We start from the raw sequence: 72,089 nt of genomic DNA, 5'->3' as shown, positions 1-72,089 counted from the left end.
AAGAGATTTCAGACCATCAGTGAGATTCAGGAAAATACGATGGAGCAGCTGATGGCAATTAGGAGAACTGTGTGAGGTCCCAAGGTGCTACTTTGAAGGGGACTGAGGCATCATTGTCCTATGTACAATATTTCTTGTATCTTGTTCAATAAATTATTCTATTTTTCATATTGCATGTCTGGGTACTTTCTGGACAGATCCTGTAATATGTTTATATGTACAAAGATAGCTTGTTCCAACCTTCCCTAAACTGGACCCTCACAATGGATGAAATCAACATTCCCTACCCTTGTACAGACTTCTGAAATATCCTGTAACACAGGACATTTCTGTCTGTATTATATTGGTAGATCACTTCTTTTGACACTACAGGAAAAATTACTTTAGTCTAAAACTGTATCTATTTGTCTTTAATGTTCAGTCCCTATTAAGCACCTGGGAGATATTAAGTATCTAGTAAATGCCTGTTGATTAATAAAGAAATCAATCATCCAGTCATTTGGAAAATTAAACTGTCTTTTCTCCCAAAGTCTAATAAATTCAGTTTAGTGTGTGATAGGATGTGCTGGTTAAACAAATAATCTGTTTAAAAGATTATACCACAAAAATGATAAAAAATTATCATGTCATGAAATATATGAAAACCCCACTACATATAATTTGCCCTTGATGGAATAATTTGGATATTATGATAGTTGAGGACATCATAGGCCCTCATTTGTTGTCATCAGAAGACATGTTCCAACATCGTTTAGTAAAGAGATGTAGTGAGCAGGGTATCAAATGCCAGGGAACTTATTATATAGTGATGTCACTATATAGATTTCTAGATATCTAAATCTTCTAATACTGTCACACTGATGCACTGACTTTGACAAGTATGTCACCAATATTAATGATATCCTAAGCAAAAGCTCTTCTCATGCTTGGCAGCTAAACCAATGACCTCCTGTCTATGTATTGCCAATCTACTTGTTTTGCAATACCGTTATCATCCATGTCCTAACTCTTGATCTGATATCTTGATATTATATTTTGTCCCCTTATAGGGACTCTATCCCTGGCATTTGGGACTTCAGTAATCAGAAAGAGTTTCGTCTGTAGCATTCCTTATCTTTTAACATTCCCAACGGCCTGAGGTGGGGATTCTACTTCATCGTTCAATGGACTTTTCTTTTCCTGGGCCACTCACTAGTTCCCTCCAGGGAAAGTAGATGGGTAGAGGCATTAGACAGTCAAAGATTTCACAAGATTATTACTTCTCTTTGCCATCACAAATGTATGACAAGTCCTCCATAAGAGAAACCCAGTTGATTCTTGGTTAAATTGGAAAGATAGGCAATTACCAGTGCCCTTTGCATGGGGAAAGACTGTGTGCTTGACATTTCCCGAATTCAAATCCTTCTTTCTGTGGGCTGCACAGACAAGACAGATATCTTTTGTGTCAATGTCACTATCTGTAAAATTGAATAGCTATCTCCTAAAAATGTAGATACCTAGATTGACTTTTGTTTGTGAAGGGTTGTAATAGAACTAGAAAGACTTCTTTATATTAGAGTGGTGGTTCTCTCCTGTTTCATTGGGGGGAACACCAGGAAGTCTTGATGGTGTTTCAGTGTGTAGTGTGCACATGTGTGAAATATCATGAAATATTCACATAGTACACTATGCCACATGAACTAGACCTAATTTTTAGCATAAAATATAACAATTATATGTCTGCCAAAAAGTCATAATCACGGGTGTCCTAGGGTTGGGAGTGGGGAAATGAAACAGTAAAGCAAGCATGACTTTCCATTTCTCAGTTTTCCACATGTTGTTCCTCAATCATTCCTTTTTCTTTTTTAAGACAAGCTAAAGAAAGTATCAAATATCAAGAAATGTACATGGAAGAAATTTTAAAATATGAGCTAATGTTTGTCTCAAAAAAAAGAATCATTGCTCACTTTTGGGAGCAGAATGCTCCAGCTTACTTCAAGGAGCTCTTAATTTCCATGCCAGGTAGTTGGAGAACCACCATGCCCACATCCCAAGATCAGCCTCTAAAACCAACTATTCTCTCTACATTTTTTTCTTAAAATGAACTGCAAGTTAAAATAAGATGGTTTTACTCGGATGGAGATTAAGATGCTAATATTTCCAAAGAGAATGAATCCACAGTTTAGCATAAATTCATAACATGCACATTTCTCATTTTTAATAGCTTTTTAAATGTTGACATAGAACATTCACACTGCACTCATTCATGGAAATGATGCCTAATTTGAAACACATTTTCCATTAGGGAGACGATCATATATAGAAAAGGAAATAACTCTCTGAGCCCCTCTGTGTATATCGAAAGAGAAACCTGAAGCCATTATATAGTTTATGCTTAGATTTTGATTAAAAGATATCATAAAAATCCTATGAGAGCTCAGCCCAAGGAAAAGGATTTGATTTGAGCATATTGAAAAAAGATTGGTGCCCAAATACCAGCTTTAAATATCTTCTCTTACTCTACTATATAATAAACAATCCACATGAATGTAAAAAACAGCAACTTCCTGAATAATGGTCACATCTGTTTTCCAGGCAAACTTAAATCTCCTATCTTAAACTTAGTGAATAATTCACTTTAGAGCTGGAAGGGAGTTTGGTCTGGTTCCCCCAGATTAGACTTGAGGAAATGGAGTCAGAGAGAGGTTTCTGCTTAGTAACTCCTACCCATGCTTGCAGTCTCAGCCTAAGAGGAAGTCCCTGAAAGAGCCTTCACTGATTCCTGCCACCAACCAAAATATGAGCCCTCCTTTTCTATACTCAGAAATGTGTCTCTGTGCTTTTCCTCCCTGGGACATAATGTGACTTGTAACTACATAATTGTCATGACTTTTTGGTTTAGAGGCTGTTGTCACAAGTGAAAGCTACAGAGGCTCCGTAAGCTGGGCGCCCACGGGCTAGAACATGCCAAGCACACAGAGGGTGCCCAGTAAAGTTAGCAAATCAATGTTTAAGCAACATGTAATGACAGAGATATATGCATAACTTCATTTATAAAATGAGGGATTAGATGAGGTGATCTGTAAGATTGATACCAACTCAAAAAAAACGATGAATGCTTAAATCTAGCGTTCTTTCCACTCTGCCACAAAGTCAGGCAAGACACATCTTCTTGCTATTCACAATTTCTCCATTTACCATTTGTGTGACTTTGGACAAATGTATTCTCTACACCAAAGCTCAATTTCTTTGATGGAAAAATAATAATAAAAAAAATCTCTCTTCTGACACATTTTTCAATTAATATTTTTAATTGTGGGAAAATATATGTGACACAAAATTCACCATTTTAACCACTCTTTTCAGCTCAGTGCCATTAAGCACATCCACGTTGCTGTGCAACCATCGCCACCATCTAACTCCAGACACGTTTTCAACTTCCCAAGGTTTTATATTTGCGCTTCCACTTTACCATGCTTCCTTCTCCCTCAGGCTTCCAATCCATTTACCATTTTTCACCATCCATCACTCACCTTGTATCAGTTGTCAGGAGTTATGCTCCAGGCCATTTATTAAGCTCACAAATCTTCTAACTGGTTCTTCTGGTCTAGTCTGGGCTCAGATGACCTTCGCTGGATTTGCTCGTGAGTTTGCAGTCAAGTCAGTCAGTTGACTGGGGTTTGGCTGGTCTTGGATGGTCTCACTCACATATCTACCAGGAGCTTGGCCATGGGCAGGTGTGACAATAGTGAATGAGTCACATGACTTTCATTCTCCCACTAGGATTATCAAAAACTTAATAATCCTTTAGCTTAATAAGCCCATATAGTGGTGATAGTAAAATCTTGAGAGTTCCAAGGAGTCAGGCCCCAATGCTTGAATGTTTTTCAAGCCCCTGTTTGTATTACATTTGCTCACGTCTGATTAACCAAAGTCAAATGTCCATAATCTGTGTGGCAGAAACTATTAAAGGACATGAATCAGGGACTCTCAGACAAACTGTGGGACATGGCTGCAAAAATACATTACACCCTTGTTGACTGCATTTCATACTCATCATTATGATCCTTTCTTTCTAAACATTATCAAGTCTTTTTTTCCTCATTTTCTCTCCAAAGTACTCAACTGAAAAAATATCCAAACTCATCAAACCCCAAAATTTGCCTGTTCTGCCCCATATTAGAGCAATTGTACATCACTGAAGAAAACCACCCAAACCTACTGAATGCTCTCATTCATAATTTATGACTACAAATTTCACCTGGGCACTGACTATTACCTATCAGTTCCACTTATTTTTCTGAATCATTCCCTCTGTTGTTTTCCTAGATGATAATCTTACTTCATAATGTATATGACAAACACACACGATGAGAGAATATGAATCAAAGAATCACTCATCTTCCTAATAACAACTCTAACATCTTGTATCCGTTGGCATATTCATTACCTCCCTTCTAGATGCCTTTTAAATTGACTTCCCTGGGCTCAGTCTCTCTCATATTGGCTACTCCTCACATATCCAGTCGCCGACCGAGCATCTCACTTAGATCTCTGCCAGGCAGAGCAAACATAGCAGGCCCAGACAGACACTAGGTTCTCTTTGTTTCTTCACCGCCACCCTCCAACACACACACCTCATCTCTCTCCCAGCTTTTCTTTATTTATAATGACCCTTAATATTGCCCAAGGCATTAATTGGAATGGATTCTCATTTCTCACTACCCCTTCACAAACCCATTATCAAGTCCTGTTAGATACCAAAAATACATATCAAACTTACATGTCTTTGTCATATCTCTGCTTCTGCCACCTCTGCCAGGCTACCATCACCCCTCATCACTTGCAATATCTTCCTAACTGTTCCCTGCTTCTACTCTTAAATGTTTCCGTCTATTCTTTGCACAGCTGCCAGAATCTTTTAAGAACGTAAATGGTCATATTACTTCTCTGCCTAAAACCCTCTAACAGTTTTCCACTGCACATAGATTTAAATCCAGATTTTGTATGGTTGTCTATAAAACCCGGATGTGGTTCCTGCCCATGGCTCTCTGGCCTTGCCTCCCATCGCTCTGCTTCTTATGCCTCAGCCACTCTGACCTGCACTCCACTGCTTGATCACACCAGGCCTGCTGCTGCTTCGTGGCTTTGGCCCTCGCTGTTTCCTCTACCTAGGATGCTGGTCATATGGTTTGGCAAAGCTGTAAGTCAGGCCTCCCCTCAGGTGTCACCTGGCCACCCTTTCTAATGCCGCTTCTCCTCCTACTCCTGCACACAGTCCAGACATACCTCTGCTCACTCTCCATCACCCTATCCTGCTTTTCCCTCATAGCATTTGTATTACTTGGACTTGCATCTTTATGCATCTGTTCCACTAGAATGTAAATCCACAAGTGTTAAGAACTCATCTTGTTCACTATTTTATTCCCAGTTTATAGGACAAAGCTTGAAAAATAGTAGGTATTCAAGGAATACTTCCCTAATGAAGGGAATAACTAACCATTGCATGGTTTCTGTAGGAAATTTTTTTAAATGTGTTTGAAACACTCTGGTTAATATTAGTCGCTATATAAATGTTGTTCTTAAAAACACAAATATAATTTTCCAACTTTTATCCTTGGCACCTAGCAGTTTCTATAAATAGTTTGCACATGATACTTCTCTTTGTATCAAATTGATGATTCCACAATAAATAGCACTAACTTTGGTTATTTCCATGGAATATTTCAATCAAGGCTTTTTTTTTTTTTTTTTTTTTGGTGGCAAGTAACAGCAATCCACTTACACTAACTTATGTACAATAAAGAATCAATAAAAGGACCAAAGCTTCACCTTACAGATGTGCAGAAAGTACAGCCATAACCTCTCAGAGACTTAAAACCAGGAGCTAAAAATTCATCACATTTTGTGGGTGTTTCCTTTCAGGGAGCATGACAGTGTCATCTACATCATTTTCTCTCTGCATATCAGATCTCTCTAGTGTTTCAAGCAATGGCTATCCCAACTCTGGCTTTATATCAGTTCATAGTCCACATGAGACAAAGAGAGTGAAGTAGTGTCTGAGAATTAAATTTCCAAGTCCCAGTGCAGAAAATCTGATTGAGTTAACTACTTATTGCTACACAAACATGTGTAACAAGGAGTTGTGGTCACATATTATCAGATGATTTTGAAGATCCACACCTCTGTGTATACTTGTATGTGGAAGGAAAGGGACAATAGAGTTCTAAGAAGAAGTGGAGAAATAAAGGAATGGACAAGTACACTATAATGCACCTACCTCTCAAGGCCCATAAGTTCAACTTATAAAAAAATAGAGAATCCATGTCCAATGGCAGCGCTAGTCTTCAGGTTTGCATGGAGAGAGGACACTTGGCTCAGACATGTGTGGAGATTTTACCTTAGTTTCAGTCACTAGTGGGAATTTGCACTCCAGAGGCCGTAGGGCGAGCCAGTGTCCAATGGGTGTAAATCATAAGTCAGATACACAAAGCACTCACAAGATGGGGGTGAGAAGTCTTGTCTGATCATGCCAAGGGAACAAATGTAATTGGCTTTTGGATAAAGACACACATGTTCCCAGGAAGGAAGAACCATTTTGAAGCAAGCTACCGAGTACAGATTGAAACTGAGATGCAAAGAAACACGGCTTTTGTCTTTGACCTCCAGAGACGCTTGATTTATTAACAGCATAGAAAAGCAGAATGATCTGATTCCTGGTGTGGCTCAGCATAGGCATCACAGTAGAGTCACGCAAGAAAAGGAAAGTGGATTTATTTTAATGTGTCTCATGTTAGCCCTCTACAGGCAAGCCTACGGGGTTCTCCTGCATGAGAGGGAAGTGATTATTGAATTTTAGGACATAATTCTTCTGCCTGCCACCTTCCACTCTGTGACTCACTTATGAAGAATGAACATTTGAATTAAGAGATAGATAAGAGTGGGAGAAAGGTGACAACTGAACTGACTTCCCTGAACATGAAAAATGTCAGAAAGGCAAAGTTAGGGGTATGTGACTGAATGCCATCTTGTATTGTGAACAGTCCTGATTAAAAGGAAAATGTTTGTTATGCTTCTTAAGTCCAGCTTCATTTCAACAACAACGGGGAAATGTATAGTAGTCTCCCTTCATCCTTTGGGGATATATTTCAAGCCCTCAGTGGGTGCCTGAAATCATGGATAGTACCAAACCCTGTATACACTATGTTTTTTTCCTATGCATATATACCTACAATAAAGTTAAATTTATAAATTAGCACATTGAGAGATGAACAATAACTAATAATAAAACAATTATAAAAATATACTGTAATAAGTTATATGAATGTTCTCTCTCTCTCTCGAAACACCATACTATACCGTACTCACCCTTCTTCTTGTGGTGATGTGAGATGACAAAATGCCAGACTGGTTTTTGAACCTGTGGAACCACCCCCTCCTCGCAGTAAACGGCTTGTCTCAAGGAATCCCTTGCTGAAGTCTTCACATAGGCTCAATGCTTTCTGGTGCAACCCACTCCTGTCAATCAGAAAACACTTTCTGCTAATCTTCCACCCACACATTTAATGCCTTTTCTATCTCAATTAAGACATTTATCACTCACTCTGGACATAACTTTTGCAGTCTGAAGCACGCTAGCAAAACAAATATGTTTTTTTTCCTTCTTCACAATTTTATGGATAGAAGATTTATTCTTACCACAGTCCTTAGCAACCTCAGCACACAGTTTTTTCTTTCCTTATTAAGTCCAGGACTTTTACCTTTTCACTTAAAGAAAGCACTTTACGGCTTCTCTTTGGCATGTCCGAATTGCCAACGTCACTACTGTTGTACCTTGGGGTCATTATTAAGTAAAATAAGGGTGGCTTCAACACAAATACTATGATACCTCAACAGTCCCTGGCTACTAAGTGATAACGAGCAAGCAGCATGTACAGTGAGGGCAGAAGAGTCACGTCCCAGGGGTCACAACGTGAGATTCCACTGTGCTACTCAGAACAGCGTGCCATTTAAGGTTGATGAATTGTTTATTTCTGGAATTTTCCGTTTAATATTTTTCAACCATGGTTGACCATAGGCAAGTAAAATGGCAGAAGGCAAATCCCTGGAGAGGGGAGATGATCGTAATTGAGAAAGTATAACTGTTGGACATACTAAGGCTATTTTTTCTCTGGGCAAGTAAAATAGTTACACTGAGAACACAGGATTTACCACTTCTTCCTCAGATTTCAAAGTTTGTTTATAACCTTTCATTAATACGTGGGCTTGTGGATCAGGGCGAAAATACAAGATAAAGAGCAGGCTATTTGTCGTCACCTGTTGTGCTGCCCAGCCAAACTCATTGGCCTTCACCATGCTAGCCATTTTGAAGGGTCCATATATTAGCTATTTGTTAGTGAGTATATATTTATTCACTGATTCATATATTCTTACATTTCTTTATACATTCATTTTCCCAAAAAGATGTTTTTTAGTACCTTTCAAATTCTAGGTTTTGTTCTGGACATTCAGGCTATAATAAAGCAAAAAATAAAAATAAATTAATAAGAAAGAGAAGAAGAAGGAGGAGGAGGAGAAAAATGAGTTAGGACCTTGCAGAGTATTTTGTTGAGCACTTACTTTGTGCAGTAGTTAATGTTGCATGTCAACATGGCTAGGCTATGAGGTCCAGCTGTTTGGCCAGACACTGGTCTGGTTGTTGCTGAGAAGGTATTCTGTAGCTATGATTCATATTTATATTTAGTTGCCTTCAAATAAAGGAGATTACCCTTGATAATGTGAGTGGGACTCATCCAATCAGTTGAAGGCTGTATGAGCAAAAACTGAGGTTTGCTGAGAAAGAACAAATTCTATCTCAAGACTGCAATGTAGATGCCCTGGTACCCTGAATTTCCAGTGTACCAGGCTGACCTATGAATTTGCGACCGAAGGCTGCGACATCAGCTAACTCTTCCTGAGTTTCCAATCTGCTATCCTGCCTGACGGATCATGAATTTACCAAGTCTCCAAAATCACGTAAGCCAATTCCTTAAAATTTCTCTCTCTCCCTTGCTCTGTCTCTCTCTTCTTCATATAAGTCACTTTCTTAAGGCTTTATATTTATAATAATATCTCACTTAATCTTTGTAGCCAGAGGCAGATCTAGACACACTATGAGGAGGCCTGAGAGTAGTCAATTGTCAGTTATAGTCAATTAGGAGGCCTTTCTCAAGAAACACAACACAAAGCTACAAATACAAAATTTAGATACTAAATTTGGAGAAAATCTGTATAAATGATGCCTTGAAACACTTTACTTGTGTTAGAGTAAATCCACCTCTTTTTATAACACACTATCACATGATTACCAATAATTTAATTTTTCCCAGCTGACATATGAGGGAAACAAGATTTAGAAGAGTGACTCGTCCTGTGTCTTCAAGCTCAGGATAGAGCAACGTAAAATTCTAGGATGAATGATAAATTCTGCTTGAGGCTTAAGTTTCTTCATGGTAAGTATCCTAGGTAACATTTCAAACAGGAAGTTTCTATTTTTCATTGAAGAGGGAAAAATCTGAGAGGTCTGTGCCTTCAAATGTGATATGTCTTTTTAATTTCTAGCTCCAAAATGTACCACCCCAACCCCTGGCCAAACACAGAGCCTAGAGTAAGAATGCCAATGAACCTGGCCTTGAAGCCCACATGGTGCTGGCACATTAGGATTTACAGGTACAGAGTGATAATAGTGCATTTTTTAAAAAAAGCAGAGGGAAAATGGATTGGTTTTAGTACTTGTGGGAATGAAAATACATTTCCTTTTCTCTTATTTTTCATCCCCAACCAAATGTTATATAGTATATTCAATATACTTGGCTTTAAAATAAATGCTGTTGTACCTACAATAAGCTTTAAACAACTCAATATTTTGCCATATTCGCTTTGAAATTTTAAAGTAATACATTTCAGGTAGAAGTTAAACTACTATTGTATGCCCTCCTCAGTCACATTTTTCTTTACCTCAATGACTGCTTGTTGAATAAATGAACAAAGGAACTAATGAACAGATACACTTGCAATATCTCTCCCTACCCCCTTCCTTCTCAACAAAGCCGTAAGTACCCTCACCCTCTGCTGAAGCACCAACAGATGAACACACCCTGCAGACCAGAGTGAAGAAACTCAAGGTGGATGTTCTGATCCACCCACAATGTCAAAGAACATTATTAGGAGATACATTCATGTATTATAAAGCCCAGTTGAAAAACCTCAAATCAACTCAGACTTTGCTCCATTCCTTAATCAATCTGGGATCAATTTGCAGGCACTAAGTGCATCTGTCTTTTATTTATTTTGTTTTAATCCTCACCTAGGGATATGTTTATTGACTTAGAGAGGGGGGAAGGTGAGGGAAGAGAGAGAGAAATTGAGAGAGAGAGAGAGAGTGAAACATCAATCTGTTTTCTCCATTAACAACTGAACCAAAATAGAACCTGCAACCTAGGTATGTAGCCTGCCTGGGAATCGAACCCACAGCCTTTTGGTGTATAGAACAACCTATTGAGACACCTGCCCAGGACAAATGCATCTGTCTTTTAAAAATTGCTAGTAGAATTTCCCCACATCCCTTTTTAGAATCAAAGAATCATTTCTCTTTAACGTCTAGTGAGATCTATAGGGTGAAATGAGGACTAATACCACTAAAGTTCATAAAAAATCAGCACCCATACGTGAAAGTCACTTTTAGCATGAAAGGCGTGGTATTTAAACTCTGTTGGAAAGCAGAAGATGACACAGACACAGGTAGCAGAATCACATCAAAGCCTCATGATCTGCAGCACCTGAAGCACTCCTGCCTTTGAGGTAGGCTCCAGCTTTCATGTTCATGGAAGAATTGCCTGCAGTCCCTGTCTGTCCCTGCACACAGAAGAGACAGAGAAAAGAGCTGTTCTTACCTCACCAGGGTTCAGAATTCTGTTCAGTGAAGGGAAGCAGAATTCTGGTCTATCACTGAAAAGAGACATTTACTAAATTAAAAATCAATAATAGTCAGTAGCTCAACTATCAGGCAGGCAAACCTGGTTTAATATCCCAGCTTTTTATCTGAGTAGCCTGATGAAGCCTGAGCAAGTGACACCTTCTCTATAACTTAGTTTCCTCATCGGTGATATGGAGCTAACGATAGTAATGATCTCATGAGGCTCACATTTAATTAGACATTGCATCTAAAGTTCTTTGCACTGTGCATGACATGTAGGAGATGTACACCAAAGGTACATAGCTTTAATTAGTGTTTGTAAGAACCAGTAGTGGATCTGCCTCTCCAACTCCTTTCTCCCCCGACAATTTTGCCTTCACAATCAAAGTCACTTCAGGAGCCACCATGTGAATATATTATGACCTCACCTGCTGGTCACAAGTAGTATAGGGTTGGGCATCTGATCAGTCCTTTCCTGAGAATTTTGGAACTAGAACTAAGAGAAGCAGACTCTCCTTCAGTAACTTCTTCCAAACATATAAAATTCAGGAGCTGACTTCTTGGGAGGCTATAATTGTCAAGATGAATAAAATGCTAATGTTCAGTGGGAAGGAAGTAAAACATCCACATGCAAATGAAAATTGATATGAGCAGAGTGTCCTAATGGCACTTGAATTTCAGTTGGTTTTGTGATGCAGCCACATCCCTGCATTCTGTAAGGTCTTCAAGTTCTAGAGCACATCCCAATAACCCTCCAATACATTGCCCTTTATCGTTAAACTGGTTGAAGTTGAGTTTTTATCTTTTCCTAACAATGGGAGTGCTTTACATACATTATCTCATTTACTTTTCAATAATGCCAAGAGATAAATATTATCGTCCATATTTTGCAGATAAGGAAACTGAGGTTCAAAACAGGCAAGTGGCTGCCCAAGGCCAAACCGCTAACAAATTATAGAATCAGGATAGGACGTGGTCCCTCTGCCTCCAAGCTTTTATTCCCGACACTCTCTTCCATCCATCAGGTTTTGGCTTTTCCCTACTGTTCTCTTTCTCTTGACCTAGCTTCTCTTGGTCCTTCAGGTGTCAGTCTGTGATTCCTTCAGGAAGCTTCCCTTGGCTCCAAGGACTAGGTGAGTGTTCCCATTCCATGCTCCATAGCTTCCAGGCTTCCCCTTATCGTAACCTGTATCACTCTGGACTAGAATGTCTTCCCTTCCCTTCTACGTGCTCCCCTATGCTATAAAGTCTCTAAAGATAGGAGGGGCCTCTTTCCCATCTTTGCATCTCACATCAGGCTCAGCCCCAGGCATAAATAGGCCCTTTATATACATGTATGTTGAAGTGAATGAAAAAGGAAATATTTAGAAGAGGATGAAAGACAGTTCTCTGTGTACCCAAATTCACACAACTAAAGGAGCGACCCATGTCCTCATACAGAAGATCGGCTCATCAGTCAGACTGTGTTTTCCTGGGCTGGATGCTCCTATCTCATAAAATGATACAGATTTTCTTTTGGCATAGCTGTCCCTTCTTTGGCACCCCCGAGCCCCCACCCCCATTCCCTGCAGCTCTGCAGCTCTGCACTAATTGGAAGGTGAGTGTGCAATAACAAATAAAGGCAATTAAGCATACGGAGCCATCTCATGACAGTTCTGTAGCACGGAAAAATATATCTTGGGCTAATCATATTCGCAGAACTTCTGTTTTAAATTCAGCCATACTGTCCTTGTAATCTCCAGGAATAGAAGCTATTGTTCATTAAATTTTACTTCAGGATATAAAAAATTATCTGGTTTTTGTATTTTTTGACATGCAAGGAAATATATGTATGAATATAGTACACATGCAGAGGATGCATACTTTGAAAAAATAATTACAACCTAAAATAATTACATTATCAAAGATTCTTCAAAATTAAATCAATCATAATGAAGAATGTTGAAAGAACAATATTTAAGAAGATAAATTTTTAATGAGCATAGTCTGCAGCTAATTAAAATTTTCTCCCCAGAAAAGTCTGTTTGAGTTGGTGAACTTCATTTCTCAGCTTGAGAGAGGAGACAGTGTGTCTTTTTGTAGAGACCAGACTGAAATGTTTTTGAATTATTCGGGCTTCTGATAAAGTGCAGGTCTATTTTGGACAGGTGCACTGTTCTGAAGCTGTGATTCTGTCACCATCCTCATTAAATAAAATAGTGAAAGATCAAATCCTCATGCAGGTTGGGACCAGATTTCAAACAGCTGCTGAGCAGCAAGGGGCCTGCTTTGTGGCCAACAGCCATCCAAGTGGTTCTTTGAAAGCATTGTCTCCTAAGCCAATGGAAGGACGGGGACAAGAGTTCTTCACACTACAGAGGACAGAGCAAGCAAAGAGATACATAGTGTGAGTGCTTTCAGAATGGTGCAGTTTAGCTCGGAACACAAGAGATGCTGCCTTTCTTCTTGCGGGGTAGGGGGATGGGAGACTGGAAGAAGTCACAGAAGCACAGAGGTTCACATAAGTAAAGCAAAGCTCTCATAACATAAAGAATTGAGTTTGAGGGCAGGAACATATTCTTCAATCACTATCAAAACTATTCTCCACAGGAACCTGAGGTCCTCAGACCTGTTAAGACTTATTGTATTTAAAACCTTCCACAAATTATGTTCACCTTCCGTGAATCTTTTATTTTTTTTTACTGCAAGTTGCTATTTTTAAATTTTGGTATGATGGGAGAATCTGTCTACTGTAGCTCTTCATCTGCTGATTATAATAAGGAAAGGGTTAGTTGTTTCAAAAATACAATGTATCATAAAATATGCTAACTCAAAGAGATAAGTTAGATTGATGTTTGTATTTATTGCCATGAAGATGAGAAGGGTTACTTGCAAATCAGCTGCAAACCTGCTCCAATTAGAATACAAGTGAGAATCAATAATTCATTCTCATACATCTTCCTGCACTTTGCTGGCAATTGCAGGCAAAATTAACGGCAATCCTGACAGCCAGGAAGAATGGCTCCACCGTGGTTCCCCAGGAGGCTACACCATTTCGGTCCCAGTAACACCGTCTCCGCCTTTTCCACACTTTTGCTCCTGCTGCTTGTGTATGAGTCAGCCATTTCCTGTGACTTAACTTGATCTATAGTCAGGCTGATTATTATTTTTACATAAACAAAAGTATAAAGTTTCTATTCGTGAGGAACAGCCATTTCTAGGGTGTGCCAGGAACACAAAACAATAAAATTAAATGAGTCAGCAACACTTATGAGCTGTAGGAAGAGGCATCTGTGTTTTACGAGGTCTGTGGGCTAAGTGAGGGGTCGTTGGGTGTCGTAAGCTGAGATCACTTGATGTCCTAGAACATAAAGCCATCAAAGCTAATCTAGATAGAGCTTAGAATTGGATTAAAGGAAGGAACCTCACAAGCACCGAAGGAGAAAAAAATGGAGCAAATATGTGTGTTTGAGTGACTAAACTGTCGGAAACTGCTCTCTCTCTTTCTGGTGTGGTCATCTCACAGAAAGAGAACAGACTCCTCTCTAAAATTTAGTTCGGATTTTGAAAGTGATAATATCATACACACCAAGAGACTATGAAAAGATTTATTATTCCCATAATAAGTCTTTCCGGGGAGTGTAGGGCAAGGTCTCAAACAGTGCAAAATGGCTTGAGAAAGCAGGGCTGGGCAAATGGCTTTGGGGTTGACTGCTGTTAGGGGTTGGGACGGGAGTGAGGAATCTCAAATGGGGTCTTGCATCTTGCATAGTTTAGACTTCCCACTAGTGCCAAGGAGGGGAGCACCCGGGCTTTCTTATCGGCGAGCTAGATGTGGGGCAGAAGAGAAAAGGGGCCCCAGGGTGCTTGAAAGCTGTCAGCAGTTCGACAATAAAAACGTGGCCAGACTCATTATTACACTCTCCCTCTCCATTGGGCCCAAACATTCTGTGACCTCAGATTCCCTCCTTTATCTTCTTTGATGAACTGCTCCCTCTCTGAGTCTCTTGTCAGTGTGTCTCTCAGGGTTCTGTGAGGTATGGCAAAAACTGGATAACCATAGTGCTCAGTGACCTGTTAATATGAGTGCCATCACCATGTACATGACTAAACTTCTGTATCTAAATTCAGGAATGAGAAGAAGAAAGGAAGACGGGGAGACAACAAGACCAAGAGAGAAGGAATGAATCCTGTCTTTGGATTTCCCCTGGGTGAGGTGTCCACTTTGGCCCATTCAATTCTGTCCACTAAGGGAAAGTTACGTGGTCCCAATGTGACCACTGACTCAAGTGCCCTCTGTCTGAAGGGCATGTGGCTGGGGTAAATTTTAATGAAAAGAAAGATAACTCACAAGTGCTTCAAAATATCTTGGTTTCCTTTAACCAAGTCTGTACTTTGCAAATAAACCCTGTAATAGCTCTTTTCATTTGTTTTGTTTATGCTGCTTCCTGATGCAAACCTGGCTCTATATATACATATAAACACACATTTTAAATATACACATATATTTAAAGCAATGAATAGAAACACCTGGAAATTATGGCTTAAATAATAGTAAATGTTAATTTGCTTTTCCACATCGTGTGGGATAAGTTCAAAAATTTACACTGGTTGTTTGACAATTAAGAAATACTTTTCGTGATAATATATACAAAGAAACTCAAAACACCAATTTGAAAGAACATAAGCACCCCTGTGTTCACTATTATTTGAACATTATTTATAATAGCCAAGATATGGAAACAGCCCAAGTGTCTATCAGTAGATGAGTGGATAAAACAAATATGGGGCATTTACACAATGGAATACTACTCAGTCACAAAAAAAGAAGTTTTATGCTTTGCAACAGCATGGATGGACCTGCAGAATACTCTGCTAAGTGAAATAAGCCAGTCAAAGAAAGACACATACCATATGATTTTACTCGTATGTGGAATCTAATGAACAAACTGAACTAACAGGCAAAATAGAGACAGCCTCATAGATAGAGAGCAGGCTGACAACCATATGGGGGGAGAGAGTGGAGGGACTGAGCAAAAAGGAAAAAGGACTCACGGACATGGACAACAGTGTGGGGATTATTGGGGGGAAAGGAGTATAAGGGGGCTAAACAGTAATAGAAAAAATACAATAAAAATGGCCAAAAAAACACTTTCCATTTATAACAAAGCCAATAGTAAATCTCTCCATGGTTAGCCCTGACATCTTAAAAGATTAAACTCTAGTATATAATGTATGTACCTTTGTGTTCATCAGAAACACTATTCTGAATATTAAAAATGCTCAGGTGCTTAAATATTTATTTTATCTCAGTATATCACCATGTACAGTCTATCTGATTTATAGAAGTTCTACTTTTTATTAAATACTTTCCCCATAAATTCAAAGAAGAGACATAATGTTGAATTTTATTATCACTGACACTGTCAGCAGACCTAGAGTCATGCAGAAATGAAAAGAGAAAAAATCAAAGAAAATTGCTGTCATATCCAGGCTCAGGTATGGACCTCGGGAACACTGTGAATTTGACAAGATCTTCTGAGCTCAGACTTAACCACCTTCCCATGATGTGCCTAATATTCTGTTTTCCTCTTTCTTCCTTTTCTCAAAAACTTACATTCTCATTTAGGTTTTATTAACAGATAAAACTTGAAATTCTATTCTCCACAATGTATTCTAATACTCTCCTCTATGTCCTTGAGTTCTCTTTACACGGGCCCATCAAAGACCCCCAAGAATCTTGTCACTTATCACTGAATTTCCAAGTCATGGCACCATTTTATACTAATAACCTTTGTTTATTTAGTACTTAACTGTGCACCAGCCTCTATCCTAAATCGTCAATGCAGCCTCTCATATTTAATCTTTACAACCACTCTGATATAGATACTCTGATTATCCTTGCTTCATGGATGAAGTTTCTGAGGCACCAAAGAGGTGTCTTGCTCAGGTTCCATAGCTTTTAACTGAGCCAATTGAAGGAGTATGGGTCTGCCTAACACAGGAGATGGTGCACGGAAGTCCTGGGTTGCCTCATGGTCCTTGGAAGGTATCCAGTGCCGGTGTATTTAGTACATAGATTTTAACATCAATTACCAGTTCATCCTGATTTTTAAAAGAATCTGTGGAAACTCTTAGCTAGAAAATATTCTCTGCCAACAGGACCCGGATTTCTCTCCTTTATTCCTGTTGTTTTTGCAAAGAGTGAAAGTGCCTTGTGAGCCAAAGGACTAATTGTGACAGTTCTCTTATCATCATTTTACAGGCAATGCCATTCACATCAAGCAGGTTTGAAAAATGCCTGAACTTTAAACTGTCTGTCTTAATCAAACCTTTCTTTTAAACATACACTCTTTTTCAGTATTTAAAGAGCACATATTGCTGTAGTTCTTGAGCTTATCAAAAGGTCAGACCAAGATAAATCGTAAGTGGAACAGGGGAGAAATGGCAAGGGAGAGGAGCAGGGATTTGAAGCAGAGGGAAATAGCAGACCCAGCGGGAAGGCGTTTGGACCAGTGGGGGACAAACAGGGCTGATGAATGGAAGGAAGAAAGCAATCCAATGTCTGTAAATGACCATGTATGTGGGGCTGAAAAGGGCAGGTCCAAAGCACAGTCCCTCCAAAAAAGGCTTTCTTAAAGTTTAGGAAAAGAACCTGCCTAAAAGGAGTCTGAGTCCTTGTCACAAGCCCTATCTGTCACTTATCAACGTCTTGCCTGGGGGGGACCACATTGAACCAGGATGCCAGACTTGGTATAAAAGGCCACAGAGGCCAGGAAGCAGCAGTCTTAACATGGGGATATTTCTCTTGTTTTATCTTTCTTGGCTGCCTTTTATATTATTTGTTTGTTTCTCTTTATCTCCTAGATGCCCACCCCGCCAAAAATGGTGAAAGGTTGGCAGTTTCCAGATATCCCATCTGCTTGCTCCCCATTCTACCAAATGTTTATCGTCTTTTGGAGCTAATTAGATTTTGCAGGCTCAGATTTAGAGTAGAAAATTCCTCACCAATACTACTGTGAAAGATTTAAGCAAGATTCCTCTTTTTCCCTCACCTCATAATCCAATCCATCAGGAAACCTGTCAGCATTTCCTCTGGAATATTCTGAAACTCTAACTGCTTCTCATCTTTATGATGGCTGCTATTAGTCCAAGGCCCGTGATCTGTCAGCTGGACACTGCGGTAACCTAACCGGTCTCTTGCCTCTATTCATGCTTCCCCTACAATTTATCCTCCACTAGGGAGCCTTAAAACTTACTCTGAAATTTAAGATACATCATATCTCTTCTCACTTAAAATCTTACAATGAGTGTTCCACAGCACTCACCAAACTACTCACACATGTCCTGATTCCCATGAACTTCTTCAGCAGTATTTCATCCCAGACTCCATGTTCCCACTGAGCCCCAGGAGCACAGGCCAGGCTCATTCCCATGATGCAGAGGGACACTTGCCTTTCCTTCTGCCTGAAGTTCTCTTCATCCAGATATGTGCATGACTGGTTCTTTCAGACTTCCGAGGCCAAGATCAAATATCATCCCCAATAGTGAATTTGGTTGGTAACTACTCAGATCCCCATTGCTATGCTGATGGACCCATCCCCAGCTATCAGATGCATTGGTTGTTAACAGCTCACAGCTGTCACCCTTTACTAAGAATTGTCCTCTAGGCTGAGGTTGTGTTCTCCCCACCAGGGTTTGCACCAAAGCCAAGGACTCACTGACTGCCTGACTGACTGGCTGATTGGGAGATACAAAGGGCCAGCCCTCTTGCTTCAAGATGGTACCAGCTACCAGCTGTGTGGTGTAATTAATGTTCTAGAGCTCCTGGTGGGGCCAGGCTTAAGGAACTCACAGCTGAGATCCCATCCCTGTTTTGCATTCTTTTCCCTGCCCTCCTCTTTGTCTAGTTCCCCTTCACCTGAAAGCATAGTTTAAATAAAGCACTCAGGAATCCCCACCTCAGGCTCTGCTTCTGAAAAACGCTCCTCAAGATTCCTCCTCAGAGAGGCTTTCTTGAGAGGGGATCTAGGTAGAACTCCACCCTCCCACCATCCTTCTCTAACTCATCACCTTCTTTTATTTTTGCCCTAATGTCACCATTCTCGAATTATCTTTTTCATGCTCTTCTTCATTGTATTAATTTTCATTAAAAATATAAAGTTTTTTTCTTATTTTTTATTTTTCATTAAATGTATTGGGATGACATTGGTTAATAAAATCGTATAGGCTTCAAATGCATATTTCTATGATGCATGATCTGTACACTGCAGTGTGCCCACCACCCAAAGTCAGATCATCTTCTGTCACCATATGTTTGGCTCCCTTTACCCTTTACTATTGCCCATCTCCTTCCCTCTGGTAACCACCATACTCTTGCCTGTGTTTGAGTTTCAGTTTTATCTTTTTTATTTATTCATTTTTTAAAATTCCATCTCCTGGACATGTAATAAATTCAATGACATACATACATATACTTTGAAAGTACCTGCCTATGTGTAGTCACACAGTCAATGTTTGTTGAATGGAGTGCAGGCTTTAAACTTGCATTCCGTGGATGGAGCCAAGAGGCAGGTGGAGTTGAGGGTGGGAGGTGGGCATGGATAGGGCGGGGGCAAGTGGTGGTGGCATAGGGAGACAACTGCATTCAAACATCAATTAAAAAGTGAAAACAATAAAATAAACTTGGATGAGGAAGTGTTACAGAACAAAAGGGACGGCCAAAGGTGATATACTAATACTGAAAGGAACCCCCCAGGTTCATTATGCCCGCTGCCTTATAGGAAAGACATCTCTCAATGCCAGAGATTTGTGAAAAGGAAAAAAATGTTTATTTAATGCTATACAGACTTAAAGTAGTGACCTAAAGTCTTCATCAAAATCCCAAAGTCCCTTAAAACACCCACAAACACACACAGTCCTTCCTTCCCCCTTTGTCTAGTCTGGGGTACCACATCTCAGGAAAAGAAATAGAAGTCCGTGGCTCAGGCAGCCTCCTGTTCTTCCCAGTAACCAGTCTCAGCTGGTAGGCCTCCCCCGGTTCCTGGCACCATCAGCGGTGTCGCTGGGATCTCTGCTAAAGCCAGGTGGTGGTTCCTCCTTCTAAAGCTGCTAGGGTCCCCGCTCTGTCAAAGCTGTGTGGTTCTCCTTTCTATTGCCACAGCCACATGGTTCTCTGCAGTGCCACAGCCATGTGGTCCTCTCTGCACAATGGCCACGGGAGTCCCCACTCTACCAAAACTGTGTGGTTCCCCCTGCACAATGGCCATGGGAGTCCCCACTCTGGCAAAGCTGCGTAGTTCTCTCTCCCGAGACCTCATGATTCTCCCTGTGCAAAGGCTGCTGCGTCTGGGTTTAAATCCCTGCGCCAATCTTCCTCTGCAGCCCCATTTCCGACTCCTCCCACAATTGGCTACACTTGCCAACACTCTCATATCCTTCCAGCTTTACTGGGCTGCCATCATGAGTCTGGGCAGGCGTGTCCAGGGAGCCTGGCTCCTTCTCAGGGAGCCAATCTTCTCCAAGCTGCCATGCAGACACTGTAACTCGGAGGACCTGACCCCAGTTATGTCTTGGTGGGGAAGTTACTTCCATTCCCCTGGCTTAGAGCACCCCGCCCCGCCCCCACAGCTATTTAATATATCTATGCAACCAATTAAAGGTTATAGATGTGTTAAATGACCACACCAGAGGGTAGCTGCAAAGCTGTTGCTATGCAGAACAGCTCTCAATGGCCCTGCCCCATTTGTCCCTTCCCCCAGCTACACCTGTGTGGGGGAGGGGTGAGGACCTCTTAATATTTTCTGAACACCTTGAGTTCTGGACCCCATTCCAAATCCCTATTTGGGCCCCCCCTTTTGGCTGCACTCTGTAACAGAAGGACACGCTTTCTCTCTCGGAACTGTTCTCTTTATCAAGCCCGGCCTTCGAGGTGAGTAGATGTTTGTGAGCACAGCTTCAGGCTGAGGAGAAAAGGTGATCTCTGCCAGCAAGGGGACAAAGGCTAAGAGCAGGGTGGATCAGTATGCCTAGATCTCACCTGCCTTGACTGTGGAACATCCATTAAGAGATGCGTGAGGAATTCCCAAGTCAGACAATCCCAGAAGCTGTCAGCCCAGGTTATTTCCAAGTGTGAGCCTGAGGGCCAAATTGGCCTGGAGATCTTTTGTTTAGCTCACATTATTAAGTTGCTATTATGTTTGCTGACAAGGAAAAAAAAAAACAGTTGTAAGATGTCACAGAAATACCTGGTTTTGCAACCTCTGTTGAACAAGACATTATTTTAACAAAGCTACAGTCAACTGGGCCTGCGGAGTTGCTGCCCCTTTTGGGCTGGGCTTAAGTGTTCGGGGTTAACCACATCTTTACTGGCTTCCTCCTTCATTTGCATAATGTGCTCAGTCCCTGTAAACCCTTGAGTTTCTAATCCCAGTAGTAACCCGTTGAAAAACTCTGAACTGAATTCTTCTGTAAACTTGAACCCTGTCCTTGATAAACCTATATAGAACCTGCCATTAGTCTTGAGCTGTGCTGTAATGAAAGGACAGATTGGAGTGGACACCGGAACAAAGGGGCAGCCTGAGAGTTCGACACCCAGCCAGAACTCTGCATGCCAAATGATGTACCCTGACACCAGGCAACCAAAGAAGGGTGTCCCTTTCAAATCTCATCTGCCTCATTGTAATTCATTGGCTTAGAGCAGGCCATACGTAGAAGCTAAGGCCACTGGAGAGCAATGCCCACTCAGGCCAGCATGGTGAGAATAGGAAGAGTTCATGCTGGAACTTCTAGTAACATTGGGTAGATCAGTACTCTGGCACCAAATACAGCAGAAGCCCAGTCAGTGACTCAGATGGATATGACATCCCAAGGGAAGCTCCCCCAAACCCAAGTTGGGCATTGAGTCAGGAGTAGACTTTCGGTTCAACTATTATGTAACCTCACTAAAACCCAGAAGCAGAATGACTTAGTTTCATATATTCAGTACTTTGCAGATTTCATATTGAGATATAGGCTGTCATTGATTCTCAAACAAATACTCTAAATAAGAGCTCTACCTCCTGCAGTGACTGAGTTGCCATTGTATTGAATTGCTTCACTGAATTTTCTGAGTGGGTTAAGCATAGACTAAGACACACACTGCGAAGTGGAAGAAATCAAACTTGTGAATGATTTGGGATACCAGTCACACAACCAAGTACACTTGTTTTATGCCTTTGTCTTCAGTGTTCATTTTGTTTCTTGCCCTTGAGGTCTTCTGCCTTCTGAGGGAGGGATTGACAACGTGTCTTGTCAGATTGACTCCTTGTCAGTAGAATGGCCAGGCCACATTTCTGTAATATCTTCCTTGCTGCCCAGAATGCAAATTCACTCTCCCATTTCCAGATGATAGTGGTGGGATGCTGGTAAACCTATGTTCACGACAAGTCAAGTGTGATAACATTTTGCAAGAGTCTCATTACCCATAGTAAAGGGGAGGAAAAGAGAGATTATTTAAAATAGCTGCTTTCTGGTCACTAATCACATGAGCTCTTAAAAATTGAGAGCCTAGCCCTGGCTGGCGTAGCTCAGTGGATTGAGCACAGGCTGGGAACCAAGGTGTCCCAGGTTTGATTCCCAGCCAGGGTACATTCCTGGGTTGCAGGCCATAACCCCCAGCAGCCGCACATTGATGTTTCTTTCTCTCTCTCTCTCTCTCTCTCTCTCTCTCTCTCTCTCTCTCTCTCCCTCCCTCCCTCCCTCCCTTCCCTCTCTAAAAATAAATAAATAAAATATTAAAAAAAAAAACTGAGAGCCTGGTAGTTTCTCATAGGACCAAAGGGAGGTTGCTATGGGTTGAATTGTGTGCCCCCCAAAATTTATACGTTGACGTTCAAACCCCCAGTACTTCAGAAGGTGACCTTATGTGGAAATAAGATCATGGCAGATGTAATTAGTTAGGATGAGGTCACACTCAGCTGTCCCTAAGCCGACATATCTGGCATCTTTATGAAAAGAATGGCATGGGAAGAGACAGCCACACACACGGAAAGAAGAATGCCATGCGGAGACTGGAGTTACACTGCCACAAACCAAGAAAGTACCCAAATTTGGGAGAGAGGCCTGGAACAGGTAATTGTCTAGCACCTTCAGCAAGACCATGACCCTGTCCACACCTTGATTTTGAACTTCTGACCTCCAGAATTGTGAGACAATAAACTTCTGCTGTTCTAAGCCACCCACTTTACTATACTTTATTACGACAGTCCTAGGAAACTGATACAGAGATGTTCTGAATTTCCCTCCACTTGATTTGGTATTTATTATTTGAGAGGCATAGTGTGGGTTCTGTGGGAACTTAGGAAATAAAGAGGATGTGATTCCTACCTTCCATGAGATTGTTGGGGAGCACAGATTTAAACACAAAGAATAAGACACTGATGATTAAGGGCTACATGGAAATAAAGGTAATTTGCTGTCAGTGAGCAGAGAAGGGAATGACGTACCAGCCTTCCAGACCTTTCCTTCTCAGGCCCCCTTTCTCCTCGCCCCACACAGGGCTTCCATGAAGTCATGTGGCTGCTTCTGCCCATGTGCACCCAAGGGTGCCCCCACTAAAACTACACCCCCTGAAGAACAGTTCTTTCCAATAACCACCCATCTTGGGATTTATTTCCCTTGTGTTTATCCCATCTAAGAAGGAGTGCTGTGGGGTATCTGATTAGCACTAGTCCTGGGTTCTAGCCCCAAATTGGACAAGCCAAAGACTACCACTAAGTCTTTAGTTTTTATTTGAAAAAAAAATGAGAGTAGAGACCTTTCTCCATTCTATGTTACAGCACTAGAGTGAGGATAGAATTAAGGGAGGCTGTCTGGAGGCATTTTGAAAACGTAACATGTCATAAAATATTCATAGTCACTAATGGTCTGATATGTTTACACCCAGTTACACACTTCCACTTTACTGGGAGGGTCTTGCTGAGAGCTACTCCCTTCACCCAAATGGAGGAACCAGAAATCTCTGCATTTGTGTGGCACCTTATAAAGATTTACAAAGCTTGCAAATCAAATGATCTTACTTGACGTTTACCCCCATTCACTGCGCTATGCATTGTTATGCCGGTTTTGCAGATGAGGATGCTGAGCTGAAGAAATGAAGTCGTTTGCTCATAGGAGGTTAAAAGTATGATGTAAAGCCAATTCCAATGTTCACCTCATTGTGCTTGGCAACCCTTAGTGAGGGGGGGTGTGTCTAACCACCCAGTCCTTTCTATGTTTTTTAGAATAAATCCTTAACCCAGGCATCCATAATGTCCATCATTACTGATGAAGAGGTGTGAGTTTGTCTGTGACAGCCCTCTAGTGATACATAGATTGTATTTACGTTTCCAGCACATCGTAAAGAGCCATGTTCTGTCAAGAAAAGAGAAATAAATACAGTGGGGAAAAAAGCACAAAAAAAGTGATGGGGATATGGTCGGAGCTTAAGTGGAATCTCCCATTAAGACGAGCCTATCGTTCCCTGGGTTGAGAGCATTGATTTCCTTGAGGAGAGACTAACTAGAGGAAACCTCTGGAACAAATATGGCCCTAGAGACAAGGAAGAAAACAAAGTGAAAAATTGAGACATTTTATCTTCTTCTTGTGTATAACCTTGAATTTTAGATGGAATTTTGAGAGAGAAGAAAGAAAAATTTTGTTACAATAAATATTGTGTGTGGTTCTTTCAACAGAGTTTTTGGAAGCCTGAGACAAGTGGGTAACTGTCACGGAATAATTATGCAAGGGGCAGAGCACAAATCATGTATTTGTGAATATGTTTTAATATCCACATTAGCTCTTGGGTTTGAGATGGGTGGGTATGGAAGGAATGACTATGCCAAACTCTTGTCTTGACATCTGGAAAGCACCATGGCTCCCAGGGCAACCATCACCACCACCACCCTCCCACCCCCCAATGTTTCCATGGCACTCTTGTACAGAACCAGCCTCCAGTCCTGTACAAGTCTCTCCCCACTCCTTGCAACATTTTGCAAGACAGATCTGATCTCAGGCCCCACTAAAAATGTCTTTAATTTTAAGATTGCATCTGAATGCTTTAGTCTGGCATTGGAGGCACTGCACTATCAGCTTCATTGTCCCACTCAGCCTCATACATGCTCCTAAGCACACTTGATAGTCCACCATACCACCTGCTCACACCTCCACACACACCATGATAGCTACACCACCATGATCTGCTAAGGATGGAGCCACCGCCTCTATGCCTTTCCTCTACTCAGAAGGTAGACAAACATCTATTTCACTTTCGAAGTCTAGTTCATACCTTTTTTCTATCTTTCTCTAACTTCCCTACTGAAAAAAAGAATTCATTTCCTAAGGAGGATAATATCATTGTGCTCATATATCAAATATGGCCATGCATTCTTCCATTCCTTATTTGCTGAATTTCTAATCTACATTAAACTGTGGATATAGCATGAAGAACAAAAGACACGCTCATGGTATTTCCAGATTAATTGAAGAAAAAAATGTTAGATGCAAATACCATTTCCTGTTTCTGAAACTCTGCTTGCCATGCATGCTCTGCCAAGCTAATTCACACTCACCTTTGAGGTTTTACATTGCATGTCACATCCCCGGGGGAAATTTTCCTCAATCCATATTCTAGATCTAGTTCTCTTTTGCAATCCTCAAAGCATCTATACTCCTCTTTCAAAGCATCTATCATAATTGTAATTTATTTTTCTGTTCACTTTTTACTGTCACTCCCACTGCATGTAGAGTTCTGTGAAAGCAGGAGCCATTTAAACTTTTTCCTCACTGTGATCCTAGTACCTGCCACATAAAACATTCTCAATAAATACTTATTGCTTGACAAACTCTCTAACTTACTGAATGAAAGAGTGGTTCTTAATTATCTCAAAAGCAGTGTTGTGAATCTCAAGAAGTAATCTCCCGCTATCCTGCTGCTGCAGACTAGTTGGGTAGACTTTAACAAACCACTTTGCTTTTCTAGCTGCAGCTTCTCCACCTACAACATGAAAAGGCTTGAACACGTACTTCCATCCTTCTCAATTCCAGAACTCTGTAATATATCCCATTAAACTAGTAAAAGTTGAGTGGGACCTGTTATTAAAACTTCAACTCATATGTTTCACACATAGGGATTGCAGGGTATTTAGTTAATGAAGGATTCCATGGAATCTTCAAATCCAAAGTTCTGTACAAATGGGTAAGCGGTTCCTTATGAGTCCAAAAGAAAGGAGCAACACAGAAAGAAGCCCACCAAAACTGGAGCCTCCAATTTTGTCCATCCTGTTAGCTATTAAGATGGATGGCTGATTAAAATAAAGTCTGTAGGAATGTAGGCAGAGAGTAAACATTTAGTCTTATAGTTAGGGGAATCCTGAGAACAATTAGAATATTTCTTTAAGTTGTCTTGAGGAACTTAGCTATTGGTCAGCAAGAATAAAGTTAGAAAATTTCAGAGCTTCAGAGCTGGGAGGATCTTTAGGACCCAGCAAGGCTAACCAGTCCCTTCATTTTCCTGTTGGGAAGCTGATGCCTGGAGAGCTGACAGAACTGGCCTTGGATTGTACAAAGGGCAGTGGCAGAGTCAGGGCTGAAGCCCAAACAGTTCTGCTTTTTCCACTATCCCATTGCAACTGGGACTGAGAGAATTAATATTCTTTTAGACTAACGACAACATAATAATTCCCACCCTGTGTTGATGAATGAGACATTTCCCCCAGCACCCCCTTTTTAAATCTTTGAGAAACAGTCCAATAGAGTCTGACAAGATCTGTCAGAAAGATGGCTTGCATCTGTGACATTTATTCTCATGCAGACTTTTGTTAGCTTTGTGCCGAAGAACTTCATTTGGATTCATAACCCTTTTCAAAAACGTGAAAAAATTTACCTTTACCTTGACTTCATAAAATAAAAACATTCTTCCAAAGCAGTTGCATTAAATTATACAGCTTCTGGAAACTGTCAAATAGTCATAAAGATTATGACAATATCTTCATTGGCAGCCCAAATATTTTTTTAAAAACCGGAGAGAAATAAGACTTGTGTTATGTGGGGAAAATATTTGATCAGGTTTGCTTGTTGTTGTATTTTACAATACAGAAGAGAACCATGGAAAAATATAATTAGAAACCATATGTGAATTCCTAGAATAAACCAACATTGATATATCTCATATTTGCTTCTATCTTTTCAAAATTAAAAAATGATAATTTTGAAATTTATTTTATGCTTTCTCAAGTTCATTTGCTTCCTTCCTCTTCAGGTGTAACTACTATGAATATTTTTGCATGTATCCTTTCAATCCATGTCTTTATCCTCTATCTACACACTATATAGTATTTTATATTTTTATAAATATATAGATTACGTTTTACAGATAGCATCCTATAGTGTCTATTGTTCTGTGTCACATGAAATTTATAATACACAATTGGAAAAATAATTTAGTAACCAACCTAAGTCATTTTTCATAAGAATATAAACATCTCAAGATAGTTTCCAAAATGGCCCATTGTGATGAGTCTGACACTGAAGTTATAATTGAAGAGTTAATCCCTTATATTTATTCAGCATTATGGGAAGAAAGAAGCAAAAGGCACATTTGTTAAACTCTCATTAATGTGCAGAGTGCTGAGCTAACCATTGATATCTTATTTAATAATGAAACCAACTACTAATTTGGTATTAGAGTGCCATACTATAGGTGAAAAAAAAAAAACTGGTCCTCAGAGACATTAAGTGAAACTGACCAAAGTCACACAACTTTTCAGAGACAGTCTTCACTTTCTAAATTTACTCCATTAACTGTGTGGCCTTGAATAAGGTACTTAACTTCTCAGTGCCCAAGTGTAGTTAGCAATAGTACCTAACACAAAGGGTTATTTCGAGGATTAAATGATACAAATATAAATATAAATATAAATGCCTGAGAACAGTGTCTGGCATTTTCTATGCCCTACATAAATGATCCTCATTATTATTGGATCCCTCTTTCACTTCCTCCTTTGAAATAAAATCAAAGGTAAATAACAACTAAACAAACAAACAATGGAAAACACAAACTGAATACCACTAAGGATGGAGAGAAAAACTGCAATTGAGCCAAAGAGTGCATCTCTAAATCCCCTGGAGAAGGAGACAAAGGAGACAGGCAGCCTCCATTCAGACTTTACTACAGACAGTGCTGTAGGGCAGCCTGACAACCTGCTTCAAACTCCTAGAAATGCAAGGATCTCTAACTACTGCACATTGAACAAAGTAATAAAACAGGTCCTTGAATGTGAGTTAACAAAACGAGAGTAGTTTCTTCATTTTGCTTGTACTTGGTGAAAGCTGTGGAGGGTTTCATTCAATAAGGGCTGCAGAATTTGGTAATAGACAGGATAATATATCCAGATTTTGCAACTTTTAGGTGCCTGGCTGTATTTAAGGGGGATAATTGGGGGAGGTGGAGAAAAGCATGTGTGTTTTAAGAGACTGAATAGTATAGATTGACCTACATAAATAAAGTATATTTGAGAGCAGTTGAATGAAAATTCAAGTTTAAGGTCTTACATAAGGATGGAGAGGGAAGGAAAGAAAAGCTCTCCCTGATCATTGTAACACTATAGTAAGAATAAAATCTCAATGATCACTATTTGTTGTTAAAGCTCAGGGAGGCAGCAGGTACATCAAGGATGAAAAAGTGGAAAGAGAAAATGTATATGTCATTAGAAACCCAGGGGAGAAACAGAAACAGACAGCAATTTAAAGAACTGGATGGAAAATGTGCGTAAGAAGTTCTGCCTATCCACCTCCCCTTCTGCTGATTCTGGCACTGGAGAAAGTTGTTGCTGATCTTTCCCCAAGGCCTAGGCTCCCTGAAGCACAGGCATGTCTGAGGCTGAGAAAAGCTTCGTCCCCTGACACTATGGAAGGAAAAAAATGACAGGAGCTGCAGCTTGATAGCAGCCCAATGTTAGGCTGCTATCAAGCTGGGCATTAAGGAAAATCCTTTCTCAGGTTGGTTAGCATGGGCCCCATGTCCCAGGGCCTGACTGGGCAGCTGAGCATGCTTCCAACACCTCAGGGAGGGGAACTGGCCTTCAGGATCCATGGTAGTAGAGGCCGGATCTGTTTTCTCACCAGTGTATGCCCAGGGACTTCCAGAGTATAGGCACTTAATAAACACTTATTAAGAGAATAAGTGAATTAATAAATGAATCCCAGAAAAACCAATAGCCAGTAGTTCTCTCTGTAGACAAACATAGGAACAGTAAGCTACAGATATAATTTAAATACCCATCATGTTTATGCATGTTAAATGTGTATAGATGTTTTTGCATTTCCCCAAAAGATCCACCCATGCAAAAAATAAAGAGAAAACGATGCAAAGAAGAAATTGTCATAAGTAAGTTATTGGATAAATAAAAACCGTAAAATGTAGCAGAATATGAGACTACAGAAGTCTGTTACTGAAATAGGAAAATATGCAGGCTAAACTTTAACTGATAAAAATATGTTGCAATGATAGATCAAGTATAACTTCAAATTTGCAAATTACAAAGTATATGTGAGTTTCCTATATATGCGTTTTTTTATAGAAAACATTCCAGAAATCTTTTAACAGTGATTATGTCTGGATGTCAAGGTTATTGGTTACCTTTGTTTTTTATTATTTGTATTGTTCTTTACCTAGTAAAGGTCCCTCTTACCCCATACTACATTTATAATCAAAAGAGTAATAATGTGATTTAAAAGTGAAAATAAGTTCGTCTCTTGCTGTGGTCAGACTGTTTGTATTCTTATTCCAGCCCTGAATCTTCAGGAAGTTAATTATACCCTGATCCACTCCCTCATTCTGGAAAATACAAATACTTGTAGTCTTTCAATTTCATAAGGTAGATGTGTGAATGAGATGGGGTAATGCATGGAAAAGCATTTTGCAAACTGCCAAATGCTAGCTAGACACATACAACGAACCAGATAGGGTTGGGCATTGGGATGAGAAGGAAAATGTGGAAAGGGAAAGGAAAAGAGGGAGAAGAGGAAGATGACTTCGCACGACTAAGAGAAAATGAGTATGACCAGTGGTCATGCTAGGAAACATCATTAGAGCAATTTTCTTACAGGAAGTGTAAATGTTTGTGTTATGGAATTGGGGAAATTATATAGTGTTAGATTCAGGACATTTTCGTTCCTGCCATCAAGTTATGCAAAGATGACATGTGAGACTCCTTAAGAACTAGGTTTGGTCTCTGGCTATTTTTTCTTTATGCAGAGGAAAGCAGGAAGACAAAAATACACTCCTGATCTCACCCCAACCCCCACCCCCACACACTGAAGTTATGCGAGTGCTGGGTATGGGATAGTGATGGAAGCAATAAATATCCTTTAATTAATTTCTTAAATAAAAACCTGGTTTATGAGCCCTGGCTGGCATGGCTCAGTGGATTGAGCTCAGGCTGTGAACCAAAGTGTCGCAGGTTCGATTTCCAGTCAGGCCACATACCTGGGTTGCAAACCATGACCCCCAGCAACCGCACATTGATGTTTCTCTCTCTCTCTCTTTCTCCCTCCCTTCCCTCTCTAAAAATAAATAAATAAAATCTTTAAAAAAAAAAACTGGTTTATGCCCTGGCTGGTGGCTCAGTTTGGTTGGCGCATCATCTTGGAGCATCATCCCATACACCAAAAGTGTTGTGGGTTCGAACCCAGTCAGGGCACATACCTAGGTTACACGTTCAATCCCTGGTCAGGCATGTGCGAAAGGCAACTGATCCACATTTCTCTCTCTCTTCCCCCCTTTCCTCTCTCTCCGAAATCAATAAAAAGATAAAATTCTCACATTAGGATTAAAAAATAATAATAACAATGGCAACAACCTGGTTTAAAGAGAAAATAAAAACAATAATATAGCTAATCATAATAACTCCTTTCCAAATTCATAACATCCTCTGTGTCCTCTTGATCAAGCCAGTTTCTTTTATTGACCACCATCCTCTCTTGTCAAATAAGAGTGTTGACTAAATCATCCCATAAATCCCTTTGAGCTGACTGATTGCCTTCAGCTTCAGTTTCTTTGTAACCTGGATTAAAAAGATTCTTACTTTGGAGGGTCATTGTGGAATTACATCAGATACTTTATATAAAATGGTTAGGTCAGTGCTGAACAAAAAGTATATGTACAATCAAAAGTAGGTAGTATCTGACCTGACAAGTTTTGAACGTTTTCCTAAAATTTTCTTTAAGTTTAGCAGAAACTGTAGAAGGCTGCCATTGCAGACAGAGTTTGACTCACAGACTTATTTCTTGATGTAAAACTCTGTGGAACCATATCCCACACAATCTGAAGAATGCCATGTTTTTCTATTAAGTCTTGAGTGGCTAAAAAGAATGTTATTCTTGAGCCTTGACTTGGCTTCTTTGCATCATACTCATCTTAAATTCACATTAGAGGTACAATCTACATACAATAAACCCAAATTAAGGTACTGTTGTTTTTTTTTTTACAAAAGGATAAATAGAGCATTTTATTAACACTTTTCTGTGCAGCAACAAAAATGATAGTACACATTTTTTTCATTCAACACAACAAAAGCTATGATCACACTATGTCACTTGGAGACACAAAGCAGAAGATATTTTTATTTTCTTAAGGTCAAGAATGGTCTGCATTTTCAAACAAACTTTATGTTTTATGTTCGCAGTAGCAGGGCCTCCAGTCACTGGCACAATACATTAGACAGGTCAAATATCCAGAAAAGACAATTAAATACACCAAGAGTATTTTGAATTGAATTGGGAAATGCATTATTATCATTTTAGAACATTAAAAAGAGGTCTGATGTTCAATTCTTTTAAAAGAAAAAAAAATCATTCCTACCACCTGAAAAGCTACCACAAGCAAAATAAAGATAATATACAGACAGGAAATTGTATGCATTGCACTTATTGCTTGGTACACAAATGTTGCAACTCCTGCTGCGTATTATTAAGAAGTGACAAGCAAAATGCCTCTGCTCCATCTAAAACTCTATGACTCTATGAAAGTAGAAATTGCAGTCCCCTACCCCAACATTAGGTGTATGCTATTTTTGGTATTTTTGTGAAGATTGTTTATTATGTTTCTGTGTATGGATATGTATAAGATATACAGATATATAGAGATATAATTTTAATATAATTTCCTGTCCTATATAAGACAAATATATTTTAAATGGGACTTTAAATAATAAAATTATCTACTTACAATCTCTCTATTAAATTTATCTTTTTATATTATATATAGCTCTGTGGCACAAGTTTTACATAGTATTTAATTATTAAGGAAGAAGAATATCTAAACCATTTTCTATTTCTTTTGTTGTTTAATATTGCATTTTCAGGGCTCTATTTCCATAGCAATTTCTTATTAGATTCTTTATGGTGTGTGCATCTTTTTTTTTTTCTAATGCAAGTTACAACCTGTACAAAGTTGTAATAAAAATACATTGAAGTCTTTTCTTAATATTTTTTGCAAAAAAGTTATGTGATATGCTACATGAAAAGTCAGATTTATTAAAATGTGAAGTGTTTTATACTGTTAGGTACATGAATGGAAGAACATGAAGCATACCCCACGCTTTACAAGTTCCCTTTCACAGATATGTGTTTGTGCCCAAACATTTCATATAAAACACTGTAACACACTCCCTCTGATGACATTCCACATTGTGTAATAACAGTAACTAGTTCGTAGGCCTTGCTAGTTGCTAGCCCACAATATTCTTCTCTGAGATATCCCAACTTCATGGTTTACACTCAGTAAACGTTGTCAATATCTGATGCAGGCAACATGACAACATTGCATTTTTGTTAAAACAGGACTTCTGCATGAGATCTTGCAATACAGTGTAACAAATATATAAGTGCATTTTACGTGATCAAGTAGCTTTGGCTTCCTAACCTTTGTAGGATGAAATGTGCCAACTGTTTTAGTTGTGCTTTATTAAATGGTGATGAGTTTTAGCTCATATGAATCTAATGAAAAACTACTTGCCTCTACAGTGTTTGATCAGTCAACCTTTAAATCACAAACGCAAGAATAGATGACCTGAATGGAAATGAGGGAATTTCACAACTTCTACAGATTGCACTTGATGGTAACTTCATGAGTTTGTTTTTATTTCATTGTTATAGCAAGACTTGCCTGGTTGATATGTTTACATGTTTACACCACATATTTTTAAAATTTTTGTGCAATCACAATTAAGTTAATCACAAACACTAAAAATAAATCCAGCAATTAGCTTTGTTATGAGTAATTATCTCGGTTGTTATAGGCGTATGAGTCTTGTCCTTCTTCTTGTACAAATTCCTCTTTCTTTTCCCAGCTATTGGGCCAACCTCCATTGGCCTGTGTGGTGGCACCATAAGACTTGGCGGTACCATAATTTATATAATTTTGAGTAATGTCCCCTGTTTCTTCATCAAGTTCATCTTCATGGATAAATCCACATTTTTCTTCACTCGTTTCCTCAGGGTCTGCCCACGGTTGCTTCTCTCCTGAAGCAAATATCGCATAAAATATAACTCCACCATAATGGACGAGGGCAGCGATCAGGAAGACATACTGCCACTCCTCACGGGACTGCAGTGACAAAGGTGGTGTGTGAGAATAGACAGCCGTGTTTCAGAGGAAACCCCTGTTCTGATTCTCTGAAGCAGATCCTGTGACAGAAACTTTCTCTAATGTACAACTTTTATCATTTAAAAAAATTAAAATCTAATGTCCCGAAATGAAACTCCAAATATATTTAAGGTCTGCTAACTTTAAAAGAATATTTATAATTGATTTACTTAATATTTTTCTCCAATTCTTTTTATTTATTTTCTTCCACTAAGCCATAATTTTGAAGCTGTATATATAAGGACAAATAGCTGATTATTATATTCTTCCACAGATAGCTGCAGAGATGTCTGAATTGAGGTTTGTAAGTAAAACTCAGAAGATTTCTGCTTGCCTATTCTAATAAGCTAGAAGCAAAAGGTTTTGTTTACTTTCATCTACATCAGGAATATCGGAAATATTAAAAGGTATGGAGGGGCATGTTGCTTATTGGTTGGGAAAAGACGCTCACTCAGAGTTCTTAGATATTTTCTTCTGAGCCTCAGTCACCTCCCCTACTCAGAAGCGTGGTGAGTGGATCAGAAAAGAAATGCCAAAGAGAATATATCAACCCTTTCCCCAACCAGAAGAAAGAATCTTCTACAACTGAATATCTGTTTTGTTCCATCTTACCTTATTCTTCGTCATTGCACCAACAATGATAGGACAAACCATTCCTGACAATGTGCCCACGCCATTCGAAATGCCCATCAAGATGCTGGCATATCTGGGTGCAATATCCAGGTGGTTAACGTTGAAACCTGAAATACACACATCACCTTGGACTCAGAGCATCCCAAGCCTCTTAGACGTGCCTGCAGAATCTTTTCTTCCACACCCACCACCCTCTTTAAAAGACATTAGGTACACAGCAAGTGCTTAAAAACTACTTTTTTAATAATTCAGCTCAGGGGTGTAATAAGAATAAAATGAGGTATAATTTCTTTTCTAAGACTTAGTATGTGATGTTCCACAGAGGAAGGAGATATGTTCTCTTAACCAGAATAAATAAGTAAATAGATAAAAAAGGGTAAGCAGTGAGAAAATGAGTAATAACAAATCTAAAGAATGCACTGTAAATATTTTTTTATTTTTATTTAATTTTTAGTGGAAATGTGTTGACTAAACTTTCTCAACAGTTAAAATATTTAAAGTGGAAAGCAGAATATCTGGAGATATACAGATAGACCACCTCACCATCACCAGCCAAAATCAGATGCCACAAGCACAAATTTTAAAAACGTGTATTACCGGATATAGCGAATCCGCTGAATCCCACCGCAAGTACCAAGAATGAGATTGCCACCCCTCTGGTGTGAGAATAGCCGACAACCAGAAGCAGTGTTGCCTCCATGCCAAAACCTTCAGAAACAAACACGTGCAAACACGTCAGAAATTTGTGTAAGTTTCCCAGTGAGCCAAAACTGCTAAAAATACCCTAGCAAACCACTTCTGTCTGTTCATGTTAAAAATAATCATAACAGTAATAATTTATACAAAGAGTTACTGAAACCTTGCCGGTGTTTTAATAAGAACACCAAAACAACCTTAAGTTTCGATGGTGGGGAGGGTTAAGTAAGTTATGTAGTTACTGAGAACTAGGAGTTAGGAAAACCTAAAGACGGGAAAATGATTACAAAAGAACAATGAAGACACATTTATCTTCATATTTGATAAGTACAGAAAAAGCTGCTTATGCGAAACAGAACTTCGTGAACTAAAAACATGTTCCAAACATCACTTGTGTACTTACCCCCACAATTCATGATCTTTCTTACTGTCGTAGTTGAAAGAATTTGCTTGCTTCTTAGAAAGTCTGCAATCTGCCCACCAATGGGCACAATAATTGTCATCACTAAGTGTGGCACCGCCGACAGCATGCCGACCTGAAGAAAAACCAGATGGGAGAAATATATATGCTCACAAGTAACAGGGGCAATTTAATGACCCTGGTTTCCTGAACCCAGCATAAACTCTTCATGGACAAAGGCAGGAAGAACATTGTCTCCACACCACCACTTATTTCCTAGAATAAATAGTAACTTCCACACAATAAGCAAGAAAAGCTAAGTAACTTTACTGTGACCCCTTTTTTATGTTCTAGAAGAGAATACTATTTTTCTGTGCTATGAGTCAATCAGTTTTGAGTTTATGAATAAACTATCCTGAATCTTATTAAACAGTGATTCCCATTTATGTGCTCATTTTATACTCTCAAATATGTTTGCAAAAATGTATCATTAGGAAGAAGGGCACATAGAAGAGAGGTGGAAACAGAGGCAGAGGGCAAATATATTAGACAAAACCTTGGAGAGGCTATATTTTAAGGCTAACAACTTTAACTGCATTCTAAAGATATATCTCTTATGAGTTTTATCTTCAGTTTCTACAAATTAAGAACCCAGAAAGTATAGATCAAATTTTTAGGCACATTCATCTCAAATGTCAATATTGGGCCATATTGCCATCCAATGAAATATAGTTTCTATGCAATCTAAAATCCATCCCACCAACATTGATTCAACACACATTTTTTGACCAATAATTATGTGCAAGGCACTATTCTCTAAGCATTATTGAGGCGGAAAACATAAATAAAGTGCATTTTAATTGTATATTACTACATACATGGACTTAGTAAATTTTAAATATTCAATATAAACATGTAAGGAGAGGGTTTTTTTTTTCACTAAGTATAATTTTAAGCACAGTTCCTGCCAAATGATAAGTACAAGTACCAGGTAAGTTTATTAATATATGTAAATATGTTTTTCAAATTAGATTATTGAAGCTTCAAGAAAACGATCGGGTTTTATTTTACAATGGTGTGTAGTGTGGTGTCATGACCATGGCCTTGAGTTGTTTTTATGATTAATTAACATAGTGAATGACTCTAAAATAGGTTAGATCTCCAAGCTATTCAATTCTCTTTTCCTACAGATGGAAATGTTTAATATTCTTATGATTATAGTTTATGGTAGAGTTTCGTTTCTAAACCATGTCAGCCTAGGTCCAAAGTCCATAACATATTTTCTTCTTTACCTCCTTTATGTGTTTTTCAGGTAAGTCGAGAGACTTTTTTTTTTTTTTTTACCAGTATAATCAAAATCTTCAAGCCAATCTGTGTGTGTAGAATTTACTTACAATTTTAGTTAAAAATACAATAACTGAATCAAATTAAGCCATTTAGTTGTTATATTTAGTTTTTGTAAAATATCATTGCATTTACTCAAGCACTTTCAATGACTTGGAGCCACAGGGCCAGGATGACCGTGCAGTTTCATTAGCATCCGTTGGTTCCTTCACTCTCTTGCCCATGAGGCCAGACTTTATCAATAGCCTCTCAGTGTCATATGTGTCCTAGATTATGAAAATGAATGCACACCTCCAGCAGCCTTTGTTGAGAAGTGCAACACCTCTCAAAGCTCCCAAAGGCTACCCTGCAATGTTTGATCAGCTCCAGAGAGAAGAGCCCTGTCTAAAGCAGCCATTCTTCTCAGCAATGGAGGAAACAGTTTCCTTAGAAACAGGATTTACAAAAGAGCTCTTAGAATAGCTACTCCTAAACTCAGGCTTCCTTCAGTTCCAGGCCTCGGATAGTGTTTCAAGTAGAGATGTAACATGAATAGCGAGCCCAGCTGGACTTATGTAATGACATGAAGAGGAAGGGCAAGTCCATTGCCAGCACAGACAAGTGCATTGAGGACTCAGCGAAGGGCTTGGCACAGAGATGGGATTTAACAAATACATGCCAAATGCTTACATTAAGATATGGTTTACCTGAATTTAAATGGCATAGTAGAGGGAACTGAAACAAACCAAAGGATCTGGGCTTAAATTTGATTCTGTCATTTATTACCAGCTTGGCTTCAGACAATTTTAAAACCATTTCTAGTTTCTACATCAGTTCGAGAGAAATGGGGATAGTTATCCCCTGTTCAACCACACTAGGTTTTTCATGAATATGAAGGCCTTGTAAATTTCAAACTCTGTATAAATATAAAGTGGTATTATTATGTTTATTTTATCCTTATAGAAAATCTCAAAAATGATTATATTCCCATGGCTATTAATAAACATCTGTAGCTGTTAATATACTGTGCTATAATTAGTAACTTTTATTTACTTATTTTTTGGTATATACCACCAAGCTGTGCACCCTTGAGGGCAGGAATCATGTTCTTACCTTATTTCTGATTCTAACACGGAACTTCACGTATCATGTTCAACAAATGATTGTTTAGTGAATAAACTAAATAAACAACATACAAGAATATTTTCACATATTTTCTTCTTATGTGCAAATCTTTTAGCCAAACTGGTTTCTGAGAGCACTGGAGAAGAGTTAGATTTGTAGTTACAATCCACCTTAATAAAATACTTTTCCATTCACTGTTACATTGTCTCTAATCTGACATTTAAAAGAAGTTATATTTAATTGCACACAAAAGACAACACTGACGCCCACCCTGATGGAGATATAAGCTCCATAAAAGCAGAGACTCAGTCTGTTTTGTCTGCATTTCCTGCAGCAAAGAGCAGTTTCTCGCAGATATTTGAAGGCAGCTGACAAATATCTTCCTTAGTCTTTGTTTCCCAGAAGGTGTTTGTTGACTGAATAAATAAATACCTCACAGAACTTAGAAGATAAAATCTTGGCAAAAGAACTTAATATTCACTTAAACACAAAAATGGTGCACTAGTTAAAAATAATTTTTACATACCTTGCTGATTTCAAATCCAAAGACTTCCTCAAAATATGCTGGCTGACTAATAAGCAATAAGTAAAAAGTCCAGCTTCTGCAGAAGTTTGCAACAATTATTGCATAGACTGGCATAGATGTAAAAAATTTCCTCCATGGAGTCTTGAATTTCTGAAATCCCAAAGAGAGAGTCATTCTGACCACTTAAGATACATTCTAACTTATGTAAGAATGATATAGGGATGATAGGTGCTTTGCATTTTCAGGATGTGTGTTGGGGCATGAGTAGGAGATAGGTAAGAAGCAGTGATTTGTTAATTGCAACATTCCAGTTAGCTTTAGCTGTTGTGAACAATCATTTGTAGAGAAAAAAGGGTAACAGTCTCTTATTCTGATTAAATTGTTGCAGTGTTGGGAATATACAAGATTCCATATTCATACAAAACTAATTCTAAAAGCAGAGATCTCAGTTTCCAAGATCTGGCCGGGGCGGGGAGAGCAGTTATTCAGACCATGCTTCAACTAACACTCACTGACAAATTTAGTCACCTTGTTGGTCTCCCAAATATTTTATCAAAAATATTGAAAATTCAACATCCTTAGGGAAATAAAAACAAGAAAAATGAAGGGTGCAATAATCCAGACCTTCTCCAAAGACAATGATAGCACTTTGTATCTGTAAACACCCCTGATCGCCAATGGATATCAGTGTAAGTTCTGTGACACTGGAGTGCCAGGCTCTGTAAAACCCCCATGGTGTATGTCTGGTTAAAGCCTCTGGCCACCCGGCACACTATAGGCATGTCATAACCATAGACATGCATTGCAAAACACCACTTTGGTCAGTGATGTACCACATATATCATGGCGGTCTGGTAAGATTATAAAGAAGCTAAAATAATTCCTATCGCCCAGAGTCACCATCATTCAACACATTGCTCACATGTTTTCAGAGCTGCTGGTGTAAACAGACCTACTGCGTTGCCAGACATATGAAAGTATAGCACAAACAATTACAGTAGTAGGCTATGCCATCTACACTTGTGTAAGTGCAGTCGACGATGTTCGCACAGAGGCAAAATCACCGAATGCTTCATTTCTCTTAAGTGTATTAGTCATTAACAGGCACATGACTGTAGTTATTTATGATATTCAAGACAGTCCAAATTAACAACCTAAATATTAGCTTTGTTTATAACACCTATTAAAAAAACATCCAGTATACTTAATATCCTGTATATGCCTAAATATACAGTAAAACAAGTATCTGAAGACTAATTTTTACACCTTAAAATATTTCTCAAGTTTCCAAACACTTTTTCTATTACTTTATTTTGAACACCAAGATACTGTTTGGTGAAGAAATAATAACCTAAAATAATTCTGTTTAATGCTAGCTTGGGACCAAATTAGTAAAAGAGAAGGCACTCATATAGGGGACACAAAACTGAAAGTAACACATGAACAAACAAGACAAACAAACAAATGAAAACAACCTCACGCACACAGACAATAGTCTCATGATTAGCAGAGAGAAAGGAGGGTGGGGAAGGTAGTAAAGGGCATCCAGTAGGCATCCAGTGGATGGAGACCAAAGGAGACCCGACTTTGCGAGGTAAACAGGGCAATATACAGAGTATCCAGGTGATGTATTTTGGAACTGTACATTTGAAACCTTTATAATTTTACCAACCAATGTTACCCCAATAAATTAATAAAAATTAAAAAATTAGATAGAGGAGGCAAACACTTTTTATACAGATTTAGTCATTGTTTTTGGACATAGAACCTCATCATTGCTATTACTGATTGTGATTCTAATTAGTCCTTTACAGATCACCTTATAAGCAATACAGTAGAAAGTTATGCAGTGGTGATCACAAGTACATGTGTAAACATACATATGTGATTGAAAAAACAGAGCAACACAAAGGTTGTCCTAATAATGTGTAATGAGTTCTGTGGCTTTGGATAAAAATTTCAAGCAACAGCATCATAGATGGGTTTAAAAAGCGCAGAGTTTTCTCCTTAAATTCAACATGCTCTGGGAAAATGGTGCCAGATGATCATATTTATTCACTGATAAAGAAAATAGCCAAATAAGGAATGTCTGGATGATGGGTATTTGTATAATAAATAGCCTTAGAATATTATTAGAAGTAAATAACTATTTCCCGCTGGTCTGGTATTTCTTTGGTTTAACTAGGATTATCTCTACTAAGAACTTTATTCCTCAGGTTTTAAAACATTTCATCAAATATAAGAGAAATGCATCTAGTTTTATACTTTAAAAAGTTGTTGGGGGCTGTCGGAGGGTTTGTGGTATTCTGATAACATTCTGTTGACTGGACTGGCTGTTCGCTTCCCAGGTGCAGTTAGTGTGTAAAAATTCAGCAGGATGTTTGCTTATGATTTTGTGCATTTTTCTGTGTGTATGTTATATTTAATTTTTTAAAAAGAGACATTATAGCCCTGACTGGTGTAGCTCAATGGATTGAGCATAGGCTGTAAACCAAAGGGTCGCTGGTTCGATTCCCAGTCAGGGCACATGTCTGGGTTGCGGGCCAGGTCCCCACTGGAGGCCACATGAGAGGCAACCACACATTGATGCTTCTCTCCCTTTCTTTCTCTCTCCCTTACCCTCTTGATGAAAATAAATAAAATCTTTTAAAAAGAGAGAGAGAGACATTATAATCAGCTGCAGCATGTGTGATCTTGAATTGGATCCAGACTCCTAAACAAACAGCTACAAAAGACATATGACTACAGACTAGGTATAAGAATTTGGACTGGATATTAGCAATTTGAATATCTAGGTATTAAACAATGTAATTAAATAAATTAATTATATGAGGTTTGATAGCAGTACTTAGCTTGTAAAGGAGAATATTTTTTTATTTTTCTAGAAATACTCATGAAGTATCTGTGGATAAAGTTTTATGATATCTCCCTTATTTTAAAATTATTTAGCAAAAAGCAAGTGAAATAATAAGACAAGAAGTTACCAACTGCTGCATCCATGCAGTGGATACATGGATGTTCCTGCCACTGTCCCTCCACATGAAATTTCTTCATGATAAAAAGTTCAAAGTATAAGTTATACTCCCACCTGATTGCATTTTGAAAAATTTACATTGAAACTAAACGAAAGTATAAAATATTAATAAGATATAAAATATTGTTTAAAAGGCAGTAAGTTAGAGAATATGAGGATTTTAAGATTATCCATGCTCTTTTGGGGATCATTTCAGAAATTGGTTTTCACTTAGACTCAATTTCTGATTGTTTTAAATAATTTATGCCTGGTGTAGACACGCATTCTCTCAAGAACTGGTCAATAAAAAAGAATCACATTTAACCTTGAAGTTATAGGCTGATGAGGATGTTTTTGGCTAGAAATTGAAACTGAGCTCCGAACTCACTCTGATCAACCTATGTATTTAGCTTCTGCTGGTAGCTAAATATATAGCTATGGTATGGCTGGTGGGACCAGAGCATGAGGCCAACCCCTGCCCCATCCCCACATCACCACGTGTCTTTGAATAGCCAATATTAGAAAGAAATTATCAGCCCATTTACAGATGAAAACTGGAAGGGGAAAATCCTAGTGCCAGTCTATTTGGCTCATGAACAACTATAATGTAAGGATTATTTTGAAGCACTGAAGTTTCACTTCTGAATAATACCCAGTATGGAATTTTTCTTATTCATCAAAGGTCAAGATACATATCTGTAGCAACAATGAGTGACAGACCTTTTTACCTACAATGAGATGTCAAAGACAGGCCTTCTCTAACAAATGAAGTAGAGGAGCAGAGCTGGAATAAAATACAATTAGAATATGAGGAAGAGCCGTCTAAAGAAAGAGGAGAAACATACAAGGGGCACTGGGTCCTCAGCCAGTGCGTGCTCCCCTTCAACTCCTAGCGTAAGGAAACTGAGTTACTGATTGAGTGCTGAATTACCGAACCTGTCTAAAAGTATTACTTTTATTTCCCAGTTTTTAAGTGGGATAATATGTCTATTTACTACTTACTGTTCATGATATATAAATGTAACATGGACTAAAATATTCACATTATTGACATAAAACTGCATTTCACTCTTGAAAGGCAGATCCTGTCCAAAAAAACCAAATCATGATCGGAAGAAAGGCTTTACAACATTTTCTTTATAATACTTGATCATCTTCATAATAATCATCCTGAAAATGGTAACATTTCATCAAAAAAGGATTATATTATAATAAGAATATTTTCACATTAACTATTACTGGCATTCTAATGCTTTAGTATTTACTAAACCACATATAAGTACACGTATACAAAACCTACATTTAGACTACTTAATGGACAAAAAAAATAGTCTTTTCCATGACTGTGCTAGGTGATTTGGTGATTTGGCATTTCCTACAATCTAAAATTTACTACTGGTTGAATTTGTTTAAATTATGGATCATACTGAACTGTCTTTCAAACTCATTTATGTTTACAGTCATAGCAATAACACGGAGCAACTCTGAAGATGCTTAACAAAGATAAAGAAAAGAATTATAGATGGAAGAAGTAGCAAAAATTCCTAAGTAAGTCAGGAAATATGGATGAAGTAGAAAAAATAATGATTGTTACCAATTAGTTTTGTTGAATAGGGACATATAAAATAATTTGGTTGGTTGGAGGGAGATGAGATGGAGAATAAGAATAGAAATATACACCATAATAAAATTCTTACTTCCATTGCACCTAAAAGATTTGCACTCTCTCCAATGCTTTCTTCTATGTACCTACGTTCTTCATCTGTAATAGTAGGGTGCTTTGCAGGACTCTCGTAAGACACCAAAAGCCAAAACATGTACCAGATCATCCCAAAGCTTCCTGTAAGCAAGAGTTCAAAAGGAGGAAGTTAAAGAAAACCACTGTAAAGGCTTCCACTTAACAGTCATTTGCTGGAATAAGACTACACATATCTTGTGACAAACTACATACTACAGAATGTCAATTTGAGTTTATGTTTCTACAGCTGACTTCAGCTATCTCTTCTTGTCTTTTGTCACCATATTTCAGTCTTTCTGAAGGCTGGTCCTGTATTTTCTCTTTTTTGTAAATCATGCTGATACACATGATAAATAATGATGCAATGGTGTGGTTTGGAACATGTTCATATATCCATCAAATACTGACTGAGCAGTTGCTTTTCCAGGCACTCTGCTAAGTGAGAAAAATATGATGAACAGGGCAAAATTTCTGTCCACAAAGGATTTTCTGAGGAGTTAATACTTTGGCTATTGGCCTTTCTTGAATATGTGAGAGTGGCTTGCATTTCCAGAGGAAAAAAAAATGTTCATTTATCTCTCTTGATAGCACTTCTAGATCTAGTAAACAGACTATTAAATAAAACGTAGAAAATAATTATAGCCTGAGAGACTATTAGACATTAAAAAGTGGGCTTCTATAATTAATGTAGTAACATTTCCCACTTTATGTGACTGTAGACCATATTATTTTCAGTACATGCTATTGCCTATTGATCATTTTTTGGGGGGCACATGAAAGTTATAAATGTCAAAACAATAAATGGTTTCTAAATTCTTTCCACCCCCTTCTTAATTTAGCACTCACCATTAAAACATGCCCTTAATGTGCAATATAAGTCTGGAAGCATTAATAATAGAAAGAACTTCAGAGGATTTATTCTCGTTTCTCAGCAGCTGGCCATTTCATTTTTGCCTCATACTGTTCTTTCTCCCTTGAGTAACAATCTAAATGTCCCTGATCTTTATAATATATTTTTCTGCTTGCTCAATCTCTAACAAGTGTTCCTTAATACCATAGCTTCTGATGTCCCATGCTTCTGTTAATGACTGAATGTGACAGCACAAACAATTTTGGGTCAGATAGTGGAAATCTGATATAGTGCAGCGATTATGGAATATAGCTCTCCCAGAGTCAGATCCTGGCTGTGTCATCCATTAGCTACACAATCTGATCAGGAACTGAATCTCTCTAAACCTCCACTATAAAATGAGATACTAATTCATTTTTTATGACATGCGGCAAAGAAAAGTTAAAGGAGATAATGCATAAAGCAACTACCACAGTGGGGGGCTCAAAATAAGAACTCAATAAATGAGGGCTCTTACAATTCAGAAGTAATTATCACGACCACTCTCTGAATGCATCAAAAGTGCCAGATACTCAGCTAATTGCTTTTTACAGGGTGCAGCAAAAGTAGGTTTGCAGCTGTAAGTACATGAAACACAGTTTATTCTTAGATTATTATTTATTAATCATTGTATTATTTTCAATATGAACAACTATAAACCTACTTTTGCAGCACCCTGTATGAATTCTATTTTTAAAACTTTAGTCACTGTGCAGGTTTTATCTAAGTTTTAAATTATCAATATTAAATGTGTGGCTCAAAGACCCAATTTCTGTTATACACAGTAAGTAAGCAAGTACTGCGATATGATGTTTTCATATTACCTAGTATTTAAACTGTGTACCATTCAATGATGGGCATTAAATAAATTATAACTTGAAATAATGAGACTGGTTTTTAAAAATACTTCGTGGAAATTAGCATCCTTACTTCAAAGCCATATCACAGCTTCAGTTAAGTAAGGGACTAAGGCACCAAATGGAGGATTTAATGGATGGCCACTCCAACTCGTACTATAAACCCGATATGTAAATGCTTGAAATTTTTTGAATTATGAACCTTTGAAAGTCTAATCAAAGGTATGGATTAAAATCTGATAAAAAGATCTCCCCAGAAAAAAAAGATATGTACAAATGCTCGTATGGCTTCAATTTCGAGCATTCATAAATCTAAAAGCCATACAGGGACTTTTGAGCCAGGACAAGAAACCCTCCTGCAAGGTGTATTTAATAACATACTAAAAACATAAGGATTTGCTCTGGCGAGAACATTTCAAAATGGAAATGGATCATGGCAAATTTGGAAACAGCCAGATAACTGTTCTGTTCAACCACATGACTTCATCAATCTTACAGAATCTCATGCCCATGTTCAAAGATGGTATTAATCAATGACAATATCAGCTGGACTCCATCTCTCTTATACTTTTTCTTTCCTCATTAAAGAAAAGTGTTTTTTAGAAAGAGACTTTAGGGATACTTTCAAGTGGTAAGCTTTCAGCTTCTAGTTACAAAATAAATGGAAAGGGAATTGGAGCTCACAGCTTTTCTTGTCATTTTTACATTTCTATCTGGGAACTGAATCTCCTTTAATTCAGAGGAAATGAGGACAAAATGTGCCACTGCTGCAAGAGACTGCTAATATCTCATCACCAAACTGATTTGTTTCATTAGCACGCCTGTCACCGTCCAATTTTCCAGCCCTGTTCAGCCTCGAGGAGGCACGCTCAGGGAGCTGGCAGAGAAAACAGTGGCAAAGAGGAGACGTGGGCACTGCCTAGCTCTTTCCTTTTAATCAGCTTTGAATCAAGAGATAACCTCCATTTTTATTCATAATTAAGGGCAACATACACCATACATCACAGAGTTTCCATCAGCAATGTGGCTGCTTTTTTAAGCAATAGATAACAATATAGGTAAAATCATAGACATAGAACACTTCCCTTGATCTCCTCAGAATATAAGGAAAGAATTCTTAGTAGGAAAAAAATAAGTAAACATACAAATATGTTTAGTGATCCATCTCATTGTTTTAGATTATGCACATTTCCTTTATTGTATAGAAATGCAACATACCATAGACATAGAATACTGAAGACCAGCCAGTATACTGTACAAGAATGCCAGCTAAAGGCATTGCAATCACAGCTCCAGCATAGGAACCTAAAGTAGAAGGGAGAATTGGAGAAAGGAAGCGAAATCAATAAAAGTTCTTGACTTTTTATCTCATGTTCCTTGGTTCACTTACACAAACACACACTTACACACTTGGGTGCATGCACACTCACACATACACCTCCAAACACACGTAGATGCCTACATGTTTAGCCAAGAATACAAGACTACACAAGTACATATAACTTGCCCAAGACACAACAATGGCTTAAAAATGAAACTATAATAAAAATTAAATTTTAAAAACTATAATGAAAATCATTGGTAAATATTTTGAAAACCTAGATAAAATGGATGAAATAGAAAAATATAAAGTGCTAACAGAAATAGAGGATTTAAGGAGACCAATAAGAATTACATAAATTGAAATAGTGGTCAGGAAAACTTTCCTCGTGAATACACCCACACACAGACAGACACGCTGCCCCAATGGTTTTACAGGTGAGCTTTACCAATGTTCAATTCTTATTCAAGTTGTTTCTAAATTTTCACCCAACATAACTACACCAGCACACAACACTTACCACAAAAGGAGGTGGTTGCCAACCTACTCCTCTCCAGAGGAGGGGCCCATTTGCTCCATATCCCATGACATGCTGGGTAGGTGACACCCTGTGATGAGGGAAGACATATGTCACCATTTCAGATCCAAGGTCAATGGAAAATAAGCATATTCCCTTTCTGATGCTGTCTCCTTAGAATGAGCACAAAAGAAAGATGCTATTATGGGAATTTGCCGATTCCCTGAAATTCCATTCTAAAACTTTCAATCCAGACCTGGTAAGGCATGGCCTCTTTTCAGTGACCTGCTCAAAGTCTACCCACCCTTCAAGCATTATTACTACCTCCATGTTCTTCTGATCAATGCAAAATAAAAGATTCTATGTTACCCGGTTTATCTGTAGTTCTGAAGAGTTTGAGAAGTGTACAATGCCTTTTTGTGAGACATTACACTCAGTGACTCCCAAATATAAGGAATCCATGCAAAGGAAGGTAACGCTTAGATCCTTGAAAATTACACTTCTCAAAGAAGTGCCTAGACCTTAAGGCCCTTAAAACACAGTCAGTCCTCTGTAGCCACAAGTCTGCATCTGCAGATGCAACCAACCTCAGGTGAAAAGTATTAGGGAAAAAATGTTACCTTTGCTGCTGACATGTACTATTGTAGTTGGCTCTACCATGGTTGTGTCTGTACTGAAAATGTGCAGACCCATTTTTCTTGTTTTTATTCCCTAAATAATAGAGTATAACATCTATTTACATTGTAGTAGGTAGTATAATTAGCCCAGAGATGGTATAAAGTGTATGGGAGGATGTACATAGGTTATATGCAAACACTGCACTATTTTAGATGAGGGCCTTGAACATCCATGGATTTTTGCATCCAAAGTTGAGGGGGTGGGTTCTGGAACCAATATCCTTTCAAATACCAAGGAGCAACTGTCATTATCTTTTTTTCTGTTATTTTCACCTCATCAATTTTTCCTTCTGTTTGAAAAGAGGAAATTGTTTTCAGTGTCTTAATACTTTATCTGATTTATTTATTCTCACCATACTTCATAAAAAGAAGGGGCAACAGGTAGGCCAGTCTCAAGTTTTTAATGCTATTCTTTCAAAGGCAGTAGGCTGATAGAGGAAAAGTCATTCACTAGTGTTAGATACCCAAAGAATATATTCAGTGAAATACATTAGTGAAAACTCAAATAATGATTCTATATGAGTCTATGATTCATTCCAGTGATTATATTGGAATGATTCTATGATTCCAATAGAGACCTGGTATAAAATTCCCAAAAGATGTTAATTCAGGGTTATCACCAACAAAGGGTGAACTCAAAAATTTTTATCACAATACAGTAACAAAATACTCAATCTTTTTTTTTAAGTCAAATAGTCACTAAGCATTCCCTTAATACCATTCAATTCTAGAGAAGGAAAGTAGTAGTTTAGCATCATTTGAAAATAAAATATCTGATTGCCGAATTTTTCCAATTCTTTAACATGGTATAGGCACAGCCAAATTAAAACAACTTATAGATCAAGTCAAAGACTTTCTGCTGGTTCTTAATAACATGGCAACCTTAAGATGCTGTCGTTCTGCAGTTCCATACCTCAACAAGTCCCTGCAATATCCTAACAAAGATGACACACCCATAATGCACTCTGGCTGCTGATGGGATTAGCATATTCAGGGTAGAGGTAAGAAGTATGGCAGCTCCAAAAACCCTGAAAAACAAAAGGAATTAATAGATCTAAATTTCTCAGGATAAGTTTAACACAAGCAATTTAAAAGCAGAATGTTTTTTCCTAAAAGAATAAAATATGTTCTGAACTTGATTGGCTATAGCCATTGGAAACGGATTTGTGGACTATCTTCAAATACTAGAAATATAAGAAATAGAAGAAGAATTTAGTAAATTTGATTGTACTTACTTGTATTTATTTTCTTCATAGATGCAATTACAAATTGCAAATATGTAATGAATCATTGCGTACATTTTTGGTCTACATTTCAGTCTACAATGCAAGTTTCTTAAGGGTGAGAGCTTGTTTTCAGATACACTGTATATCCCCAATACTATGTGCCAGGCACATAGAAGATACCCACTGGAGAGCTGTTGAAAAAATAATAAATGCTTGAATGGGATTGTACCCCACATTATACAACTACATTCAACTTCCTTCAATCAGAACATTCATAAAAGTTTTATGAATGCAATCATATTTTAAATGCCCCAAGAAATCTCATGATCAGATTCCCATAGCACATGCTTTTGTAATCAAAATAACTGTTACTATACCAGTCTCAGGGTTTTTCTTTTTCTTTTTCTGTGTGGGTAGGTGGGGAGATTGTATCACATCACTAGGTGCCATCACCACTAGTTTCTTACAAATAAATAATGATTCCAGAGAAAAAATTGCAAAAATATGATGTTAAATCATATTTTTATATGATCTAAACCATTTCTATAAATCTGCAAGTAAAAAAAATACATTTCATCATTTAAGAATTATTTTATAATGCTCATACTAAGTAAGAAAAACACCCCCATAGCTGGGTAACTTTAGAAATATTCTCTTGCATGGAAGTTTTGGGACATATTGACTCTAGTGAGCTTAGCTGTGTGCCCTGTACAGGTTTTCTCAAGTCAAACATTGAGTTATTTATTTATTTACTTACTTACCTATTTTATTGTTCAGTTACAGTTGTCCCCATTTTTGCCCCATTGCTCTCCCGTGCCCCATCCAACCCCTGCTCCCAAAGACAGTCCCCACCTGTTTTCCTTGTCCATTGGGTCTTTTGTACATGTTCCTTGATTTGATCCTTTCAATTCTTTACCCCATTATCCTCCTCCCCACTCCCCTCTGGTCACAGTCCATTTGTTCTTTATTTCCATGTCTCTGGTTCTTGGTTCTTATTTGCTCATTTGTTTTGTTGATTTGGTTCCACTTGTAGGTGAGATCATATGATATTTGTCTTTCACTCACTAGATAATTTCACTTAGCATAATACTCTCTAGTTCCATCCATGCTGCTGCAAAAGGTATGATTTCCTTCTTTCTTTTTGCTGTGTATTATTCCATTGTGTAAATGTACCACAGTTTTTTGATTCACTCACTTACTGATGGGCACTTGGGCTGCTTCCAGCACTTGGCTATCATAAATTGTCCTGCTATGAACATTGGGGTGCATAGGTTCTTTTGAATTGGTGATTCTGGATTCTTAAGGTATAATCCCAGCAGTGGAATCATTGGATCAAAAGGCAGTTCCATCTTAGTTTTCTGAGGAAATTCCATACTCTTTTCCACAGTGGCTGCACCAGTCTGCATTCCTACCAACAGTGTACTAGGGTTCCCTTTTCTCTACACCCTCCCTCTACAACATTTGTTTGGTTGATTTGGTTATGATGGCTATTCTGACTGGTGTGAAGTGGTGTCTCATTGTGGTTTTAGTTTGCACATCTCTGATGACTAGTGATGCTGAGCATCCTTTTATATGTCTCTGGGCCCTCTGCTTGTCTTCCTTGGAGAAGTCTGTTCAGGTCCTTTACCCATTTTTTAATTGAATTGTTTGTCTTTCTGCTCTGGAGTCATGTCAGTTCTTTATATGTTTTGGAGATCAAACCTTTGTCCAATGTATCATTTGCAAATACATTTTCTCATATGGTTGGTTCCCTTTTTATTTTGCTGAGGTTTTCTTTAACTGTGCAGAAGCTTTTTAATTTGATGAAGTCCCATTTGTTCATTCTTTCCTTTATGTCCCTTGCCCTAGGGGACATATTGGTGAAAATATTCCTGCGTGGAATATCTGAAATTTTCCTGCCTATGTTCCCCTTTAGAACTTTTATGGTGTCACAATTTATATTTAAGTTTTTTAACCATCTTGAGTTTATTTTGGTATATGATGTAATTTGGTGATCTTATTTCTTTTTTCTTTTCTTTTTTTGCATGTACCTGTCCAGATCTCCCAACACCATTTATTGAAGAGGCTATTTTTTCTCTAGAAACACTAAGTCTTTTAACTCAGTCAGAATTGGTTGCCACATAGAAGCTCCAGTTCTTCCAGGGGTATGTTTAAATGTAGCTGCGAAGGCCTTGAGTTTCTGAATGGGAGCCGGGCTCATTATTCACCTGCTACTGAAATCTGAGAAATGGCATTATGAAGGCTTGAAGTGGATCAGCTCTTTTTCTGTGAATCATAGGTTGGGTCAAATACTCTTGCTTACTTGATGCAGCCTAATATCCCCTTCCTCAGAAGTTTCTCTCCACTGAGGTAAATGGTGACTCAGAAGGTGAATGTTCTGTTCCATGTTTTCTCTGTGCTGTTTGCTGAATAGGTATCTTTGTGTTTGTGTCGAAGCATAATTTATTTCCTAACTGTTTGACACAAAATAGAAACTTTCTATTTTTAGAAATAATTATGCCTATGAAAATGCCACACACATCAAGTGACATTAAAGTTCTGCCAAATGTTGATTTTTCGAAAAATAAATGCAAAAATTCCAAAATCTGTCTTTATAAAAAAAGAATCCAAAGTCATTATAAAAATTGGTTTAAAATGTATTTTATTTCTCAATTATTACTTTTAAATGGAAAGAATGTTCACCTCTCTTAAGCCTAAAATCCAAATGTTTTTTTGTGCATTTCCTAGAACACTGTGGAGGTTTCTCTTAGGGCTGACAGATAATAGGAGGGAGCATATGGGGCCTGTTTCCTAGACCTGGTGGTAAATAGTGCATATTCCCAAAGGCCAAAGTATGAGGTGAACATACCTTTCCACTGTTCTGGAGGTTTGAATGTAGTACCTGTGCAACAGAAAGAGCAAAGGTGGGAAGGGCTCTTCAGACACAGGAGGTCTGGTCATATGGGCAGGCTGTCTGGATACTGGCAGACTCACATAACTGTCTTCCTGTAGATCCATCCCATTTTGTGTATCATTATTGATAATAATGAGACTGCTTCGGGCTTTAAGGATAAAGAGAACCAAGCTACATAATGCTACAGGATTTTGGAAAGTATTTATATGAGTTATGCATCTGCTCTATTCAGCCCTTTGGAAGAATTCTTCCCAACTGTCATCTGCAAACCAGCTGCATCAGAATTCCCTGGAGTGCTTATTAAATATGCAGAGTCCTGATGCTAAACTTTTCAAATCACAATGTACTTGGAATGAAGCCTAGAAATCTGGATTTTAATAAGCATTCCAGGTGATAATTCTATGTAAAAATTTTTTAAAAAGAAGAGTTTTATCCAGGTTTTTCTAACTTGTGTGTTTTATTTTCTAATAATTACTTTGAAGGTATTGAAGCATGAAGTTCATTTTCTATGAATATACCTTCTAAACATCACTTTATCCCTTTTGGAGGGTTTAACATACTGCTATCTCTAAGTATCCCAGAGGGATGAATTTTGCCCATTCCTTAGCTTGTTTTCTCAACCTCCACACCCCTGTCTTGAACTGGATGATTCTTTCTTGTGCGGCACAGTCCGTGCATTGTATGATGTTTTGCAACACACCTGGCATGTATGCACTAGATGCCAGTAGCATACCCCTGCATCAAGCTGTGACAACAAAAACTGCCCCCAGCAATTGCAAGATGTCCTCTGGGAAACAAAACCACCCACCAGTGGAGCAAAATCATTTATGGACTATTTGTTGATAGTGTCCATTATAGTCAGGTCTAAATTTAATGAGTGCTATTCAACTTGATATACACCATTCTGACACTTCACATGTCACAAAGTCCACAACTACCTAACCATCCAGGGACATTGGTGATATTAATATACCCATTTTACAGGTGAAGAAACTAAGCTTGAAGTAAGTGAAATCATATACACAAATTGTTAACCAATTCTAACTAGAGGAGTGCTTTTTCAAATCTAATCTGATTCCAAAGCCAGTGGGTTTTGTCACGAGGATTTATATCTGATGATGAGCATACTATGGCATTAATAATGTATTTGAAGATTCTAATTGTAAATTTAAGTAACAATTTCTACAAAGCTACTTGAAATCATCCTACTATTCCTAAAATAAAATGTTAATAGATCACTTTAAATGTTTACTTTCCACTCTTGCCCTGAATAGTGTTTCAAATTATGTAATATTGTAAGATTTCTAAATGCTTCCTACTTTTAAGTTCCTTGATTCCTTTAGTCAATTTTTATTATTAGTGGCCATAACATCATAAAAATGATGTGACTTTTTTCTAATTACAAGAATAAATCCATCAAACTTTTCAGAACCTCGTCTTCTTTCTAAATTTTATATACCTGGTATACAAATCAATATCCAAGTAATTAAAATTCTAGTTACCAAATTCTTGCTCAGTATGGGAAGCCCTTACATTTTTTCTTGCTGTACTACACACAGCCCAAATGAAGCAGCCGCTTCATTCAATATTCATGTATGCATTCACACTCCAAATCCTTGGGAGACTATATTTAGAGCAGGGTATTGTGCTGACAAGGAGAAGGGAGCTAACATTTACATACGTACTGTACTTTCTCTATACATTAACTATACATCAGTTCATTTAATTCGTGCAACTCTTGAGTTACACTTTTCTCTCATTTTGCAAATATGAAGATGCAGATAGAAATACTGTGCAAGAAAAAAAAGCAAGCAGTGGAACTGAGATTGGAATCCAGGGCTTTCCGACATGAAAATCTGTGCTACTAGGAACTCAGAAAAAGATAAGGATGGACCCTGGTGGAGTCAGAGAGAAAAAGAGAGATAAGTAACCAAGGGACAACCTATACCAGAGGCTGTAACAGAAGAACAAACAGAAAGCAAAGGAGGAAATCCGTTCCAACTGGAGTGATCAGGAAGCAAGCTGGGCCTTGGAAGATGAATACAAAAAGTAGGAAGAAATTCCAGAAAGAGGAACTAGATCAGCAAAGTTTCAAAAAATGGGAAGGATTACATTATATACCAAAAACTAGGGCAGTCTTGAAAATGGCTAGACATGGTGGTGCAGGTGTGCAGAAGTGAGAACATCAAGAGTGAGATGATGGACAAGGATGGGTTGAGGGAGGTTTGAGGAAATGTCGGTAGGCCTATTAGGGGAAGAGCAAAGTCCATTAAGTCCATGACATCTAGGAAATAATAGGGTTCAGGGTCATACAGGATAACAGAAAATTATACCCCTAAAGTGAAGTAAGTGTGAAGGTTACCAGAATTAAGGAGAGAGGGATCTGAAGCCAGAGAGCTAGTAGGTGGTCAGAATTCACATAAGCTCAGGCAAAGTGATGTCTTACAGAGGAACAAGGGGCCAAAGTCATTAATGGTGGTAGAGAAAAAAACGGGTGACATAGATATTGTACAGAAATTGTTGTAAGGCCCCAGCTTTGTTACCTAGTAATGATGTAACTGGAAAGTTACTAACCTTCTTGGCTTCTGATACTTCTCTATAAAAAGGGCAGTGCTGTGTCCTGGTCAAGAGCATGGTTTCTGAGGTCAGGCTACCTGAGTTCCAAGTTCTCTTCTGTCACTTATTACTCGAGCAGTTTATTTTACTATTTATGCTTTATTACTCAACAAAAGAGGGATATTAAGAGAAACTATGAGTTACTACAAGTAAAGCACCCAGAAGTATATCTGGCACATCCTAAGCACGTAAGGGATGTTAGGATTTGTACAGGGATAATATTAATATATTATATGTTGTATGATTGCTGTGAAGCTAAATGAAATAATGCACTTAAAAGGTTTGTCTGGTGCCTGACACATAAAAATAAATCCATAACGGAGTCAGTCAAGTCAAAATAAATATAGCCAATCATTTTTGAATTGTTAATCTGTACTAGTCACTGTCCTGAATTCTCGTTTTAAACCAACAACAACAATAGTAGAAACTACAACACTATCCTTCACAGATTGAATGACCTAGTCCCACTGAGTTTAAATAACTTTTAAAGGTCACATAGATACTAGGTGGAGAACTATGGTTTATGTTTACTTGGTCTGGTTGTAGAACCTCGATACTTAACTGTTAAACTGGACTGCATATTAATGGCAGCAGAACTAATACTAGCATTAACAGTGCTTGCAGCAGCAGATAAAATAACAAAAACTTTGCAAGACAAAATATTTATTGAAAGATGGATGGATGGTGACAGAAATTGGGAGTAACAGGAGGACTCTACCCCACAACTCCTGTTTTGAAAGAAGTAGTTAAACAGAAGCTCATTTAGAGAGAGTTTTGTCTTTTACGAACAAGGTTTAGGATTCAAAAAAGAAGTGGAAGAAATAGTAGATTCGAGTGTGGACAAGAAGTTCCGGAATATAAAATAGTTTCGCGCAGTGATATGCAGGCTTTATCGCACGTGAGAATCACCGTAGGGGCTTGCTCAAACAAGGTGGCTGGGTGCCAGAGCATCTGAGTCTGAAGGTTTGTGAGGAGACTGGGAATTTGCACTTAAAACAAGTTCCCAGGTGATACTGATTTACTTTTCCTGCTCTGGGAATCATTGATTTAACATCCCGGTGATAGGTATTCCCCCTAAATATCATAAAAGGGACAGATCTGGGACAAAGGCAGGCTTAGAATGAACAGAGCTAGACAGAGCTGAAATAAGGGGATTACCTTTTTTTACAGATGGGAGTGGCAAGAATGTAATGGAATCACCTACAAAAAGGGATGATTTCCCCGACAAAACACAAATCGTGATTAGGTCATTTGATCCAGATTCAAAGTGAATTTTACTGATCTGGTTTTAAACTATCCTCATTGACCAAATTGACTAAGCAGATGCCTTGTTTTCTTTTAATTTTTATTTACTGATTTGGGACTGAAAGGGGGGAGCATTAATTTGTTGTTCCACTTATCTATGCATTTATTGGTTGATTCTTTTTTGTGCCATGACCAGGGATCGAACTCACAACCTTGGCATATCTGGACAACATTTAACCAACTGAGCTACTTCTACACCTGTAAAATGAAGATATGTTTTCAGACTTCAAGGAATATCATAAAGACTGAGTGAATTACTTATGAAAGGGGACAGTGTCTGATTCACAGTAAATGGCTTATAAGTATCAGCTATCATTACATAGAACTTTAACATTGAATCGTTTTGAGAAAATTGTTATCCTTTGTCCCTTTCTCCCTGATTAAATAATACTATTTCTGTGACAATGGTTTCAGAGTTGCTTCATATCATCCTGAAATTCCAGCAGCTTACGGTCTATGAGGACATGGAGAATTCTACCTCTCATTTTGAAGGCACACAGAATTAGTCAACATGCATTAGCATCTTAACCTTTTCTCAATAGTAGAGCTAAAATATGATACAGGAAACAAATTTCTAAAAAAATAATTGATAGCCTTTTCTAAATGAATTATACCTGTCTTGGCATAATTCACTTGTACCCTAATGCTTTCCTTGCACGCACACATAACACACACACACTCTGCGGCTAATCTCCTTTCACAGATATTCCCAAAGCAGGGTAGAGCACTTTTATAAGACTTAACCTAAGATCTCATGTGTTTCTCCACTCCTAAGTTATTTGAATCTCTTGGAGAATATAGTCCACATCTCTGTTTCACTTTTTCAAACCCCATGATGCTAGCAGAAGGCTTTATACATACAGTATGTTCTTACACTTTTGTATAAAGACTTCAAACAGAGGGCAATCATAACTTCCTTTCCTGGGGCCTACGTATGTGATAACAGATATTTCTTCTTTGAACCTGCTTTATCCTGGTATCTTTCTCAATCACTTGACCATTTATTTGTTCTTGAGCTTTTAACGGGGACACATTGCCATCCTTGGTGTCCTAACTATCCTAGGAAGCTCATATTCTATGAACGACTCTCATAGAATAACTAACTGTAGGATGGCAGCCATGGCTAGAACTCTGAGTACCCCTGTGGATAAATCCTCACTTGAGATAGTTGCTGAGTTCAAGTACATGGCCCAGTCTGGCCTCATCCTTAAGTCTTCCAAACAATACTATAGAATCTCCTGAAACCAACCGCCATTACACTTTCAGTTCATCACAGCATCCTGGTCACCCTCTGAGACCACCGTCTCTGCAACACTGCTTTCAAAATCAAATTAGGTCACAGTGCTTTAGAGGTAATATATTCTCCTCTTAAAGAATCTCAGCATTTATCAATACTTAATGTAGTCATGCATATTGCATTATGTTTGACAGTCACGATCTTTGTTTGGCCTAATATTACAAAAACAAACAAACTGAGCATTGAATATATTTTTGGTATCTCAAAAGACAGATGAAAATAGATTATATACTATGACATATTTAATATTCTTGTGACTTTTACTATCCCTAGCATTGGTCTCAACTAGGACACACAGTTACATTTCCCAGCACTGCTGCCCTGAAAACAGTATCTACCACAATAGGTTTCGCAAATTTATCCTCTTATCAAACGACTTGTCTAAAAAGCAAAATCATGCAAATAAATACAATTTTAAATTATTCCATAGCTCTTTCCTATGGACCTAGCCTAGCTTTAAGTAATATAGTAATTTTTTAAAAAGAGACTGTAAAATGTTTTTTTTTTTTAAATAACATGCACAGTAAAGCTATTCAATAGGGGAAATCTGTTTAGTAAAGAAGCACATCCTTTGAAATCAGACACACAGAGGCTTAGAGCCCAGTGTTCCCTCTTACCAGCCAGCGGTCTTTGGGAAAATAACTTTGCTACTCTGTGCTCAGTTCTCTCATCAATAAAACAGTTGTAAGAATACCTGCCTTAAAGAGTCGCTGTGAGGAAGAAAGGTAAAACAATAACATAAGGGCCACTGGCTGATTAAGATTGCTTTTCATAATGATAAACCACTTGAAAGCCACTTAAAATTGTTGTTATTCCTCATGATTTCCTCTGCAGCAAATGACACCTTAAAATGATTTCAATTTGCTTAGTTTCAAGTTAAAACCTAATTTCTACGTGTTTTTTTCTGCTTGTTACACACACATACATACATCTGAGTTTTCAAAGTGATTATATGAAAGAAAATGCCATCATTCCACGCTGAAAGACAAAGGAGAGGGAAGAAGTGTGTGCGTGTGGAAGTGTGCTGTAAGAGGCTCCGTGTTCCCAAACAGAGCGCCAAAATCGAGAGGCAGATAGTGTGGCCCAGACAGAAAGGGCTGGAAAACAAACGCTGTAGCTGAAAGCCTGCGTCCCGTCCTGCTGCCTGGTCATTAACATTCGGTCCTGCTCAGAGAGAATTCACCGTGAAATTCCCAGTCACATCCTTTTTCTGTGACCCATAGCCACAAACACCCTCACATATCAAGCCCAGACGGCATGGATTTCCCCGGAAGAGGTCACAGAAACACTGGTGACTTGTCACTCCTACAGATTTTATCCATTTTCCATGAATCAATCCATCAATCTCCATTTGGGCTGTGGCTTGTCACTCAACACGGAACCAGTGTTCCTCACCCCAGGTGTGGCACTAATCCTCTCCTAGAGGGTCTGCAGGAATAGAGCGATTCGGGCTGTTTAATCTATTTACTCTAATCAAATCAGTGCTCAGGCACCTCCCTTTGTCACATCAGACGCCCTACACCCATATTAAATAAGGAACACAGGAGCACGAGCCAGCCTTCCGGGTCCCTTGGTACATCATTAAGTTGTACAAATGACTTCATCACTCACGACAGAGAAATTAGACAGCTCCAACAGCGGCATATGGCAGGGGGAGAGTCATTCCACCAGCTGCCCACCTGACTCTCTCCTCCCTCCAGATCATACCCCACCCCCTCAGGGGGAGCCAGAGCTAGTGAGGGTGAGAGAAGCCCGGGTCAGCAAACCACGTGCAAGCCCTTAGGGACCCCTCCCCCTCTCAAACATCTATTCATCTTGTGGAAAGGGTATTTTCTTTTGTCAGAAAAAGGAAGGCCTTTTCTGCATTGCCCTAGATACCTAACCCATAGGGCCCACAGTGGAAAGGAAGCTAGATGCTTGATAGGCAGCGAGATGAGGGAGATGGAAATAGTCACCTCTGGCCCCAGAAAGACTAGGAAACTATTGACTGTTTTTCCATCAAATGAGAATAGTGGTCCCTTGCAGGAGACTTTATGTTTGTAGTCTGAATTATTTTTTCACACAAAAGGAATTTGCAAATGTTTCTCACTGGAAAGGTTAAGGAATCCTAGCTTGCAATGAATGTTGCAGTAGACAGGTAAGTAGAGAGGGAAAAATAGATGACAAAAGATAGATAGATAGATAGATAGATAGATAGATAGATAATAGATCATAGATCATAGATACATACATAAGTAGACAGAGTGTATTTGTGTGCCTTTTTGGTGATAAGACTTAAGATTTCCAACACATGCTTATTCTAATAAATAAAGCACATCTTTATTGTTTTATTTCTATGAAGGAAAAAGACAGAATAGCTCCAGCAAAATCATTTCTTTCTGGGCTTAAAATATGAAGGTATTGTGTTTAAAGTATCTTTGTTTCCCTCTTTCTGAAAATCATTCTCACCAGAGGATTTTTCATAATTAAGTTAGCCAGAATATTTACCAAAAGCATATCAAATTTCATTTTTATATGTGCAAATGCACATCAGTAAAGTTTTAAAACCCATCCACTTGAGCACTGGCTGGTGTGGCTCAGTTAGTTGGAGCGTAGTCCAATAGACCAAAAGGTCACAGGTTTGATTCCTGTTCAGGGCACATACCAGATTTTGCGTTTGATTCCTGGTGGGGGCATGTAGAAGAGGGCAGCCACAACCAATTGATGTTTCCCTCTCACACTGATGTGTCTCTCTCTATCTGCCTCTCTCTCTCTCTCTCTCTCTCTCTCTCAAGCAATGGGAAAAAAATCTTCTCAGGTGAAGATAAAAAAAATCCATGGATTTGAATCTGTTCATTTTTGTGCATTAATTACTCTTTTATATTAGTAGTATGGATTGAATTGAATCATTCAAAATCCCAAGGAAGAACCCTTCTTCTTTGCAGAGAAAAGGTCAAAACTACCCCCCAGCCAAGCTCAAACCTCTGCAATCTTCTAGGAGCCCAAGCTGCCAAAGGGGCTGGGTTTCCCTCTACAGATAACCACACTATTTGTTTAAGTCATTATCAAGATTGGATGTTGCATTTTGCAGAGAGAACAAAATCACTCATGTTGTGGCCAAATAGTTTGGGAGCCAGTGAACACACAAAAATACAGTATGTTTCTCCTGCCACAAAAAAAAAAAAAATCTAAGCATCCCTTGGGCCTACTAAAGGCTTCTCTGTCTAATTCATGAATTTCTGTCCAAGGTTTGGGGCATGATAGATTGTGGGCACTGATTCAGAGAGCAGATGGCTCAGCTTGCTGCTGAATGAGAACTTTGCAATGAAGCACATAATACCAGGCAGAGATGTTAAATTTCAAATAGATGTAGCCTGTGGTCATGTACTATGGGACACCTGAGTTTTAGTCTCAATTATTTTGTGACCTTGGGCAAGTCATCACCTCCCTGATTCTCTAGTCCCTTCGCTGGCCTGTAAAAGGAGAGGATTGGATTAGATGAGCCCCATCCAGTTCTACTCTGGGTTCTTTCTGTCATGGGGAGTTCACACTATGTCACAGACACATGCAATCCTCAGTCTCTTATTCAAATAAAGAACTATTTTTCTTTAGCAAGAGTCAAGCTAGAAACCCCAGAGATATCTGAGAGGACAAAATTTGCACTAGGAACTGAACCTTCTTTAAATGAAGGATGGGGGAGGGGAGATAAATAGTAACTCAGTAACTTTCAGCAGAGCAGTCTAACCTCCATCTAAGGGGACGTATAAGCCTGGTTAGAATTCAAACATTTCATGCACTCTCAATACTATTGGCTGGAAGTATTTTTTAAGGCAACTCTTTAAATGCCTTCCTATGAGACATGACACCTCCAGTGAACAATATTATTAATGATTTGATGAGAAAATAACTTTAAAGACAGAAATCTGACATGTGAAAAGAAGCATTTTTATCATAATAAAAATTACCCTTTGTATTACTAATACTAAAAGTAAATTTAAAGACAGGTAATGCAGAATGTGCTTAAGGTATTTTAATGTCTTTTTCTGAACCTAAGATTTCATTAATAATGAACGGCCAAAGGCACTTGTAAAAAAGTTCACACATGCTCTCTTATTTAGCTGTCATAACAACCATATCAGGTAGGTATTTTGGTTAGTTCCCTTTTACAGAAATATAAACGGAGGCTCAGAGAGGTTAAATAGTGTGCAATGTCTTTAGTTATTAAATAGCACATTCAGGAGTCTGGACCCATACAGTTTGCTTCACAACCTATATCTTAACCAATCTGCAATACTGTCTTTTGTTCTTAAAAGCCACTGATGCTTTGTTGTGATGTCTATTTTATTTATTCAGCTAGAATCTATCATGGGCCAAGCACTCTCTGAGATGCTAGGTATAGAGCATTAAAAACAACATGTGCAAAACTGCATGTTTTGTCATGGAGCTTACATTTTATAAGAGAAAGATAAACATCAAAGAAAAAATAAGTACAGTATCAGTAAAGCCTGTGGCAATAAGTGCTCTGTAAAAAAACTATAGCGGGGTTGGGAAATCAGGAGAACAGGAACAGATTAGGGAAATTTTTTAAACAGGGGTTAAGTAATATTGCCACCTAGACTAAAGAAGCAAGGATAGTCTTCCTGGATATAATGCCACCCATTAAAAACATAATGTTAGCCAAACTTCCTTTGGTAATTCTGACCCTCTTTGATTATGCCCACTGCAAAAATTCCATTGTTTTTCACATTAAATATTTGCCCAGCAAGGTTCTTCTCACTCTCTCAATAGAAGGTAAAAATAGCCCTTAGCCATTCCATACTTGTAAATATGTAGACTGATGTAAGCTCCATGCCCTATGCTGTTTAAAGACAAAATTAATTGTCTCCAACACCTTTTAATCACTACATACATATGATCCCATCTGAAAACATTACAGATCTTGTGAGGAGTCTTTCTTTGGTTCCCCACCCCAAGGCCCTCCATGGAGATGACTAAATGCTCCCTCCCAGGATGTACAATAGCCCTTTAAGGAGAGACAAAGGAAAAAATGATGCAAGAGCCATCCTGGGCAACTGAGATTTTTCTCCCCAGTGCTCCCTCATTTCCTGCTCTCCATAAACAGGAAAGCAAGAATACTTAGAACTTGACCAGACAAAGAACCAAAGAACCAAGAACCTGTGTTCTGCCCAAGCATGGGGCTGTTTTGGCCTCACCCATTAAATGGAGGTGCCAGATATCAGTGCTGTTTGTTTTTCATTGAGAAATTTGCCTGGCAGGGTAACCAGGAGCCCTTCTCTCTTGAGGAGGTGTCTCCACGCACCTCAGTCCCTCTGCTCCAGTTCTGCCCTTAGCAGTGATGGCAAACACTTTCCAAAGTGAGTTTCTTTCCACCTAGAGGGAAAGGAATCTGTCTCCAATTTCTCACCCCAGGGAAATTTTGTTCTATTATTAAATGACCTACAGGGAGAAGCTTATTTGAATGGGCATACAATACTTGTAGGTGGAAAACTGGTCTTGCTGTGTTGTTTTTACTATTTTGAAAGGGATTATGTAATACAAAAGCTTGTATCTGTCAAACCAATTCTAAAAATCCCTCTGAGATTTTGTGTGTGGTTTTTTTTTGTTTGTTTTTTTAAAGACTTTTTATTTATTTATTTTTAGAGAGGGAAGGGAGGGAGAAAGAGAGAGAGAGAGAGAGAAACATCAATGTGCGGTTGCTGGGGGTCATGGCCTGCAATCCAGGCATGTACCCTGGCTGGGAATTGAACCTGTGACACTGGTTTACAGCCCAAGCTCAATCTGCTGAACTATGCCAGCTAGGGCTTGTGTGTGTTTTTTAAAAGGCCTTTTAAGATAAAATTTTATACAGCATATATAGGGCTAATCAGACATTCACCAATGTATTAATAATACGTGTTTCTGGTGATTAAGTTATTTACGATTATTATCCTTTATTTTAAATATACATTTTATTTAGTATGTAGTACTTTTTATAGATTTATTGGGGTGACATTGGTTAATATAGTGATATAGGTTTCAGGTATACAATTGCATACTACATCATCTATATATTGCATTGTGTGTTCACCACCCCAAGTCTAGCTTCCTTCCATTACCAGTTATTCCCCTTTCATCATCTTCTACCTCTACCCGCCCCCTTTCCCTCTTGTAATTACCATCCTGGTGTCTGTATCTGAGTTTCTTTTCTTTGCTTAATCCCATCACCATTTACTTTTTTCAGTTGGAAAAGGGAATGTTGCAGAGTCTTAAAACCTGTTTTCTTGGGGAGGCTTAACTGGCTAAAACATTTGTAATGTTTTATTATATTTTTAATATGTAGCAAAGATGTCAAAATCCTAAAATGTAATAAAGAAGATAATCTATAATCTTTGATCTGCTCATATATTTTACAATGAGTTTTAACTTAGTTTTCTCAGTCTCATAGAACAGAAAACACTGCATGTAAAAATATTAAGTTCCTCTCTTTTAGATACTCATTTAAAGGTAAGGTGAATACAGATAAAAAAAATCTAAATTTGGGAATTTTTCCTTCAGGAAAATGTACCAAATAAATTAGAACCAGAGTCAACACCAGTCTCTTCTTTACTGAACATGACACAAATGACAGCAATGAGCTTGCTTTTTTTTTTTTTTTTTTTGAACCAGAAAAACCTGTTTACTGACCTTCCAGTTTTATAACCAGGAAAGCTGGGGCATCCCTGGTGTTTTTTTCTTGGCAGGAAAATGTTAGCATTGTAACATTTGGCAAGCTGAAGCTTTGGACTCTGAGAAAAACTCACAGGCACAATCATTAGGTTTTCACTTTACATTTCATTGAGTTTTCTGTAACATTTTTGGGTTTCAGTGATTTGTTAGATATGTATCCCTGAAGTGAAAATATTTCCTACAGTGTGTTTGGAGTATCTTTCCAGGAAAGTTTATTTTGTTTCAGCAAATATTTTATTAAAAAGAAACAGAGTCAGAACACTACGCATTATGAATATGAAAGCCAAAAATGTAACAAGTTCATTACCAGTAAGATTTAAAATAATAATTCCTTTAGATTTTATTGTTGTTTTTTGCCTAATATAGCTTATTCTGATTTATCCCATTTATAAAAAATTGAGTTCTCTATACAGTTAATGCTTTTCATTTTAAACTAATTCCTTTTAAAAAAGAATATTTGTCTCTTGATGGGCCTAAGAGCACTAAAACAGCACTATTTTTAACATATTGCACTCTCCTCTTGACATTTTGAAGGACCGTCCAAATCTTCTCTCTGGAATCATTAAGCCTGAAACAAATTTCCAGGAATGTCTTCCTAGACCTTGGCGACAACCGGGAAATCTTGGGTAGGAAGACGCCTCTGGGAATGGGACCGTAGGCGACTAAAGCCTCTGGAAGTGCGCGGGAAATTACTGAGAGATGAAGAGGGATCCGTTCACAAAAGCAGACAAGAGATCAGATTAGAGAGGTGCCCAATTCTAGATCACTCGCCACCTTTTGGGGGAAGGGAGGAGGTGAAGGCATAGGTACAAGGTCTGAAGGAAGACCCAACGTCTCCATTTGGGGTCTCGAAGCAGCAGTAGCTAGAAGGGCGAGTGCATTACCAGATTAACAATTCAGATTTAAGGAGCACTGATTTTTATTTACCATAATGCACACAGTAAAGCAAATGAAGCTGTCTCTCGCCCTCCCCTCGGATGGCTGTGCCCTTTGTCACCCCCGCCCCATTAGTTCTTACGCCCCAACAGTCCGTGTGCCTCTGCAGGTGAGGCTTGGAAAACTCCTGAGGGCTGACCCTAAGACCTCGGCTCGCAGCCACCACCGCAGCGCCGCTGGAGGCCGCAGGACGCAGCTGAGCGCCTTCTCCGCCCCGCCCCTACTCAGCGGAGCTCATTAACAGGTGGAATCACACCCACGGCGAGTAAAATCCCGCCTGCCTCCATAGAAACAAGTCCTTCAGACCCAGAGCACCATCTGGGCGGGCTCTCCGTCAGGGCTTTCGACGTGCCCTGCCGGGAGGTCAGTGCCGCAGGAAGCCGAGGCACCCGCGGGGCGCGCTCGGGAGAGCGCTGCACGTGAGGCCCCCACCCTTCTGTGCACCCGGCCTCACAGTCCCAGCACGGCCTGCTCACCGCCTGGCCTCAGCTCCTTCCAGGCCTTAACGCACGTCGACTATTTTGTTAAAGGCCAATGCAGACGCGGCGGAGAGGAAACCACAACGTGCGCCCGCCGAGGAAAGCCCAGATCTTTTCAGGCGCCTTATTCTGGAAGGAGGCACCAGCAATTTCTGTTGCAAGAGGGGGCACCAGGGAATGAGGAGGCCTGCCCAGGAGTTCCCAACCCGCGCGGGGCTGTCGTTCCCGCCCACAGTCTCCGCTGCGCCTCCTGAGGGTGCACGCTCCACGGCCCCGAGCCCGGGCCTGCCCAGCACGTTACCTGTTGGCTGCCAGCCGAGACGCGATGTAGCCGCCCGGAATCTGGGTGATGATGTAGCCCCAGAAGAAGGAACCGTGGATCATCCCCACGGTTTCTGGGTCCCAGTTGAATTTGGCTTTCTATGGGAGTAGGACAAAAAAAAATTTAATAAGCAAATAAAATAAAATGTAAAAACCGAGGTGGAGGGAGGGAGTCTGGTCAGTGCCTGGGTTGAGATTCACTTTCAGTAGCTCTCCAGCCGAAGAGCGCTCAGTCCCCAGTTACTCCCTGCATTTTGAGCTTGGGGGAAGGGAGGTCTTAATTTCCGTTCCATGACAAAACAGAATCAATACCTTTTTATAGACAGGCAATGCCTCTTTTAACTAAAAAAAAAAAAATCGTGCTCATTTGAAATGTGTTGTGATTAAGAGCAAAGCTGGGAGCTCTGGCTTTGCTCTCGGAACACTGTTAGGCGGGTCGGATCGCCTAGGTGAATGAGGAATCCTCAAGGCTCCAGTTTGGGAAACTCCGACTCCCGGTAAGAGATTCCGTTAGCTGGCGGGGGGGTAGAGAACACCCGCCTGCGTGCTTTTAGCCGAAGCCAGCCAGTGCGGAGACTAATGGAATCGCTTGGAGAACCGAACTCAAACTGGGAAATTCTGGAGAAGGAAGGTGGGGAGCTTGGGGTGGAAGGTCCGAGGAGATCGTAGGGGTTAGGAAGGAGGATGGTCCCAGCAAACGGGGATGGGCGTGGGCCGGAATGACTCGGAGTAGCCCGGAAAATTTGGGGAGTCAATGGAAAGGGAGGTGTTGCTCAAGGGTGGTCAAAAGAGGCCGAGAGGGGTGTGTCCGAAGGTCGGGGCCTAACTCCACCCTCCGCAGCCCGGTTGCCTGCACCAGGTGAACCTTAACGTAAACCAGGAGGAAATACCTGCGGCGGAAAGGGGAAAGAGCGCTTATTCCGCCCGAGTAGCCCCCTTTTATCCCTTTGAATGAAATTGTGAAACCAGGCGCAGGGTCTCCCAGAATGTCCAGGGCTGGTCAGCGCTCACCGCTTCCCACCCAAAGCGAATGCAGAATTAATGCTCCCAACCCTCACTCTGCCTGGTTTCTGATCACTCAGATCCCTAAACAAGAAATACGGACCCACGGGTTTCTGTGACCTTGAAACTGACCCTTCTCTTCCTAGGGGTTACCCAACAAGCCCATTGTAAGATGATAGTACTGGATTCCCAAGACCCCAACATGTGCCTGCGCCGCAGCCCCTCTCCTGGCCAGCCAGGTCGACGGCTCCAAAAGGCCCCTGGGAGGGAACTGCCCAGGTGCACACCGTTGATTTGACTTGGTTTTCGATTTTGTTTCATTTTCATTACTGAGAATGTTTGGCTGGAAATGGAGGAATTCTGCGGGAAATTATAACTAATATGATGCCCTATTTCTCTGAGTAAAAGAAAAATGTTTCGATTTCGATTTAGCAGCATTATTAAGCCCTAATTTCCTGTTTCTCAAAAACCGAGGGAGATACACTCTATTTTCCACTTTGCGAGTGAGAAAAGGAAGGCCCAGAGAGCAGAAGCGACTTGATTCAGGAGAAATAAGCTGGCTGGTGATGATGCTGGACGGGTGCATTTTGAAGGGTAGCACTAGAAGGGGGCCGAGGGAGCTTCCAGGCCTTCCTCACTCGGTAGGGGAAGAGAGGGAACCGCACTCGTAAAGGGGATGCGGCTTTGCGCGACCACTCGGCCGGCTGTTGCCTACCTCCTTGATGACCTTGCCCCCGCGGTGGATGGTACTGTTGTTGACCATGTCCACGATGGCCACGCCCAGGTTGCAGCGGATGCCGAACGAGATGCAGAAGCCTAGGCCGCTCATGATGGCGATGATGTAGCGGCGGGGCAGGCCGAAGCACGTGCAGTCGCACAGCGGCGCCTTTTTCTCAGGCACCTCCAGGGGCTTCCCATCCTCCGTCAGCTCGATGGTCTCCCCGGCTTCTTGCTTTTTCTCCAGCACCCTACACGACAGAGCGGGGGGGGGGGGGGGAGGGGGGAGGAGAGGACGCCTCGGGTTAGGCACCCCAGACGCTCGCCAGTTCCAAATTCCCAGGGCCCATTAGGGCTGAGGGGAAGGGCGCTGACCAGCTCCCCCAGCCTCCGGGGTGAGGGTACTGGACAGACCCGAGGCTTCAGCACCTCCCGGGCTCTCCAGCCCCTGTCGGTACCCTCCCCACAACCGCATCTCTTCAACTTTAACCCCTCCGGCCTCTGGCCTCCAGTCCCCATTCCCTCGGGATGCAGACTACAGCACCTTCATTCATACACACAGGCCGCTTGGGCCTAACTTTCTTGCCGGGTCTGCAGTTTATGTGGGTTACCCCAAAGGCGGCTTGTGAGCGGCTGTGTAGACCTTTCTTCGCCGCAGTGCTTCATTCACCCCGGCGATAAGGTGTTTTATCCAGCGCCCCCCCCCACGCCCCCCGACTCCTGCCAGCCGCTCAGGGGCCGGCCTGCCCAGCCCTGGCCCCACACCCTCCCTATCCCTTCCTTCCCGGGCAAATTAAAGCTTTCTGGGATGAGGACGCAGCGGTCCCGCCCCCCAGCTAAGCCCAGGATCCCCGGGGATCGAGGCCTCTGCTGCCCGGTGCCCACGCGGAGCAGGTCTGTGAGCGCTTTCTCTGAAGGATTCGAGCACTCTGCGGCCCTTCCTCCAGCCCCAGGGTGCCCATTCACGTTCACTCTCCCATTGCACATCTTACTTTTTTCCCTCTGACACTCGACTTTGAAACAAAGGCCTCCGCAACATATGGCCGACACCTAAGCTTCCTACTGCCAGAACATGAATAATTAATTATTCACAATCTTGCGTCATTACTATCTCGGTTACAAACACTGAAAAATGCCACGGGCCCATTTCCAAAGACTTAAAATGCGACTCCCAGGTTACAAACGCGACCCCAAATCAACTCGGTAAGAGGTTCTATACCAAGGTAGAAAGTATCATATTTAGTTTTTGTTTTATGTTTTTAAATTTGCATAGCATTTCACAAGATTTCACCCGTCTGATTCAGTTCCTTTTAGGCGTTCATCCTTGGGGGAAAGGGGTAGGGGAAAGCGGAGTGATAGAAAGCTTTTAGTAAAAGCTGATAGCATTATTTTAGTCCACAGTATATTTGTGAAATTTCTTTAAAAAAAAAAAGATGAGGGGTGTGAAGGATAACATCACCGTTGACCCTTGAGATGGATATTTTCAATATTTAAACAAAAGCCTTTCCGTTTACAATTTGCAGATATTTCAACTTTACATATCATTAATTTTTATTTGTAGCATTTTAAATGATATATCCAGACACAATTGTCTTCCCACACACATGTAAAGAAAATGAAATTCTAAGATCAATTCCAAGAATGCATAGCTTGGGAGATGGCTGTCAAGCAATTTGAAGCTACCAGGAAAAAAAAAAGTCAGACTTTCAAATTCTACAGAATAACACCTGGGAATAATAGGTCACTAACATATTTGCGATTCTGTTAATCCTTATTCCTAAAGTCCAGTCTCAACTGGAGAACATAGGGCAATATATTCTAAAAGAGAAAATTTTAACTAATGCTATTCGATTTGTTTTTATACATTGGCTTCATAAACTCCTCTGGCAAAGTTGAACTCTGCACCTGAACTCCCCACCTGATGACAGTTGGGCTGGGAAAGAACAGCTCTTTCCAGGGCAGCTGGGGGACTGCAGGGCCCTTGCGGTATCTGCTGCCGCATAGGTGCATGATCTAGCCTGCACGAAGCCCACCAGAGCCAAAGAGATTTGGAAAATTGGAAGGAGCGTTGGTCATTTTCTTTACATTTTCTATACCTTTCCAAAGGCTTCAATTTCTTAAATGTGAATATTAGTGCTCTCTTTGAATCGTTTATCTTTTTTTTGTTTCTGCCCTCTCTTCTTGATTTTGCTCATATTTTCAAGAAAAAGTGTATTCATACAATACCTTGAAAGGATTTCAGATTGTGAAATTTGCAGCATAATTAGTACAACTACAAGGAGGATAAAAATATTTTAAATAATTTCCAGTACTTTCAAAGTCATTTTGCTGGTTACTATTATGTTTTTTCTTGTAAGTACTGTGACCTCTTCCATGCAAGAAATAGACTTCTAGGAGAGGTCAAATGATGAAAAATACATATACATTGTTTCAGATTCAGAGAGAAGAACTGCCTCAGCTATCAATTATTGATATATTTTGATTCCTCTTCCTTCTTTACAGAAGGATGATTCCACTGGGAGGTTCACTACAGTGGTTTTGAAGCTAAGATATAAAAAAAACTATTTTTTTTGCCATTACTCTTTGGAATTTCTTGATTAATTTTAAAAGCTTCTATTTTTAAAATTCATTTGCCTGCATCAAAGGAATTGAATTTAGTGCCACTATAAGCACCAAAAGAAAGGTTCTTTGAACCTGTACTGGTCATTTTCAATTGTAAAAAGGATAAAACCTGGGGAGGAAAGGGTGAGAATCTGCAGGTACCAAACAAAAATCACACACTCATACACAAAGCAGACAGGTTCATTTAGCGCAACATTCCTGAATAAATAAGCAGGTTTCCAGAGTAGCCCTGATCCAGCAATGAGCAAGAAAAAAAGACTTTCCGATCATATTACATTACAATCTCTCTAAGCAACCAGGGTTTACGGAAATAGCCCTGCAGATTTTTTTCATGCTGAGCCCCAGGAAAATATGGGTTTGCTTTTTCTTACCTGTAGATCTGGCCGAGGGATTTTCCAGCAAAATTCTTTAGCCCCTCTTTTCCTGGGGTTAAAATCCTTTGTTTTACCGACTCCATTCTTGCAAAGACTGGTGTCGGGCTCTTGCCAGATTTAAATAGTGATCGCTACAAAAGGCGAGAGTTGCGCATATTGTCTTAACCCCTTAAGGTAGTTGTGGGATTTTTCTCCTCAGCATAATGGCATAGATGTGTCTTCCAGCAAGAGTGCGAGTGAGAGAGGGGAGGCAGAGTGAGAACAGAATACAACAGAATAGCTGCATGCAACCCACGGTTTTTTTTTAAATAGGAGAGTTGGTAGACACAATCAGAAAGTCTCATTGGAAGGGGAGGTTCCGGTGGCAAAGGGCGCACGCAGTGCCATGGTATTTGGGCGGGTGCCGATGAGACCTTGTCCTGGAAGTCAATCCACTGAAAAACAATGTAAATTCCCGACGTTGAAAGCCTTATTGCTGTCAAATCTTCTGGCTTTTAACAGAAGGGTGGAAATAGCACAGAACCCTTGTGTAAGAACAAAGACAAAAGAATGGTACTTTTTAAAAATATGTGTATATGCTGTAAGGAGCAGAGCACTTCCAAAACTCATGGGAGCATCATAGGTCTCAGGTGAGCGATGTTGCTATTAGTTTTTTCTCCTTGCCTACGATCTCCTCCCATCACGCCGGCGCAACTCTGCTCTGCGGTACAGTTGAATTAAGATGGAGAAAGCTTGCAGCTCTTTGAGGACGTGAGTAAATAACGGATACACAGATCTGATTGAGCAGCGTCAGGGAAGATTTTTTTCAGCACAGCTGACAGCGCCGTCCGGGCGCGGCTCTGCAGAATGGTTCAGCACCACGGACAGAGTCAGTTTCAGGAAGTGAGGAAGCTTCCTTTGGCTGACCAGATTGCCAACTTTCTGTAGGAGCTGGATCGCCCTGACCAAGAACCCTTCTGGGGATTTTCAGAAATGGATGCTATGGAGACCAAGTGGGAAGATGTCATCATCGCCAGAGTTTTCAGGAAGAATGGTACATTTGGCTCTGCAAGGGAGGAAGACTTGATTAAAAACTGAGAAGTTACTTCTAGTCTACCTTTTACCCAGCACGCTAATATATCTGTTTGTTGCAAGGAAGGAAGATTACAACATATTTTATTCATGTTTGTGGTATTCTTGAGCACCTGGGCTCCTTTGGATGTGAAATATATGTACACAAAATGCATACTTACATTGTTCATGTATTTTGTTTTAACCCTTGATAAGAAAGTATGAAGGAAGGAAGAAAGGAAGGAAGGAGGGAAGGGAGGAAGGAAGGACGAGAGGAGGGAAGAAGAGGGTGGAAGACAGAGAGGAGAGACAGAGAAAGGAGAAAAAATGAGAGAAAAGAATATCTGCAACTTCAGTGCCCTTGGTTAAATAAAAAACAGGTAGTTTAATATATATTCCTTGGAATTTTGTGATTCTTCACTTAACTAGTCACAGCACACTACTGAACTGTCAATGTACCGATCAAATTTGTGGCTATCCATTGTGCCTGTCAATAAGTAAATGCTGATGATATTTTCAAGATTTGTTTTAAATTACTTATATTTCTTTAAAATATATTTTTGTAACATTTTCTCCTAAAACATAATTATAAACATTCAGGTAAGACATTTGTTTTCACATATATATGTATAGCATCAATAAATTTATTTCATTAAGTAAAGCAAGAAAAATATGTTAGCTTTATGTTAGTTATTAATGCATTTAACATGAATCACAGTCCTTTTATGGCAAATGATTACAAAACAGTTTGCCCTTGAACCACATTCTCAAGGTTGAAATATTTGGATTTTATTTAAACCAACAGGGGGAGTAGATTTTTTCTTAGGAATCCAGGAACCAAATCTCAGAAGTATGGCTCTGAATACAGAATCATGTAAGAATGTTCCCTGAATAGGCTAAATAATACAACGGATATATATACACATAATAGATGGCTGAAAAATTATCAAAAGTAGCTAATGCTATCTATCATTGTTAAATTTGATAGTTGTCACATGAATGTGTATTAAATACATATCTCCTATAAAACAATATTTTTCTAAAGCTCTGGAATGCCTCAAAATAATATCTATCCCCAAAGGTGATCAAGCATAAGTAGAAAAAAAGACACTAAACTACCTCCTTCCAAACAAAGGATTCAAGGTAGTCAGGACACAACTTATCTAGGTGCTTTTCAGAACATCTGTTTTTCATATCTTTAGTGACCAAATTTATTAAATGTACTTCATTTAGGAATACCTGTGATTTTAAAATTC

General features: G+C 39.2%; 1 protein-coding gene across 1 annotated transcript; it reads right to left on the bottom strand.

Moving 5' to 3' along the window:
- Positions 1-31,525: 31,525 nt before the first annotated feature.
- On the bottom strand, positions 31,526-71,066 carry SLC17A6 (solute carrier family 17 member 6). Its single transcript, XM_028517462.2, has 12 exons — positions 69,781-71,066; positions 66,786-67,038; positions 65,049-65,167; positions 48,204-48,318; positions 46,617-46,704; positions 45,994-46,080; positions 42,989-43,131; positions 38,279-38,428; positions 35,308-35,440; positions 34,806-34,916; positions 34,188-34,315; positions 31,526-33,536 (listed from the first exon to the last, which is right to left on the bottom strand). Exons 1-12 carry the CDS (start codon positions 69,864-69,866, stop codon positions 33,201-33,203), a joined length of 1,749 nt encoding a protein of 582 aa, XP_028373263.1. The 5' UTR covers positions 69,867-71,066; the 3' UTR covers positions 31,526-33,200.
- Positions 71,067-72,089: the final 1,023 nt, after the last annotated feature.

The sequence above is a fragment of the Phyllostomus discolor genome, chromosome 6, assembly GCF_004126475.2.
Source record: "Phyllostomus discolor isolate MPI-MPIP mPhyDis1 chromosome 6, mPhyDis1.pri.v3, whole genome shotgun sequence".
In the NCBI taxonomy this organism is placed as follows: domain Eukaryota; kingdom Metazoa; phylum Chordata; class Mammalia; order Chiroptera; family Phyllostomidae; genus Phyllostomus; species Phyllostomus discolor.
Note: the sequence above shows the minus strand (reverse complement) of the source record. Positions and strands in the feature narration are given on the sequence as shown.

Excerpts from the sequence above, each read along its gene's own strand:
- SLC17A6 (XM_028517462.2), bottom strand. The coding sequence starts at position 69,866 with ATGGAGTCGGTAAAACAAAGGATTTTAACCCCAGGAAAAGAGGGGCTA. Across the intron at positions 48,319-65,048 it reads TCTCGGCTGGCAGCCAACAG|GGTTTTTGGAGCTGCCATAC; the intron begins GTAACGTGCTGG and ends TTTGTTTTTCAG. Across the intron at positions 34,917-35,307 it reads AAAGATCATGAATTGTGGGG|GTTTTGGCATGGAGGCAACA; the intron begins GTAAGTACACAA and ends TTGTTTCTGAAG.